This window comes from Cinclus cinclus, chromosome 3, assembly GCF_963662255.1.
Source record: "Cinclus cinclus chromosome 3, bCinCin1.1, whole genome shotgun sequence".
In the NCBI taxonomy this organism is placed as follows: Eukaryota; Metazoa; Chordata; class Aves; order Passeriformes; family Cinclidae; genus Cinclus; species Cinclus cinclus.
This window is the reverse complement of record NC_085048.1, coordinates 108,801,771-108,857,174: the sequence shown is the minus strand read 5'-3', so window position 1 is coordinate 108,857,174 and position 55,404 is coordinate 108,801,771. Positions and strand designations below refer to the sequence as shown.

Genomic DNA, 55,404 nt, shown 5'->3' with positions numbered 1-55,404 from the left:
CGATGTCCTCTCTGCTTTTGAAAGGAAGGTGCCTGCACACCAGCTGATAGAGCAGGATGCCCAGGGACCAGATGGTGGCTGGCTGGCCATGGTAGCGGCCAAAGAGGATCCACTCCGGTGGGTAGTACTCCCGCGTTCCTATGGCACACGGGCACAGCTCATCAGGCCAATGCTGATTGCTCCCTCCCTCCCAGCCAGCTCCTCAAAAGCCAGCCCCAGCTCCTGCCAAAATGCAACTTGGCTGCAGCCGGCTGAAGAAGCGTTCCCCCTCCCTCCCTCCCTCCCTGTGTGTTCCACCTGTGGAAGCACAGGGGAGAAGCTCCACTGCCCGGCTGGGCCCTGGCTTTGGGCTCACCAGCCATCTGGGTGTAGAAGGTGTCCTGCAGGATGGTGCCGCAGCCGAAGTCGATGAGCTTCGCCTCGCCGGTGGCCAGGTCAACGAGCACGTTCTCGGCCTTGATGTCGCGGTGCAGGACGCCGCGGCTGGTGCAGTGCCGCACGGTCCCCAGCACCTGCCGGAACAGCGCCCGCGCCACGGGCTCTGGCAGGAACCCCCCCGCGTGCAGCAGGTGCCAGAGGTCCTGACAGCGCTCCGGACGCTCCATGACCAGCGCGAAGCCGTCGGGCAGCTCGAACCAGTCCAGGAGCCGCACGATGCCGCGGAAGCCGGGCCACGACGCCATCCAGAGCAGCACCAGCTCCAGGGGCACAAGGGCGCCGTCGTGCTGCGGGGGAGCCGCCATGCCGTCAGCGGCACCGATGCTGCGCTCGCCTTCGCCACCCCCTGCCCGGCGCCACCGCAGCTCCATTGCCCATGGCCCGGGACGCTGCGCGGCCCCCGCTCGCTCCACGCTCGCTCCCATCGCAGCGTCCCGGCTCCCACCCGGCCGGGCCTGGCCTTACCCCGCCCGCCACGCCCCGCCGCCTGCTCCCGCTGGCCCCGCTCACTCACCAGCCGCGCCCACTCCAAGACGCGGTCCCGGGACACTCGCTTGATGGCCACCTGCAAGCCAAGGCGAGCGGAGGGCTCAGCTCGCCGCCCGCCGCCCGCCGCTCGCCGCCCCCCTCCCCGCTCCGAGCCGGCCCCGTCTCTTACCGGGACGCCGTCGGCGAGCCGGGTCCCGGCGTAAACGCTGCCGAAGCCGCCGCTCCCCAGCAGCGGGCCCTCCCGGTACAGCTGCTCCAGGGGAGGCTTCTCCGCCCGTGCGGACGGCACCGCGCTCTCGGCATTCTGCCCGGGGCACCCGCCCGCCCCGGCCGCCGCTGCTTCCCGAGCCGCCCCGGGCTCCGGCGCCTCGGGGCCGGCGGCCGAACTGCCGGGCGGCGAGGCTCGCTCGGGGGAATGCGCCGGCGGCGGGGCGGGAGCCGGGCGGCTGCGGGCCAGCTGTGGGCGGAACCGCGGGAGGGGCCTCGGTCGGGGCCGGGCCAGCGCCAGGGCCCGCGCCAGGCGGAGCCAAGAGACGCTGCTGCTCCACCACCGCCACCAGTGCAGCGAGGAGCTCGTCCACAGGCTCTTCAAAAGGTGCCACAGGCGGTACGGACTGAGCCCCGCGGAGGCGGCACCGCGGCGTGCCCGACAGGGGCGGGCAGGGGGCCGGCTCGCCCACGGCCGCCTTGCGGGGCACGGCATGAGCCGGGCTGGGAGAGGCGCAAAAAGGAGGGGACTGAACGGGATCACAGGGAGTCTGAGAGGGAGAAGGGCACGGAGGGCGAGCGGGAACTCGAGCGGAAAACCGATCGAGACAGGCGCTGCTGCTGCTGCTGCTGCTGCTGCTGCTGCTGCTGCTGCTGCTGCGGAGCCGCCGGAGCGCGCGGCCGTTCTGCCGTTGCCTCCGCGAACCCAACGGAGGAGCCGCCGCGCGCCTCGTGGAACACAGGAAACAAAGTAGGAATAAATGAAGCTATTTCCTATTAGAGAAATAGCCAAATAAAGCAGTGGAGGAGTAAAGAAGACTGTTGGCTTGTGGCTTTCTTGTTTGAGTGAGATGAAGCATTTTGTGGGGAAGAATTGCCTCTTCGGACAATTTTGCCAGTGTGGGCTCGAGCGAAGCTTTTAAATTTCAAGTAGCAAAGAGAAATCGTGTCAGTATTGTCATCCCTTTTCATACTCTGCTGAGACACTTGCAGGCTGCCCAAAGACATCGTCTGCAATATGGAACTTGGACCCAAATGGATTGTGTCTGGATGTCACCAAATCTATGTGAATGACAAAAACTCTCCAGCAATATTTTTAGTGTTAGAGAATCTAGGAACAATGATATTCTGACCATGATGTTGTTCTGGCCGGGATGTGAAACAGAAATAATTTAATCCATACGTAGCCCTGGTGTGCACAGAAATTTTGTTTGTTTATTTCCTGTCAGTTTTAGTGGCAGAAGCATCCATTGCTCAGTTTGGGAAGGCTGACCCCTGACATGGACTCTCCTCAAGTGTGTCTCTGCCTCTGACACTAGAGAACACTGAGTGCCTTGAGAGCTCGTGTTGCCTCTGGAATGCTCCAGCTGACAGCCACCAGAAACTGTGGACGTTCTTTTGGTATCTGATGCAGAAAAGGAGTTCTCCATAATACCATGCTACTTAAACCCACATTGGGATGTGGCTGTGTAGTGGCTCACCATGAAGCAGATTGCCTGCTTTGTCACTGCCAGCCCTGCTGATCCTGCAAGGGACCCTAGTGTATCCCATGCCTGTTTTGCCTGCAAGCAAAGCTTGCCTTGCCTTAGTAGTGTGGAGTAAATAGAGAAGTAATAAAATGGACAATTAAACAAGTTACTTTGGAGGAGATCCTCATGCTTTCACACATCAGCCCTGCACCTCATGCTCCGTATCCTAGTTTGAATGGACAGGTGTGTGCTAGGGAAAAAGCAGGACCTTCCCTTGAAATGGAGAAAGTAAAATCCTTCCCACTGAGTCAGTATAATTTTGAAATCAAGAGGTTCTCAGGGAAAGATAGGGGGACAGGAAGAACAGTTCTCTACTAAATATACAACAAGGCCAATCTAAACAACAATAACTATGAAATTAACAGGAACCCAGTCACAGTTCCTTTGGTTGTGTGCTCTTTTCCCCCCTGGTGCAGTTACCATCGCCATTGGCAGTGAGCTCTGGCAGGTTCCCAGTGGACAGGGCAGGTGTGTGGATCCCTGCACAGCTGCAGGAGAGCTGGGGGTGATGGCAGCTGTGTCCCAGATGGGAAGGGTGGAGGAGAGACTCTGCTCACGAATCCTTGGAGCAGTGTCGGTCCCGGTGCTCCAACAGGATGCTTGGAGATAGCAAACTGAAGCAGGACAGCATTCTGGCAGGGGTGTGAGGTCCAACACCAGAAGAGGCAGCTCCTGGCACTGGGATGGCGCGGTGAGGTTTCCCAGCTGCCTTCCTCCTTCCAGAGCCAAAAAGGGGTGAGTACCAGTAACTGCCCCCCCACGCTCCTTTACCTGCTTCGAATCTTGTGGCCTTGGCCCCCTTCCCCACACTGGCCCCGCCCTCCCAGAGAAACTCACAAAATCAGGGAGGCTCTCCCTTCCCCATCTCAAGGTCTCAAGGACCTGGCCATCCTTAGCATGTCAATGGGAAAAAATATAAAACTATAAAATATAAAAAAACAAAACATACCACCAAAAATATACACAATAAAAAATATAACAACAAAATTATTAAGATACAATCAAAATATATTTATTGAAACCTACAGATAACTATCAGAACATATGTACATCTGGAACTATACAGGCTAATGCATAAATCCTTGTCTTCAAACGCTCTTTGGATAGGCAGCAGCTTCTTCCTGGGCTTGGAGGAAAGAGCTCTTCTGGACAGCAGGAAAGGACTTTGTGGGTAAATGCACAAAAGAATGTCCAGAGAAAACTTGGTGGAAACACAGGAGCCAGGCAGGTCTGCAAAATGGAGACACAAAATGTAACAGAGGCTGCAATGCAAACCTAAAGCATCTGAAGCTCCATATTTCATAGAACACATTTCTTGGAAATTCATAAATAGCTGCACAGGGAAACATTCTCCTACCATCACCCTCTGGAGGCAGGCCAGGGGCAAACCCTGAGCCACTTCCACAGAGCTCCCAGGGGAACTCCCTGGCCTCTGGGCTGCCCTGGGACAGCAGGGAGCCCAGAGCCCTGTGCTTCCCAGCAATGGCTCAGCTGCACATGCAGCCTCCTGCTCCTCTCCCTGCCCCACAGCTCAGCAGCCCTACAGCTCCACGGGGCACTGGCAGCAGCACAGCTCATGGCAGGGGGCACCTGCAGGGCACAACTGCTCCCTGGCAATGTGCACAGGCTCTCCAGGCTGGCACAAGACCCTTCCTCCCACCAGAGAGCGGCCCAGCTCCCACCTTACCTCGGTGGGAGGCTGAGCCATGCTAGTCCTTCACTTTGTCCTCAATCCAGAGTGTCTTCAGGCCCCTGAGCATGCCATGACTAGGAAGGGCAGTGGAGAGAGCAGGGGCAGATGCACACCCTTCCTGAGTATTTTGTCAATTTTGGCCCAGCTAAAAGGTCAGAACCGCAGGTGTCCATCTCAGCACTTGGTCAACTTGCTGGAGAACATCAAGCCTTCACCAGCCCAGGATGTTGGAGAGGTTTTCCTGGACATGTGGGGGCTGGCTGGCAGCACGCTTCTTCAGCTTGGTGCCCATCACTTCGTAGAGGGCAGAGGCGAGCCTGGTGACCACCGTGCGCACATTGGTGCTGCGGACAGGCAGCGCCTTGTTCTCCAGGAAGGACCAGAGCACGGGCAGGGCGTAGCGCTGGACCACTTCAGGGCTCCTGGCATAAACCCCTTCCACAAGCACTGCCGGGACAGAAACACAAACTTCTGAAACAACAACATTAATGCAAACAAGGATCCACCTCGAGATTTGCTTCTTGGAAGCCTCTCTGGCTAAGAGCAGCGAAATAGCACACAGAGCCCAACGATCCAGAAATGGCCAAAGCAGCTGATCCTCCCCAAAATAGAACCACCAACACCTCAGGAGTACTGTCTCCAAACAAATACTTGCACCTGTGGCAGAACTTGTACCTTTACTGGATCATTTCACAACCTGTTTCAACATCAAGAATGACTAAAATGTCAACTTCCCTTTCATTTCCATTAGGAAGTTGTCTAAACCCACACTGAAGATTTGGAAATGCACCATGGAGATTCAATTGAAAGGTTTCTAAGAAAAAGGACAATTCCATCTTTGTGACCCTTGATGTCAAAGTGCCAGAATCCAATCTGGCTCTTCCCTTTGCTCAGTGGCACACAGCAAAGGGCACTATTAGACCACACTTCCAAACTCCAGCCCACCAGACATGGGTGCTGCTTGACAGCTGGATTAGAAACATCAGTGACTAGCTGCTGTCTTTGGCACAATGCTTTTGTGCCTTCCAACAAACAGCTGCTTCAAACCTCAGGGTGTCTTAGGTAATTACCCAGACCTCATTGCTGTGGCATTTGTGCATCTCTACATTTTAATGTCATTCCCCCTCCCAATGTTAATGGCATTTTTCTTGCAATGTGCACTGGAATAGTAGAATGTAGAGAGAAAAATGCAACACAGATGAATGAAATTTAACCACAACACGAGTGTCTACTCCCTTTCTCTCTGAAGCCTTCTCCCTGCTCAATTTCTGAACTGAACTTTGTCAAACACAGGCAAAAAATTGACAACCAACAGGCTCCTTGCATGGCAGATGTGGCTGAGACATCAAAACCTGAAATGCTCTGGACACCATTCATATTTTCTGATCAGGCAAAATGTTATGCAGTAACCACTTCTTATTCTGTGGTGGAAGAGACTTCATTTTCTTTATGCTCGTAATCCACCAGCAATCATCAACATTTAAACAGTTCCTGAAAGTGCCCAAAACCAATTCTGCCAAGCAGGAAAAGGGTTATGGCATCCATTTCAAAATGGGTGTTAATTTCAGTTAAAATCCAATTCAAGACATTGGTCACAATGGAACTTGAGAAAACATTGTTTGTTCCCACTAAATCTCAGAGAGAACATCTGCTCTTCCTAAAAGAGTCCTAATTTATGTTTATTTCCTTTATTTGAAGAAGAGATCAAAATATCTCCAAAACTAAATTCCCTCTTCCTAGACATCTACTTTATTCCAATGCCCTTTCAAGCGCTTTTGACATTCTCAATCACCGAACACTGCGCATTTGAGATTCCTGAAGAAGACACCAAGTCTATGAAACATTGCATTTAAAGATGCTGGCACACTTAGCAGTGCATTTAGACCCAGTTAAAGCAAGGCTGTAAATCATCTTGTCCACTATATATAGAGATTATCACTTTTCCAATCCTGGGCTGTTGCTGACATAGCAAGCTCCTCTGAGGAATCAATTATCAGCTGCATTTGTAGCATTTTGGACAGCACTGACACAGGAAGACACTGTTTGCACACCCTGAAATGCTCAGTCCAATGCCACTTTGACAGCACAGGCAGGGAGCCTCAGCACTCTGCTTCTGCCCCTCTGGCCCCAAAGGCTGCCTTGCACCAAATCCATGCCCCTAATCTGGGTGCTGAGTTTTGACCTAAGCTGTGACCCCCAGGCACTGCAGAGTTCAGTCTGAAAACTTTTCAAGAGCAAAATGAGAATTCTGTGAGGACAAAAGAAACGGATTGCCTGAAACAGCACTTGCTACATTTTCCCTAAAGGACCAGAGATGACCCTGAGCTCCCAAGAGAAGAGCCAGCTCGAGTATTTTTAACCCCTCCCTTTCCTGGAGGTGGGCTCTGAGATGCCCCAGTGAGAGCTCAGCCCCAAGGCCGAGCGCCACCCCCGTGCCAGGTACTGCACACCTCTGCAGCAGCCAGGGAAAACCTGCCAAACACAGCTGCCATGGGCATTGGGCAGGAGGGACAAGCTCAGCACCTCCTGATTTGGAGCAGCTACTCTACTGTCTATTGCCAGGAATGCCCTGGAAATGCTCCCTGGGGAGACCTCTTGGCTTAGCAGAGGCCATACCTGTGATACGCTCTGTCACATCCAGCAGAGCTTGGCCACTCAGCTGACTCCATTGGTGGCTGAACTCTTTCATCAGTGCTACTTTATCTACAAGAGAAACACACGTTTCTGCTCACTCTTCTGAGGTCCTAGGAGAAAGGAGAGTGGGGAGGGGAAGGGCAGGGGCAGCCCCAATTTATAAAATCAAGTAATTTTCTGCTAATGTACTTCTTTCCTTCCAGCCTACTTGAGGGGGGGTTAAATTCCCAAAGAAAACCTCTCCGTTCACATTTGTCAATGCAAAGTTGTCTGCTGGACCTGGAGCTACGTTAAACATTTCAGATCAAGGACCTCAAGAGTTCAATCACACGTAAGCAGTGAAAAGGTTTTGAACTCCAGAGCAAACAGGAAGAAGCCCAGACTTGGGATACACAAAGGCACAGAGTCAGGCAGTTCAGGAGTTCGCAGAGCAGCTGAGGTGGAGAAAGTGGAAACTCCCCTTGAAGATCTGCCTCTTCAACACTCCATTTGTCAGGCATATTTCTCCCGAGCAGCATTTTCAGTGCTGACATAAATCTCTGTGACAAAGGAATTTAGAGCAGTCCTTGCCTGTGTAGGTATTTGCCACAGCCATCCTGCCCCATGAAAACAACATGTGGAACAAGACATCACTGACAGCTGGATTTCTATCTGCTTGTTTTAAGGAAATGCACTTGGTGAATCATAAGTGTCCCATTTGAAAAAAGAAGACAAATGGGAAAGGTGGAACGGAGGCAGCTACTGCCTATAATGTGGAGCCTTCCAGGGGGCTGCTCTGCAGGAGCCATGATGGGCCAGTGCCCCTTCATGGCAACAGCAAAGCTATTCATTTGGGAACTCTAATGGGGTCCAAGCAAACTCCAAAATCCCCTTTGCCTCTGAATTGTAGCAAAGCTGTAGTCCAGGACCTCCTCTCCAGACAAGCAGCACAGAGCCAAGGGCTCCTGGCACTTGTGGGAAATGCTGATGCACATTCAAGCCTCTTGGGGGACTGGTGCCTAAGGACTGCACCCCCACAGCTTCTGGTGGATGTCAGCTGCAGTGTTCCACGGGCAACAAGAGCTCTCCTGGCACTCAGTGTTCTCTTGTGTCAGAGAGGCAGAGACACAGTTGAGGAGAGTCCATGTCAGCCTTACCAAAATGAGAAACGGATTTTTCCAGCGCTTTCACAGCTGCAGCATGAACCCCGGTATCCTTTGAGTTCAGGCTCTTTAGTATTCCTTCCACTAAACGGACAATCACGGGGTTCAAGGCATCTTCCAGGATGGCTATCATTTCTGCCAGCACGTCCAGCGCCATCTGCTTCACTCTCTTGTGCGTGTCAGATATTCTCAGGACAAAATGATCAAAAATCTGTGAAGAGAACAAGCAGCAAGAAAGCTGGATTAAAATGTCCTTGTTTGAAGAGGGGATGTAGCAATGATCATTTAGTGCCCAAGAGAGGTACACACCATCTTTACCAAGTGCAATAGAGACAAGGATGAAAATGAGTAGCCAGAGATGTGTTTGTGCAAGACAGGATGGAGTTTACCAAAGTGTTCTTTTAGAAACATTTGGGTTATACCAACCCAGCCTGATACTTCTCTTCCACATCCAAACCCATTTTTCATCAAGAGAAGAATTGCCATGCTTTCAGTGGCTGGATTCCTTTCATTGAACCCAGCTGGGAGTAGGAGACAGCAAAGGTTAGAGCAGTGGAAAATTCTGTCATCATGTGATGAACAGCATCAATAGGCACCTGCCAGACAAATACAGCTGGACTGAAAGAACTTGTCCTGCATGCTGGACCTGAGTTAAATTTGTCTGAGTAAGAGGGGCCATCCTATCCCAAATGGGCAGGATGTAGTGCCAAGATACAGTGAATTAAGTGTACTGCTACAGGCTTGGGAGAGGAGCTGAAGGGAAGGAACAGTGAAGATACCCTACATACTTGGACAATGTTCGTGGTGATGAGCTTGGGGCTGTTTTTGCACAGGTCTAGGAGGAGTGCCACTCCTTCCATCCGTGTCTCAAAGCCCTTGGCTTCCAGGAGATCATCAAGCTTCTGGAGCATCTCCATTTCATCCACAGCTGGAGGCAACGTGACCTGGACTTTTGGATGGTGTAGGAGGCGTCCATCCGAGGTCGACTTCACCCTGGAAAATAAAAGCAAATGATGGCTTGTTGGTGATAATACCTGCAGATAATTGTGAGCAAAACATCCAGAGGTGATTTACTCGTGATTTCAAGCTAGAGAATCATGAGGCTCTGAAAAGAGCACGGACTTCATGACAATCATTATGGGAGAAAATCTGCAAAGTAACATTTTCGCCAGTTCTCACTCAGGAAAACCAAGGATGAGATGCATCTGATCTATCTTCAGGTGGCTTCCCAGGCACACAGGTTGCATTGCTCTGTGGAGAACGAGAGACACTAATTCCATGTTTAAATGCCTGCTCATATGGGAGGTGTGTGTCTTGTAAGAAGGAAACTCATCACTCTGCAGAAATGTCTCTACACCAGGCATGACAGTCTGAAAGAGGAGCTCAGATGCATCTGAGCAGATGACCAGGGGCATATCTGAAGGATCCAGAAAATCAGTAACAGAGATAAAAACAGATGCCAGACATCCCAGCACTATGCTCACATTAAGTTTGCGTTCCTAGAGTCTAGATCTATAACTTAACAAACCCACTGGGAACAATTCTCTTGGATCAACTTGTCTCTCCCATGAGCATGGGAAGATCCTAGCTATGCTATTGAGGCATGTGGTCACTTTCCTGCCACTGCTGAGCATCACAGAGCTAAATAAATCTGTTCTGTTATCAGAGAACAGGTACAAGTAGCTCTGCCACTGGCATGAAGACACAGCAAGGACCAAATCCCTGTCTTAAGTGCAGATTGCAGCACAGGAGGAAATCAACCAAACATGCTGTCCATCCAGCAAACTATATGAAGGACAAGAATATCAAGACAAAAAGTCCCTATTGAGACACCTTTTGACCAAAGTTGCTCAGGAGTTGCCTTGCTACTTACTACTCAAACTTGGTTCTGTGTGAGGGTAAGAAAACCATGACTCAGCCAAGCCAATCCACTTGATTGGGAACTGCTTGTTTGGGGAATGGCATCTTGCCGCTAGACTGGGATTTCTCCTCAAAACACCCATCTGAAAAAGACTCCACTCAGATGTAAAAAGCCCTGGTTGAATTTACTTGTCCCAAGTCGGGCAGCAGAGACATGGCCCTCTCCAATCCTCCACAACACAGCCCTTGCCACTGCCCTGACTTGTCTGTGCTGCAACCAATGAGTGTCTTTCTGTTGCCTCATTTCTGTGGAAACCCCTGCAGAGATGTTTGTTCAGTGTAACACAGAAGTAGACATTTTTATTAAAGAGCATTTGTAGGGAAAGGAAACAATCTCTGGCACAGGCCATCTCTGCCAGAAAGATTTTCCTGAGGAAGAGAAATGTCAAACTTGTTGTGTGCTTTGTCACATCTAACAAAAGTGCTCAGTACCGTTGACTAGAAGGAAATGTGGCCTGGGGCTTCTTTGACACATGGCTCCTCATCTTCACAGGGCTCTTGACACATGGGCGTTCACCCTTCTGCTCTTCCATCCCCTACAAGGACACAGAGAAACCCCACCAACATTTCGAATATAGAATAGGAAACTGTCTGCTTAAAAACACAAGTTAGAACCAGGATCACTGCTACCAAGGCTTAGGGAAATATTTCCAAACCTACAGAAGGAAACAGACCAGAGATTCAGTGATGCCAACTCTTTGTTTGCAATAGCCCAAGGCAGGTTATGGGTGCTGCCATAGTGAGCAGCAGTTTAAACTCCCCAATTCATGAGTCTCGAGCATAAATGGGAATAATGGAAACTGGTAGGCACCAAGAGTTCTTATAGGAAAAAGCAGAAAAATTAGGACTCTTTGGGGTGGGCCAATTTTGTTGGAAGGTGATTTGGTTCAACACTCGCTCTCCCTGTTTGTGCACAAAGGACACGCTCCCTTCTATAATGTAGATAAAAACAATGAAAGTCCCCCCAAGACAAATGATTTTCCTCTGGATGCTGCTGGATTCACCAAGCTTCTTCCAGCTCCACAGGGCTTGACAGCAGAGCAGTATTCCCAAAAGACAGACGGTAATTGTAGCAATTAGGATTGATTGGGACATCTGCTGCAGTTTTGGAAATTCTCTTGGCACTACTGCTTCCAGTATCTTTTGCAAAGACTGTTCTCCTGAGAAGCACTTTTCTCACTTCATTGCTTTACTGGGAGCAGAGCAGGGACAGCAGGGTGGGGAGTTATGCTTAAATGTAAACCCACTTTCTCCTCTTCCCCTTTCCTCTTTGTGACCAATAGTCAAAATATTCAAAGCCCCACTTTTCCCCTAAGAATATCAGCTCCTTTGTGGTCTGCAGATGAACAGGCTGGGGATTAACAGCTCATTCCCAGGAGCAAAATGATTGAGCAGAAGGGGAATGAGATAAAGACAGATTAGGTATGTTTGATGTCCTATTAGCTGTGGCTATACTTGCACAAAGGAGACATTTCTCCTGCCAAGCACTTACTTTCTTCTTTATTCTTCTCAGAATATCTTCCAGGTCACAGGCAGGAACGGATCGCTCCAAAAGCATTTTACATTTTTGGTCATCCAGCAATATCTTCACCATCTCCTGTCCATAATGCCTATGGAAGGATTGAGGGAAGACGGGAAGAAAGGGAGGCAGGCAGGCAGGAAGGAAGGAAGGAGAGAAAAGACAGAAAGGTGAACAAACAAAGCAAGACTATTAAAAGAAAAGGCTGATACATTAACCTTAAACACATCAGCTGCAATCCTTGCATGAGAAGGCATTACCTACTCATCAAAGAGAGAGATTTACCCCTACTTGTCACTGCACAGTGCTGTCAGCTGAACACAAGAGGCAAGAGGAGAATGTGGGGCTACAGAAAAATACCATTTCACTCTGAAACTCGGGGTGTGATTCTGTGGGATCAAAGGATCCAAGGGAACAAGCAAAAGACATCTGCTTTGTTGTCGGAGCCATTAGCAGTACTTTCTGACATTTGCAATGGCAGTGCAATACAATACAATAATTTGCCTTTCTTTAGCTGGTAGGGAAAACAGGGAAAAACACCTCATGCTTTCTATGTGAGATTCTATAGGATATGTATGCACAGGGGCAACGAGTTGTGCTTGTATTCGAGGCGTCTACAGATGTGAATTTGAGTAAGGGGAGTTGGGTGTTTTGGGTGGATTTTGCCACTAGGAAACCACAGTTTTCTTCAAGAAGAAATTTGGAGGTCATTGAGTCACAGACAACAGCATTCTAGAAATCTGCAGAAGAGATTTAGACAGACGACAGAATACATTCTAAACAATATAGACAGAATACATTAGCTAAAGTGCCCTGGCATATTTCCAGGAAAGCCTTAAATTCATAAGAAAGAGATGTTTGGGATCCTTTGGTGATGAACACTTTGGATTTGTGTTGTGCACTTCAGACCAAACAAAACTATTTGACTGCCAAATCTGAGCTCTTTTGATCTCAGGAAAGAATCCTTCAAATCACAGGAAGTTGGCAATGCTCCTTCTTGCTGGACAACCTCAGCTTACCCACTACAGTCATTTCCCCAGGTAATCCAGAGCAGTGGTCACAGCACCAAGGCTGACAGAGCTCGAGAAGCGTTTGGATGATGCCCTTGGGCACATGGAGTGACTCTTGGCATGTCCTGCACATGGCTGGCAGCTGGACTCCATGGCCCCAATGGATCCCATACAACTCCGGGTATTCCATGCCTCTATGGCCCTTATCCACACTGTGATGTAACTTAATATTTCCTTTCATTACCACTCTTTTGTGGTTTTACCTTTCTAGACAGACACAAGACAGTTTTCCTGTGTGAGGAGGTGAAATGAAGATGGTTACCTTGTGTCCTTGTGGCAGTCCTGAGCAAGCGTCCCTGCCGCGTGCGCCAGCCTCTCAGCCCTGGGTGTGCCTGCGAGCTTCGTGACTCCAATTTTCTCCATCAAGGACAGCAGCAGTTGCGCCGCACACTTCCGCACCTGGGCGTGGCGGCTCCTGGCAAGAGGAGAGCAAACACTGGGGCACAGGGAGAAGGAGCAACAGCAGCACAGGCCTTGGCCAGAGCGTGCTCCCTGCCACTGCTGCGGGAAGGAGGCCTGGCTTCTCCCTGCAGCTTCAGACACCTGTAGAAGCTTCTGTCCTCAGAGAAACTCAAATTAGCATTGGACACAAGGACTGTCTGCAAGGAAGACGGAGGAATTCAGTCTCCCTGCACGACCTGATACTCAGTGTCTTTGCCACAATTTCCACTGAGAAAGATAAAAAAATAGATTACATATGAATTCTTTAGAAATGAAAGACCATTCATGCTAACCTATCAGAGGGCACCCATTACACAGAGCTGCAGCAGGACTGAGGCTCATTCCAGCCATTTATCCCCAAATCTGCAGAGCTTTGGAAAAATACAGATGCAGAGAAAACACACTGTGGGCCGTGAAGTTGCAGAATATGCAGCAATGCAGCCTGTTTCTTTTGTGAGAATTGGCAAGGGGTACATCTGAATGTTTTATCCTATTGCAAAGATGGGGAAAATGTGGCAATCAATTTACCCAGATTGTCCAGTTCTAGAGAGTGTCTTTTGATAATTATCAGGCTCAGCACAAACACTTAAGGCAGCATTTGCATCAGCTATTCCATAGTAGTGGGCCTGTGAAGGTGTATGTGCAGTGATTCATCATCTCAAGGCTAACATGAAACACCAGTTTGATTAGAAAGTAGAGTTCTATGGCCAGGATAGTCATTCAGGACTCCTTTTGGCAGGAGCTGCACCTGCTGTGCAGGCTGTGTCACAGCCAGCACATTCTCCCCTAGGTGCTCCATACCCCAGCAAGTACCCTCCTTATTTTCCCAGTGAATGGCATCATGAGGATCCATGGTTTCTCACAGGGTCTCTGTGCTTAGTGCAGTGAAATATCATAGAGCTCTCACAGATGAAAACTGCAATTGTCCCTCTTCCCACAGAAGCACAAGGCTCTATCCTTAGCCTTTGCAGGCACTTGCACTTCCCCACCATTCACCACATCTAGGCAACTCTGACAGACTGGGAGGCATCCAGGAAGCAGCAGGAAGCTGAGTCAGAAGAGGTTTAGGCTGCATATCAGGAAAAGTTTTTTCTCCCAGAGGGTGCCTGGAGCACTGGAACAGGCTCCCCAGGGCAGTGGTCAACAGCACCAAGCCTGACAGAGTTCAAGCAGCATTTGGACAACAATCTCAGGCACATGGTGTGACTCTTGGGGTGCTCTGTGCAAGGCCAGGAACTGGATTTGATCATCCTCATGGCCTCGTCCAACTTCCCATGTTCTACAGTTCTGTGATTCTGAGAACTCATAGGCTGAGGGAGGGCAGAAATAGGGGAGAAGAGGAAAGAAATGAGGTGGATTGGAGAATCCAGTCACTGAGTTGACAGAAGATGCAGGATACAGGACCCTTCCCTCCCACCATTCCCATTCTTTCTCTCATCCCTTCCCCCACCTAGAAGTACTCTAGAAGGTGAAGAATATCACTGAAAGAAGAAGAACGTACTTGACTCCACTGTCCAGGAGAGAAGTCATTGCTCGTGCAGGAGTCACATTCTCCACCATGATCCCCAGGGTGTGACTGGCTGCTTTCTCAACAAACTCTGGCGAGTTCCACACCATGTGCAGAAGGACCCGAGCCACCTCATCCACCTCAGAGTCCATGTCCTTCTTCAAGGTCACAAAGAGCTCTCCCAGAGTGACAATGGCCAAGTAGGACACCTTTGAGCGGAGGTTGGTCACCTGGGGAAGTCAGAGGGGAAACATAAGAATGACCTTGGAAAGAAAACCAGTTGCCTTAGACAGACGTCCCAGCAAATGACAACACATCCCACTGTGTCCAGAGGAACATAAAAGCACAATAAGAGCAGAAGAGCACATGCACAGCATGACACTTCCACTGGCACCAATATCTGGCCTCAGACTTGCATGTAACAGGCCTAAAAATAAGAAATTTCATAAAGTATCTACTTAAGCCTTCTTTAATGTCAGCTGCTTTCCCTTTAGGCTCTTTTCTTTGAAACACAAAGAACCAAATTAAAGTAAGGGCTGCTTTCAAACCATAAAGGCGTCAGTCATAAAGATAAAAGAGTCACGTGCTCCTGTTTAAAAAAGCAACACCAGCAGTTGAAGCACTCAGCCAGGAAACAGAAAACACACGCTCAGGTCTACAGACTAATTTGCAGTGTTGAATGACAGCTCGGGCAGAGACTAGGACTCTGAAAATAACATAATTAGAGTATCTTTTTCTGCATTTGTACATTTCATGATAATGGCAGCTCACTCAAAGATGAGTGTCAGATACCCGACCTACCAGTGAATACAACTACATCTACACACAGATCCCATAGAAACCTGACAGACATTAGAAATACAAGATCTAAAAAGAGAAATGAAGGCAGTCTCTGAGCACACATGGAGATGAACAAGCACATAGCTACTCTACACACCGTGTATGAAGTACAGGGCACAATTCACAAGAGTGTTCTCACCTCACTGGTAACTGCCAAGCAAATGTCACGAAGCCTTGAAAGCAGGACTTCTGAATGGGACCCAGCCAGGAGTTTGATGCTGACCAGTCCCTTCTCCTTCATCTCCCTGAAAGGCAAGTACCAAAAAGATGGATTTTTCTCTCCACCCAAGAACTAGGCAGCACCCTCTGAAATTACCAGGCTGGCAGCTCAGTCAAACAATGGGAGGTGCTTTTCAAGGAGTACTTAATGAAATTGTGGAGCTCCTTCCTGCAGGATGTTGTGGCTGTCAAAAGCATACACAAATCCAAGAGACAAATAGAGGGGTTTCAGTGTTTTTATTTCTGACTAATTTTACAAGACAGCCTTTCTGAAATGTCTGGCCTATGGAGTCCCTATGTCACGGTCTCCTAGAAGCTGTGAGACTGGGTCATGCTCCTGTTTCTTGTCACCTCCCTGTGCATGTCCCTAAGACACAATCCCATTGGGCTGTTATTGGGGCATGTTCCTTCTTTGGCAGTGCCAGCAGGCAGATCAGCAGTGAGACTCTGCACTGGCACTCTGGAGCTGAGTTTCCACTCTACAATTTAGGCCTGTGTCTCACCCACTCCACTCCACCTCCACATTCCCCAGAAAAGCAGCAGCAGGATGTCCCATAAGATTCCACGCCTGGGAAAGAACAGTTGAAACTCTGCCTTTTCCCAGAATCCCCTACCAAAAACAATGCCCACTACAGCAACATGTTATTTAAGAGGTGTAAACAACTCTGCCTCTCAGCACTTGCTCTAGGCAGCCCTGAGCTACAGGAAGGTGTGTGAGGCATCAGGGCTGCAGCACAGGGCTGGTGACCAATCCCATGGGCAACCCTGAGAGTCACCAGGACCCCCCACACCTGCAGAAGCTCTCTTGCACCTCAGAGGGCACCAAACAAAAAGGGGGAAGAGAAAGCAGAAGAGAATTGCAAAGCAAATGTGACTGCACAAAGAGATGCATGGTGGCAGATTTTTCATGCTTATCCCAGTGTGAATGGAGTCTGTACCCCTGTGTGAATGAAGCATCCAACAGTGAGTTTATGCTAACCCCGACATCACAACCAATATCACCAAAAATTTAACCAGCATCACCTAACATTCGTAGAGTTATCACCTCTGGGCCTCCTTCTCTCTGTGTCTAATTGTGGGACACATGTTGAGTATTGGCAAAACACCTCCGGCCCATAAGAAGCAGTGAAAAGGAAAAAGTTGAATTCAAAAATCCAAGATTCCCAGAGGGTTTCATTGCTTTCTCCTTCCCTTCTGCCATGAGCCTTTCAGGAGTAAAGACAGGCTGGGGATTTGAAAGCACAAATCAGTCCATTTCTCAGAAAGAGCGACTCCCTGGAGCTGCTTCTGGGACTCACATGCAGGAGGTCACAGGGAGACCCTGTCACCTGCCATTGCTGTCAGCACTGGGAGCAGAGAGAAATCTTACTCAGTCCCACTGGGCCAGTGCCCCAAGGCACCCAAATCTCTACACTCAAAACTGCTGCCATCCTGCTGCTGCCTTCAGCCAGCAAATCATCTCATCCCACAGCTTCCTCTCTTCCCTCAAGACTTCCTTTGCAGCTCCATGGAGCAGCAGGCAAAGCGAGGGAGCAGCACAGAGCGGCAGCAGCTGGAGCACAGCTGCAGACCGAGGCCAAGCAAAGGCTGCTCTCAAATCTTGATCCTCTCACTGCTCTGGAGTGGTTTCAGCAGAGTCCTTTGCCCTCTGGGCTGTCGGGGCTCAGAGGCACTGGCAAGATCCACTTGTAAGCTTCCTTAACGCTAAGAGGGAGACAGAGTGACCGGGGCCTTTCTTACCAGTCATCGCTGCCCAGCCAGGAGAGTGCCTGGAGCAAGGACTGCTGTGGGTCAGCAGAGGCTGTGTCCTTGTGCCCACGCTCACGGAGCAGCTCCTGTCGGCGCTCGGCACCAGTGGCCGTCTGCGAGGTCACTGTGAGGAGAGGGTCAGCCCTGAGCGCTGCAGCCCCGGGCAAGGCACCCCGCCATGGAGCGGCCTGCAGCCCCAGCTCCCAGCCAGGCTTCCATGTGCTGCAAACTGGCACTGCCTCACACACCTCCCTGCTGTCTGCCTCCTTGGGCTCCTTGCTTTCTCCCAGCCCCCCCAGATGGGCACAGCTCCAGGCTAAACCTGACCATTGCCCACACAGTGCCAGCTCCCAAGTGCCACAGGTAGCACAGCCAGCGGCAGGTTCCTGAGGCCGCAGAGCTCCCACTCCCTGCCAGACAGGGACGACCAGTGGGAATGGCTACACCTAGAGGGAACCCCCCAGGGGCCTCTCTTGTCCCAGCGCCCTCATTTCCCCCAGCCCTGAGGACTGAGGCACTCTGCAACTCCCTGAGGAAATTCCTGCAGCTGCCCTGCCACAGCACCAAGCCAAGCCGGAACAACCCAGGCTCAATTCTGGTCAGTTCTCAACGTGGAAGTAGCATCAGTAGAAAAGAGCATTCCAATTATTATTCCTTGCTCCCTTCTTTTTATCTCACCCTAGTTGGGATGATAGCACAGGCAACCTTGGAGCACCAGGCAGCCCCTCCTGACTGTCACCTCCTACCAGCAGCCACTGTGTTTGGCTGCAGTGACACAGCAGGCACTGCTTGTTCCATCTTGCAATTGCAGGCCATGGGATGGTGGCAGCCAGGAGCCATTGATCACTTCAGGGAGCAGCAGCACGACTGCACCAAGGCACTGACTGCCATGCAGAGACAACCCTTACTGGGATAGCAGAAAAGCTGGCTGCAGAGCCGGACAACAGCACAGGCAGAGGGCCCTGATGGGGAGTGGTCAACTGATGGTGGTGGTACTCGTAGGTGCACAGTGAGCACACCCTGGCACAGTGCCCCCAGCTCCTCTCTGCACTTACAGCTGTCTCCTGGCACCAGCGCTGTAGTTTGGATTATCAGGATGGACAAAAGCCCGAGCTTAGGCCTTTACCTCTACTTTATTCAGCTCAACTTTCCAATGCATCTCTAAAAACCGACTACGGCAAGACAACCAAGCTGTAGGAACTCAAAAGTGGATTTGGTGCTCATTCCCGGACAGGCTATGGACCAAAGAGCCCAGTTGTGCTGGCTGAGGCAGGAGGCACACTTTGTGCTTCTTTTGCAAGGAAATAACTATATGGGAAAAAGCTGCCACAGAGCAGACTTACCTGAGGAGTTGCATGGGACACTGCCTTCCTCTTGGATGATGGGCATAGTGGGCAGTAAGGGCATCTTGTCCTGCTTCCTCAAGACCTTCTTCTTCAAGGCATTACCAGGGTGTTTTCTCTGCACACTGGAAGCTGTGCCATTGACAGCTGCTTGGCTGAGGCCTGCAGGGACCAAAGAGGAGCTTGTAAGTGGAGGGTGCTGGACAGGGCAATGATGGAAAGGGCCAGAAAACTTGCTGGAGCTGGGTAACATCTCTGTGTTATCCCAAAGAACTTCAAGTAGAACACTGGCACGCTAGTATGGGACAAGGATCATACAATCACCCAGGAAAACCTACAACAATTTTGGTGGGAAGGCCCCTTTAACCACCATCTAGTCCAACCCCTGGGAAACGGAACATCTTCATCTGGATCAGGTTCCTCAGAGTCCCATGTAAACTGGCCTTGAACACCTTCATAGATAAATCAACAACAGCTTCTCTGGAAAAACCTTTGCAGCATTTCATTGCCTTCATTATAAAATAAATTCTACCTAATATCTAATCTAAATCTACCTTCTTCCAGTTTAAAAATCAAACTGCAGTGATGCTTCCCCTAAGAAACAAGGAGAAGCCAGTGTTGCTATGCTTTCGTTTTCCTGTTTCAGAGGCAGGCTGGGCAAGTTCCCAAAAGAAAGTGCAGATAAGCTTGGGTGGTGCCCTGGGGCTGAGTGCTGCCCCCGAAGGTCCCTGCTGCCGCCCTCGGGGCAGCGCACACAGCGCTGCAGCCAGAGCCCCTCAGCCGGGATTCACTGGGGAATGCTGCTTGCTCCTGGGGCTACAACAGAAGCACTGCCTCAGGGCTTCAGCACAGCTCTACAGTGCCAGCTCCTTGGAGGGGAGTGGCTCGAGAAGGATCTCTGGTCTTTTCATCAGAAGGTGCTGAATTTGGTTTCTTCCAGGTTGCACCTTGGTGGAAAAGCATTCTTCTGCATTCACATTGCCTGGAAGCTGCTCTTCAGAACAGAGTCTGAAGGGCAGGCGACTTTCCAAGACTGAATTTTCTACTCTGAAAGATTTTAGAGGTGAAGGTGGGAAGCTGATACTCTGTTACTAAGTGAGGCCATGGGCAAGACAATTAATGCCTCTGTGTTTTTCTCTGCAAAATGGAAATCATTCCTATGCAGGTTTCCACTCAGATGCAAGTGCAACAGCCCCCCAGTCTGATTGCAACACTGTGCAGAGGGTAAGGAAGAGCTCAAAAAGGACCAGCAGTGTAGGCACCACTTACTTGCTTCAGCTGCATCCTTGGGCTCAACTCTCTGTGGAGGCACCTGCAAGGATGTTTTCTTTGCTCTCCTTTTCTTCATCTCTTTCTCAAAAAGCTCCACATCCTTTGGTTCTAAGTTCTTCTCAGCCAACATGCACAATGCAGCACGGATCTAGTTGCAATGGAAATACATCACAGACTGTAAGCAGAGACACACACAAACCAGGCACAACCTCTCACTGGGAGCGGAGTCCACACAGTGCTACAGACATTAATCCAGCTCCATATCCATTCCAATAGTTTCAGGAGAATGTCTCCCATCCTCACCTTGGTAATTACACACAGTGAGGTGGAACACTTTAGTTCCACAGCTTTACTCTGCTCCAACTGCAACCTGTGACAGGAAGCCCTGCTTGAAGCATGAAAGTCATAGGAATGCTCCAAGACAAAGGAAGAGCTCACATGAGCAATGAGCATGCAGTTCAGTTCCTACAGGCCATGGCAGGAGAATAAAAGCCATGTGCATTATGCAGCAAGGAGGTGTAATTGGCTGATGCTTAACACTCATGGCCAGGAACTGCAGCTGTTTGTCACTTCCTGGCTTCTGAAGGACTCAGCTCTGAAAGACTCTCAACGACTTGGTCTCTGAGACCGGGAGACCAAAAGGAGGAGGGAGTCATGTGAAAACAATTTGGAGGAACATGGATATTAAGGAGCAGAAAATGTGAGAATGAGAGGGCTGTGAGATACAGCCAGAAAGGTAACCAGGAGACATCAATCTGTCCCGTTTTTATTTTGAAGCCTTGCTTATACTCAACGTTAGCATCTTTGCTTCTCTGCTTCTGAGGGTGCCCTTTGCCCACATTCACTGGTTTGCAGTTTGCTCTGCCAATCAGAACTTCTCTAAAGTGCTCTTTGCACATAAAGAATGCCTCAGGCATGTCCTTGGCACCATCCCCAAAGCACTGACTTTGGCACCTCTGGAAACAGCCAAGCAATTGCTCAGTAGCCGTCAAATATATTCCCAAGACAATCCCCAACCCCCAAGAGTGGAGGATCATGGTTTTCAGAGGCATTTTGGGCCAAGCACTAAACAGCCACTGGAATGGAAGTCTGCTCACCCCTGTTCTTATCCCTTACCTTTCCAAAGCCCTCTCTCAGGTCTCTGTCACTTGTTAGACCAGGACTGCTGGGATGATCCATCTCCTTGAGCTGGCTCAGTGGGAGGCCTGGTACTGGAAGCAAAGGTTCCTGTAAATCTCTGGCACACTTCAATTGCCCAAAAATGTCATGCTTGGCAACAGGCAAGACAGGTTCCAGATTACAGAGCTCTAACAGGGCACAGAGATGGTGCAGGAAAGCAGCAAGCTACATATGCCTAGACCCTCTCCCAGTGGATGGGCTCCTGGAAGGAGACATGACATTATTCTGTGGGCCAGCAGACTGAAACCTGCTGCCTCAGCCCCTGGTTGCTGGAGAGCCTCTGTGTTTGATAGAGAAGGGCAGAGATGGAGATTGCTCTTGACAGAGATTCTTATCTGCCCTTATGCTGATTTTAGTAAACATCTTCTTTCTGATTCCTAAAAGTAGTCCTGGGTTCTAATACCTGTATACATTCAGATCAACTTTTTCTTCACTTTGTTGGAATATTTCAGAGGACAATAAAGAAAAACTTAGGATTACAGGAGGGGTACCCTAATGAAAATTGTGCCCTTGACACTAGATTATTCATTTTCCCCAAAGAATTTTCTGTCTAAACTGTATGGGCTCTGGCACTTTCAGGCTAGCCTGACAGAACGCTGATTTTCTGAATGCAAGTAAGAACAATGTAACTCATTCTGCAACACTCTCCAACACAGCTGATAAAATTCAGACACTTTTTCAGTCTTTGACAGCAGGGAGCCCAGAGCCCTGTGCTTCCCAGCAATGGCTCAGCTGCACATGCAGCCTCCTGCTCCTCTCCCTGCCCCACAGCTCAGCAGCCCCACAGCTCCACGGGGCACTGGCAGCAGCACAGCTCATGGCAGGGGGCACCTGCAGGGCACAACTGCTCCCTGGCAATGTGCACAGGCTCTCCAGGCTGGCACAAGACCCTTCCTCCCACCAGAGAGCGGCCCAGCTCCCACCTTACCTCTGTGGGAAGCTGAGCCATGCTGGTCCGTCCCCTTGTCCTCCTCCCTGGCAGTGACCCTGGGGACAGCGCTGCTCAGCTGCCTCTGCCGGGGCTCCTGGGCCAAGGCCCCCTGAGCCGGCCGGGAGCCCACACCTCCATTCCCAACGCCGGGGTTCCGCACATAGGTCTGCATGCCAAACACCTCAGCGAGTTTCCTTGGGAACAGAGGCATCCCAGGTCCTATCACACACCAAGAGCTCTTTGCCTTCATTCTCTGGGTTTCTGTTGTAGACTCAGAAGAAGCTGTAGACAGGTACAAGAGAAGAAGCGAGTTAATTGAACTCACTCCTTTACAATCAACCCATCTAAAGAGTGGGGAATTCAAAGAGCACTTCAGCTACTGACATGATTAGTTGTTTTTTTTATTTTTCATGAAACTAATGTCTAACTAACTTGAATTTCTCTGAACAATGTGGATCTGGCAAGCCAGGAGAGATGGGTTCTATGACTTGATGTGCTGCTCGTTGTCTCCACACTACTACAGGATTCCTTTCCTTCCAAAGAGTTGGAAACTCACAGTAGTCTCTAGAATTTGACACTATCTAGGAAGCGATTGTTTTCAAAAGTAGATTTCAGGTTACTGTTTCTGTAACTCCCAATCAGTTCTAGGCTGGGTTTTTTATTCTGGGGATCTTTTTAATTCCTCTTTGTAACAAAGGAAGTGGTGGTACACAATCAAGATCACTACATGTTACATGCAAAAAGGGCTTTGCTTTCCCAATTACACGTCCCCAGTATTCTGCAAGCCCATAGTTATAGGGAATAAAGTGGTCATCCAGAAGTTTCTCTTTTGCTCTACTTCACTCTTTGATGGGTTTATTCCTTGCTTTCTTGCCTGCACAGACACCTAAGCCCAACATAAACATGACCTGCCTCAAAACATTTCTGATCATGGCTGACACTGACAACTGAAGGTTTTCAAAATGGAAATAGCAGAGGGCAGGACATTCTGAAATACTCTTCAACAGAGCTGTTAGATATAAGGCAACTAATCATTTTTACGTGGCTAAACATGGGGTAAAATCATGTAGCAGCCAAGCAATAAGAGTGGAATAACATTCTTTAAACTGGGTTGTTTTCTCCTGTAGAATGTTCTACTGAGTTATAAAAGAAAGGCAGGTAAGGTTTAATGACATAGCTCGTTTCTAGTCCAGAGTAAATCCAACAAAACTGTCACCTTACTTATTGAGCAATACTTCTCCCTAGCTGCATTAAGCATTCCAACTGCATATCACCAACAAAGGAGTCATTCCAAAGGGGCACTACCCAGGATTTGGCAGAACTAACCCTACGCAAAGGGACCTGGCCATCTGATCCCTTTTTCTGTATCAGCAAAAGTCTTTCTTCAAATTTCATCTCTCCTATCATTACCTGCCCAGTGATGGCAAAGGAACAACAACAACAGGCTTTGATGGAGGCTTTCAACTCAAAGGCATTGGCTGGCACAGATGCACCAGAGACCGCATTTTGTCTGGCACAATTCTACTTGTCAGGGATCAGGCAAGGCAGGGACAGGGGGACAAGGCAGAAGGCATCTCCTCCCCCAGCCTCAGCCTGCAACACTGACACAGGCAGAGAGAGTCAGGGAAGAGATTTGTCATGATGAACTTGCCATAGGTGGCTTTGGGCTTGTGCTGTCATAGGATGACAAACTCAGACCCTGCATAGGCTGCATCCATTTGGAAGTTTCCATGACCATGATTGCAATTTCAAAAGGAATTTCTATAGCAGGACGTTTCCATATTTCCCCCAAAGCAAAATCAGGTCATGACCATCAATCTCCTATGGATCTGAAAGGTTTCAGCTGAATATCTGCCCCAAGGACAGGTTTTTTCACTTTACTGGGCAAGAGAAATGAGTGGGAATATTTCTAATTTCCAGAAAAATGCATAATTTTTTTCTACAAATTGTGACATGAGAAACACTGCATGGAGATAAAAGGCATGTGAAGGATGGAGACGAATGCTTCCATTTCCTGCACTGCACTTCCAGGGTCCCAAGGTCCCACTGCAGCTCCTCCCACTCAAGAATTCACAATGCAGGAATTCTCACTGCACCACTACAGCACACTCCCAGTGACTGCACTCCAGGAGAGTCCACTGAGCCCATCAAGGAGTGAAACAAATTTAAAGAAATTCTGAAAAGAATGGTGTTTAATAAACCTTTCAAAAGGTCACCTCCGAGTCTAGATGCCAATAGTCATTTTAAGACAGACATGCCCTGTACCTACCTGCATGTTCAGACTTCTTCTCTTTGATGCTGCTGATTGATCGTGGCCTTGAGAAAATGGAAAACACAAGAACATATGAGGAGGGAGAAAGAGAAGGGAAGGAACAGGTGTAGCAATCCTTCCTTGCTTGGTGCCTCTGATGAAGAAGAAAATGCAACACATCAAGCCAACAAGATGCAAAGCTCATTAATTGTCCTTAAGCATTCAGTTGCTGCAGCCAGGCAGAGCTGGCCAAGCTCCAGCTGAAACTCAGCAGTCATTCCACAGCTTACATCATAACTCCCCAATTCTGCTGTCCTTTCTTTTGGAGCCAAGGGGCTCCTACAGCCTCCCTCAAGCAGCAAGAGCTGCCAAGCTGAGACACGAGTCTGCATGGAGGGCAGCTACTTTGGTTCTGCTGACAAAGCTTGACTTTGCCTGCTTGTGGCTTTCACTGGTACCAGTCTCGTGCTACATGTGGTCCGAACACAGCAGTATCCTGAGAAGGATATTCCACCTCATGGCTGTCTCAAGAAGGAAAAGCCTTTTTCCAACTCAACTGCTAGGCAAGGGTATTCACATTGCACTTTCAATGCACTACCAAAGCTTTCCAGTTGGAATGACATTTTTGTGACTCCTTCATTATTGCTGTCCTTCAGATAAGCTACATTGTCAGCTACATTTTCTCACATATATACAAGCCAATATCTTCCCATCAGGTACAGTACTATAACTCTTCTGTACCTCCTTGCCCTCTCTGTTTTAATCCCAGACCTAAATATTAAACATTGATAGGATTTTACATCTATACCCGGAAAATATAGCTGGGTTCTCATTTCACATTGTCGTCCCAGGCACAGAGAAATTATGCCTGACATTTACAGAAGCAGCACGTAAAGACAGAGACACCCCTCCAGCATCCAATATTTGGCCAAACAGAGTTTTCCGGTGCTGAAGTTGCCAGTCAAGGATCACAGTATTCAAAGATCTGCAGGATCCAGAGCCATGCAATACAGTTCCCAAATGACACCACAAACATTACAGAGGGAATCAATACCAAGCCCAGCAGAGGACCCATCTTCAGATGCTTTTAAGCCCTGCCTCCTCTTCCCCACCACCACCACCTCTGCTCTTGGGACACATGGTGTGGGGTTTGACATGGAGCTGGATCATCACAGATGGGCCAAATGGTGAATACACAGAGGTTCGCCTAAATACATGGGAGAGAGCTGACTGTGCAAAGGAACCTCACAAGATGGCAAGAGGGAGCTGAACAGCAGAGTGGAGCAGCAGACACCTTGGCTTACCTCATCTCCTGGGACTCTTGGACATCCAGCTGCACAGAGCTGCGCAGAGACCCTGCAGCACTGCCAACACTGGGACTGACTGCCTTGGGTATAGGGGGGACCAAAGGCAGCCCCAATGACCCCTTCTTCATATCCCCACCTCTGGGATACAGCAAGGATGCCTGGAAAGAGTGGTACAAAGTGCTCAGATGAAGCATTCAGCCCTTCCTCACTGATGGCTGAAGACATTTAGCCATGCTTTTAACTGGGACCTGGCAGGAAAAGACCAGTCAAACTGCTGGAGTAGCTTGGCCTAGCATGGGGAATGAAAAGGGAGGTGGTGAGGGGGTGCTCATGCCCTAGACTTGCCAACTCTCTCCTTGGGCTCAGTTCACTGCAAGTGTGGCTATGATCCCAGCTGGAATCCACATGTTTGGTATCAAGATGTTCTGCGGTGCCACGGCCTCCACTGGCCTTTGGGATGGTATAGGAACAGGTTCAGATCACTGTTCTCTCCCTGCCTCTTAGGCACCTCACAGCCAGTGCTGATCTCCAGCCAAGTCCCCACAAAGCCATTCTGCAGGATGTCAAAACCTGCTTTTCTCAAGCCCCTCAATTCTTCTGCTGCTGCCCTTCCCTCTTACAGTAGCCCAGCAGCCTTTCAGCCCAGAAGCTGCTGAGCTCTCGCGATGCTCCGTGCTCTCCAGCTCCCACACCTCCATCATCTCAGGCTCACTGGCATTTAGGAAGTTCAGCAGAGCTCCCTGCCCTGCTGCTCTCTGGAAGGTCTCTGCCTGCCCAAATTTCTCCAGGGCCCCCATGCCATGGCCAGGAAGGGTGGTGGAGGCAGTGGAGACAGATGAACGCCCTTCCTCAGTATCCCATCATTTCTGGCACAACTAAAGGGCCAAATCAGGACCTGTTTGCACTGCAGTGGAAGGATTAGATCCTGTCAGGAATACATTGGGCCCTTCCTCAGCAAGGCTGGAATCAAGTACATCAGCCTTTGATTGGACATTCTGTTTGCCAATGCTGTTGCTCATTTGCCTCCTCCTGCACCCCATGGCAAACCCAAAACAACTGCAGGTGCTGGCCCTGCTGCAAAGGCAATCGTGTGCCTGGGCTTGGGGCTGCTCTCCCCATGGCCACCTCCCATCCCTTCTCTCTGGACAAAGCCATGCCAGAGCACACAGCTGCCCAGAAGTTGACGAAATCTAGAAATAGCATCAGAGACAACTGTGTACAAGGCCATGGCTGTACAACTCAAAAGCTGAGACCACCTGGAACTGACTTTGTAGCACTGCCTGTTCCAGCAAACAACTTCTTCCTTCCCAGCCAGACAGAGTTGACAGAAAAAAAACACAAAGGCTTAGACATGGTTCAAAGTTACCCTTACGTTACTAAATGCAGAAGGATGGTTTCCCTTTTGGGCAACTTTTGCTGCCCTGACTTGCTTTTGGTGTTTTCTCAGCCTTATGACAGAGGAAAAGCCATGACAGAACCCAGAAACCATTCAAAGACCTCTCCTGCTATTGGTACATGCTGAGGATTGTGAAGTCTGCACTACACACTCATTGCAAAGACAGCCTGAAGTGCAGTGTCCAGCTGAGCTCTTCCTTGGCTGAGCTGCCTCCATGGGCTTAGCCCACAGGAAAAGCTCTCAGACTCCCTCCTGTTGATGCTTTAAGTTTTAGCTTTCACTTTCCTCAGATTCTGTGCTGACTTGGTGTGGGACTCTGAACTTTGTATTAAGTGTTGGTAGGTTCTCTTCTCAGGGCAGTTAGACACAGCAATCTTTTTCCAGCTTAAGAATCAAGGACAACCATTACCCAAAAATCATAAACAATGGGAAAGCGCCGGGAGTGGACCAGAAGGATGGGACTTGGTGACCTGAAGCTGTAACTGGACAATTAACCCCTACTATATAAGTTGACCAAAGGTTATAAAAGTGTAAAAACTCATGAGCGGGATCCATCTTTGATCCCTCCTGGGTGTAGCCCGGGCCAGGCTCTTGTACTGCCCAAGGTGTATCCTTTTAAGGCCTCTTAATTATCACCTACTGTATTCCTTTAACTATGCGTGGTCTCTCTTCCAGATCAGCCTCTCTAGGAATCACTACAGTGCAGAAACTGAAAATCTATCACACAGGACTTAGCTTGGTATCCTTACCTCACTCCCTTTTCCCTCTGAACTCAGCTCCGCGCTGTTTCTACTGATATCTTTGTAGCCAGTGCCATCTTTCCCTTTCTCTTCCTCTCCATTGCACATTATGATTGGCTTGCAGGAAGGAGAGCCCTTCCGGATGGGAGGCAACGGCTTGGAGGGAAGGAGCATAGAGGGAGGTGACCCAGAAAGATTCTCGGCAATAAAGTCACCACTCAGGCCTGCAAAGTGGGAAAACAAATGTAACAGAGGCTGCAATGTAAACCTAAAACATCAGAAGCTCCATGTTTCATGGGACACATTTCCTGGAAACTTTCCTGGAAACTAGCTGCACAGGGAAACATGCACCTGACAGCAGCCACCTGAGGCAGGCCACAGGATACCCTGAGCCACTTCCACAGAACTCCCAGGGGAACTCCCTGGCCTCTGGGCTGCCCTGGGACAGCAGGGAGCCCAGAGCCCTGTGCTTCCCAGCAATGGCTCAGCTGCACATGCAGCCTCCTGCTCCTCTCCCTGCCCCACAGCTCAGCAGCCCTACAGCTCCACGGGGCACTGGCAGCAGCACAGCTCATGGCAGGGGGCACCTGCAGGGCACAACTGCTCCCTGGCAATGTGCACAGGCTCTCCAGGCTGGCACAAGACCCTTCCTCCCACCAGAGAGCGGCCCAGCTCCCACCTTACCTCTGTGGGAGGCTGAGCCAGGCTCACAAGGGAAAAAGTACATTAGGTGAACTCCCACCTTTACAACCAATCATCTAATTGATGAGGAATACAAGGGAGTTTTGAATTAATCAGAAAATCACTTTGTGGTTTTTTGTTGTTGTTGATGTTTTTTCCATGAAACTAGCATCACTGTAATTCCTCTGAACGGTATGGAGCTGGCAAGCCAGGAGAGAGAGCTTCTACTCCTTTCCTTATGTATTACTCATTGCCCATCAAGTACTTTGGGATCCCTTTCCTTCCAAACAGTTGGCAAACCACAGTGATCACAAGTATTTGACAATTACACCTAGGAAGTAGTTGTTTTCAGATGCTAGTTTTCAGGGCCTTTGTTTCTCTAAGTCCCACTCGGTTCTGGGTTGGGTTTTCTTGGTTGCTTTTATTTCGCTTTACAACAAAGGAAGTGATGGTACAAGAACAATGGCACCCCATGTTACAAGTAAAGGAAGCTTTGCGCTCCCCATTACATATCCTCAGTAATCAAGGAGCCCAAATCTTTAGGGAACAAATTAGATTTCAAACGTTCCACTTCTGCTCAAATACTTGTCCCGTGGGTTTATTCCCTGCTTTCTTTCCTGCAGACACACCCAAATCCAGTATAAACAAGACCTGCATCAAAACATTTCTCATCATGGCAGTTAAAAGCAATTCAAACTTCCCTTAATGGAAATGGAAGACGGCAGATCATAAAAAGAAGAACATCCTTAAACCAATCTTTTATTTATCCATAGAGAATGTACAGGTCAATTTATGAAAGCACAACAGGTAATATTTAATGAAATTGCACATTTCTAGTCCAAAATGAATCCAGCAAAAACATCACCTTACTTACTGAGCAATACTTCTCCCTAGCTGCATTAAGCATTCCAGCTGCATATCACCAATTAAGGAGTCATTCCAAAGGGGCAAAACCCAGGATTTCTCAGAAATAACCCAGAGCAAAGGGACCTGGAAATCTCATCTGCTTTCTTCATCAGCTAATTATTTCTTCAAATTTCATCTCTCCTATCATTACCTGCCCAGTGATGGCAAAGGAACAACAACAACAGGCTTTGCTGGAGGCTTTCAACTCAAAGGCATTGGCTGGCACAGACGCACCAGAGACCGCAGTTTGTCTGGCACAATTCTACTTGTCAGGGATCAGGCAAGGCAGGGACAGGGGGACAAGGCAGAAGGCATCTCCTCCCCCAGCCTCAGCCTGCAACACTGACACAGGCAGAGAGAGTCAGGCAAGAGATTTGTCATTGTGAACATTCCACAGGTGGCTCTGGGCTTGTGCTGTCAGAGGATGACAGACTCAGACCCTGCATAGGCTGCATCCCTTTGGAAGTTTCCATCTCCATAACTGGAAAACTCAAAAGGACTTTCTCTCACAGAAGGTTTCCCCTCTTTCTCCCAGAGCAAAACCAGGCAATGGCTTTGATAGTCCATGACTCTCTTTCAGATGTCAAAGGTTTCAGTTCAGAATCTGCCTCAAGGAAATGTTATCTCCTTCAAGGGCAGGAGGAAGGAGTGAGAGGATTTCTAATTTCCTGATAAATGCCTTCTTCTTCTCTGCTAATTCTGACATGAGAAAGACTGCATGGAGATAAAAGGCGTGTGCAGGATGGACAGGAATGTTTCCTTTTCCTGCACTGCACTTCCAGGACCCCAAGGTCCCAATCCAGCTCTTGCCACTCAAGATTCACAATGCAGGAATTTTCACTACACCACTGCAGCACACTCCCAGTGACTGGGCTCTGGGATAGTCCACTGAGCCCATCAAGGAATTCAAATGAGTTTAAAGAAATTTTTAAAAGAATGATTTTTAACAAAGCTTTCAAAATATCACCTCTAATTCAAGGCTCTAGTAGTAATTTTAAGACAGACATGCCCTGTACCTACCTGCATGTTCAGACTTCTTCTCTCTGATGCTGCTGCTTGATCGTGGCCTTGAGAAAATGGAAAACACAAGAACATATGAGGAGGGAGAAAGAGAAGGGAAGGAACAGGTGTAGCAATCCTTCCTTGCTTGGTCCCTCTGATGAAGAAGAAAATGCAACACATCAAGCCAACAAGATGCAAAGCTCATTAATTGTCCTTAAGCATTCAGTTGCTGCAGCCAGGCAGAGCTGGCCAAGCTCCAGCTGAAACACAGCAGTCATTCCTCAACTTGCACCATAACTCCCCAATTCTGCTGACTTTCCTTTTGGAGCCAAGGGGCTCCTACAGCCTCCCTCAAGCAGCAGGAGCTGCCAAGCTGAGACACGAGTCTGCATGGAGGGCAGCTACTTTGGTTCTGCTGACAAAGCTTGACTTTGCCTGCTTGTGGCTCTCACTGGTACCAGTCTTGTGCTACATGTGGTCCGAACACAGCAGTATCCTGAGAAGGATATTCCACCTCATGGCTGTCTCAAGAAGGAAAAGCCTTTTTCCAACTCAACTGCTAGGCAAGTGTATTCACATTGCACTTTCAATGCACTACCAAAGCTTTCCAGTTGGAATGACATTTTTGTGACTCCTTCATTATTGCTGTCCTTCAGATAAGCTACATTGACAGCTACATTTTCTCACATATATACAAGCCAATATCTTCCCATCAGGTACAATACTATAACTCTTCTGTACATCCTTGCCCTCTCTGTTTTAATCCCAGACCTAAATATTAAACATTGATAGGATTTTACATCTATACCCGGAAAATATAGCTGGGTTCTCATTTCACAGCGCCGTCCCAGGCACAGAGAAATTATGCCTGACATTTACAGAAGCAGCACGTAAAGACAGAGACACCCCTCCAGCATCCAATATTTGGCCAAACAGAGTTTTCCGGTGCTGAAGTTGCCAGTCAAGGATCACAGTATTCAAAGATCTGCAGGATCCAGAGCCATGCAATACAGCTCCCAAATGACACCACAAACATTACAGAGGGAATCAATACCAAGCCCAGCAGAGGACCCATCTTCAGATGCTTTTAAGCCCTGCCTCCTCTTCCCCACCACCACCACCTCTGCTCTTGGGACACATGGTGTGGGGTTTGACATGGAGCTGGATCATCACAGATGGGCCAAATGGTGAATACACAGAGGTTTGCCTAAGTACATGGGAGAGAGCTGACTGTGCAAAGGAACCTCACAAGATGGCAAGAGGGAGCTGAACAGCAGACTGGAGCAGCAGACACCTTGGCTTACCTCATCTCCTGGGACTCTTGGACATCCAGCTGCAGAGAGCTGTGCAGAGACCCTGCAGCACTGCCAACACCGGGACTGACTGCCTTGGGTATAGGGGGGACCAAAGGCAGTCCCAATGACCCCTTCTTCATATCCCCACCTCTGGGATACAGCAAGGATGCCTGGAAAGAGTGGTACAAAGTGCTCAGATGAAGCATTCAGCCCTTCCTCACTGATGGCTGAAGACATTTAGCCATGCTTTTAACTGGGACCTGGCAGGAAAAGACCAGTCAAACTGCTGGAGTAGCTTGGCCTAGGATGGGGAATGAAAAGGCAAGTGGTGAGGGGGTGCTCATGCCCTAGACTTGCCAACTCTCTCCTTGGGCTCAGTTCACTGCAAGTGTGGCTATGATCCCAGCTGGAATCCACATGTTTGGTATCAAGTTGTTCTGCGGTGCCACGGCCTCCACTGGCCTTTTGGATGGTATGGGAACAGGTTCAGATCACTGTTCTCTCCCTGCCTCTTAGGCACCTCACAGCCAGTGCTGATCTCCAGCCAAGTCCCCACAAAGCCATTCTGCAGGATGTCAAAACCTGCTTTTCTCAAGCCCCTCAATTCTTCTGCTGCTGCCCTTCCCTCTTACAGTTGCCCAGAAGCCTTTCAGCCCAGAAGCTGCTGAGCTCTCGCGATGCTCCGTGCTCTCCAGCTCCCACACCTCCATCATCTCAGGCTCACTGGCATTTAGGAAGTTCAGCAGAGCTCTCTGCCCTGCTGCTCTCTGGAAGGTCTCTGCCTGCCCAAATTTCTCCAGGGCCCCCATGCCATGGCCAGGAAGGGAGGTGGAGGCAGTGGAGACAGATGCACGCCCTTCCTCAGTATCCCATCATTTCTGGCACAACTAAAGGGCCAAATCAGGACCTGTTTGAACTGCAGTGGAAGGATTAGATCCTGTCAGGAATACATTGGGCCCTTCCTCAGCAAGGCTGGAATCAAGTACATCAGCCTTTGATTGGACATTCTGTTTGCCAATGCTGTTGCTCATTTGCCTCCTCCTGCACCCCATGGCAAACCCAGAACAACTGGAGGTGCTGGCCCTGCTGCAAAGACAATCGTGTGCCTGGGCTTGGGGCTGCTCTCCCCATGGCCACCTCCCATCCCTTCCCTCTGGACAAAGCCATGCCACAGCACACAGCTGCCCAGAAGTTGACGAAATCTAGAAATAGCATCAGAGACAACTGTGTAGAAGGCTATGGCTGTACAACTCAAAGCTGAGGCCACCTGGAACTGACTTTGTAGCACTGCCTGTTCCAGCAAACTCCTTTTTTCCTTAGCAAGCAGACACAGCTGATGGAATACATATCCCTGACACAGCCATGCTTCAAAAATACCTCTAGGTTATAAAATCTAACATGCTTGCTTGGCCAGATTGGACAGCATAAGCAGCTTGGCCTGATTCTTGGGCTTTTCTCAGTCATAAGTCAGACAAGGAATTATGAGAGAGCCCAGAAACCATTCAAAGACCTCTCCTGCCATTGATGCATGCTGAGGATGTGAAGTTTGCACTACACACCCATTGCAAAGGCAGCGTGTTCTCAGACACTTCCCAGAAGTGCAGTATCCAGCTGAGCTCTTCCTTGGCCCAGCTGCTTCCATGGGCTCACACCACAGGAAAAGCTCTCTGAGCTCTGCTTACAGTGCAGAAAGTGAAAATCTATCACACAGGACTTAGCTCGGTCTCCTTACCATCTGTTCTTTTCCCTCTGAACTCAGCTCCCTGTCATTTCTAATTTTATCCTCACAGCCGGTGCCGTTTTTCCCAGTCTTGTGCTCTCCTCTGGACACCGTGCTTGGCTTGGTGGAAGGAGAGTCCTTCTGGATGGGAGGCAATGGCTTGGAGGGAAGGAGCATAGAAGGATTTGCCAGGGAAAACTTCTTGGCAAGAGGGTAGCCAGTCAGGCCTGCAAAGTAGAGATATAAAACTGTAACAGAGGCTGCAATGCAAACCTAAAACATCAGAAGCTTCATGTTTCATGGGACACATTTCCTGGAAACTTTCCTGGAAACTAGCTGCACAGGGAAACATGCACCTGACAGCAGCCACCTGAGGCAGGCCACAGGATCACACCCTGAGCCACTTCCACAGAGCTCCCAGGGGAACACCCTGGCCTCTAGGCTGCTCTGGGACAGCAGGGAGCCCAGAGCCCTGTGCTTCCCAGCAATGGCTCAGCTGCACATGCAGCCTCCTGCTCCTCTCCCTGCCCCACAGCTCAGCAGCCCTACAGCTCCATGGGGCACTGGCAGCAGCACAGCTCATGGCAGGGGGCACCTGCAGGGCACAACTGCTCCCTGGCAATGTGCACAGGCTCTCCAGGCTGGCACAAACCCTTCCTCCCACCAGAGAGCGGCCCAGCTCCCACCTTACCTCTGTGGGATGCTGAGCCAGCCTCACAAGGGATGAACTCATTTAGGTGAAGTCCCATCTTTATCATAAACACGTCTAATGGGTGGGGCATTTGCAGGATTCTTGAACTTTGGAGAAAATTTCTTGGGTTTCATTTCTCAAGGACCTAGCCTGTGAACTATTCCTCTGAACACTATTGAGTTACCATGGCTGACCAGAAAGTTGGATGGCTCCAATGGGAAGAGGGGAAAAAAACTCCTTCTCTAGTGTGGCTTCTGTGAACACCCAATAAAGACCCACACAGCTGTGACTGCTGTTTCTGCAAACTACAAAGAGCTCTCAGCAAGCAGGCAGGACTTGCTGGCGTTTTCATAGCACCTTAATATCATTCTCAGTGTTACACCCAATTAGCAAGCAGAGGAAGAACAGGAAATTTATCTGTTGTGAGACCTGACATTGGCGGCAAACAAAGGAACAGAACTTGCGTCTCATGACCGTGTCCAGTTTGTGGTCAGCTGTGGCCACAGTCCCTGTCCTGACTGAAAGTTTGAGTGATTTGGCTACTGTGAAAAGAAGAGGACGCTAATGACAAAACATAATGAGTAAGCTAATGAGAAAATGTTGTGATGCCAGGGCTGTCCTGGCAAGATCACCTGTAGCTCACAGCCACCAACTCTGACACAGAGCCAGAACTGACCACCATGGACCAATTTTCCCGGAAATCTGGTGGAATTTGTCTCCATTTGACTCGGGCCTTTCAGCTCCTTTCTATCCTCACCTTTTCCTTCCGTGGTCTTTCCTTTTCCAGTAAAATCCATCTTTGAACCCGTGCTTCTGTCTCGCAGAAGTACCTGGGGTTGAATTTGGGAACTGTCTCGGAGCAGACGGCGATAGGAGCTCGGTCCCCAGCCCTAGAACAAGGTGGGGTGACTCCAATCGCCAGCAGTCGGCACAGACAGGCAGAGCCAGACGTGTCTCCTGCCACTGTGTCCGTGTCAACCACAACCTTCACAGCCCCTTGCGGGGCTGCCCCTTTGTGACGCGCTGGCCCGTGGTTCTCTCGTTTCCATGGCCACAGAGCCCCCACCCCAGCTCCATCCCTTTCCCTTCCCTTCCCAAGGGCAGCCAGCCCTGGGCCCGGCCAGGCCAGGTCGGAGGGTTTGGCACTGTCTAGGAAGTAGCCGCTTTCCAAAGCTGCTTTTCAAGGCCTTTATTTCTGTAATTCCCACTCCGTTCTGCCTTGCAGCTTGTTGGTTGCGGATTTTGATTACTTCTCTTCACAACAAATAAAGTGGTGCCTTCCCCTCAGCAGCCCTGGGGATGTTCCTATGTGAAGCCATCTGTCTCACACGGTTTTAGACAATTTAAAACAGAACACTATGGATAAGCCGTCTCCTCTAAAGTGTTCCAACAATCCCGTTTCCAGCAAGAGGAAGTGAACAGTAAGAGATAAAGGTGGAAAAAAGGCCTGCCTCACCACCCACACGGCCTGGGGGAGAGACAGCTGGGCCCCGATCTGGCAAGGGCCCCAACCTCGGCTGCTGGGCAAAGGAAAAGGAAAACCACCAGCCCACCACTAACATTACGTACAGCAAACGCCAAAAAACAACCTTACAACCAAAAAACTCATCTCCGCTTTCTGGCCGGGCCCTACAATCCCAGCCCTGCCCCGGCGCGGCCTTAGAAGGCTCCTTATGGTAAAGAGCTCCGGCCGCCCCACCTAAAAACAATCACAGAACCCTCTCCTGCCCCGGCAAAATATTAACTTTTTCACTGCCCAAAATATGATTTTACAAATACTTTATTCTCTGTCCTGTGGAAAAAAAAACAGAGAACCAAAATGATAATATGTACAAAAACAGCACAAAAAACACCAAATTCAAAGTACGAGAAGAGTCAAGTCTCAGCTGAGGGAAGGAAGACATAGACTGAAATTCTTCCCTTTTTTTTATGCTACAGAAAAGCAACCCTTGTTTCCCTATAACACATAAAAAAATATGGGGTGGATTAAAGATTCTAACTCTAGATGTAAGAAGAAGCGTTGGTGTTAAATTAAATCAATGTTAAAATTGCTGTAAGTGCCCTAGGTTTAAATAGTGAAAAAACCCCTGCTTCTCCCTAGGGAAGAAGAAGAAAAACACCCTCTATTTTTAAAAGTGGAGTAAGCTTTTGTTTCAACTATTATAATCCTTTAAGTGTGCCTCATAAGTTGATATGGTCCTCAGTATTAGTTATGAATTAAAATGTTAGTTGAGAAAAAAAATATTACATAATAACCAGATCTCTATCCTCCCTGACGGCTAAACACTAGAACAGCAAGACCACTTACAAATGGTTTCTTATGAAAAAATCTCTATAGGCTGAAGAATCTCCTCTCTGAAAGAAACAAGTAAATGACTATTTTAGAAATGGTAAACTGAGTTGTTCTTTGTATGTTGCCAATGTAAAAAAACAAATGTGTGGAAAGAAGAAGAGTAGTCTGAAGTTTTATTCTAATTTTTCTTCTTCTTTTTTCCCCTATAGTTTCTGGTAATAAAGCTTGTCTTTGTACCATTTAATGCTAAGCCTGTTTTATCTTCCTCCTAATCCTATCTCACAAGTAAAAGCGTTCAAATTAACAATCCAAAACCACTACACTAAAGCAGTGTCTCCACCCAAACTCAAACTGAACCCAAAACACCCCATTGTGGAGACCCTAAAAGGCATTCCCTAGTTAGGAAGACACGAGAGGCTTCTCTCATAGCAAGCCCTGTTCTGTCATGCCAATGTAGCCCTGTTCTGTTCCCTGGGCCAGCCCCCTGCCCTCTCCCTGTCTCTCAGGCTTTCGGTCACTCCCACCCTGTTTCCCTGTTGGCTCCCATGCCCTAACCCCACCTTTGTGCCACCCCCATGTCTCCTGGTAAGTGCTCCCTGATGCTCCCCCTGCCCAGGACACCCATCTGCTTCAACCTGGACCCTCACCCCGACGTTCCCCTTTGTCTTTGCCTCTGACCCTGGACTATCCACGCAGTGGCTGAAATAAACATCTCCGTGGATCCCATACAAAGCCCTTGCTGCTCCTTTACCTGCAACCATCTTAACAGCTATCCAGGCTACAACACCTGGGGAGACAAAGGAGTCAAGAAGGATGTCCCAGCTCCCAACATTTCCTTTATCCCTACAGTAGCTGTACTCCAATTACTGCATACCAGAGTTTTACTTGATCCCTTTAATGCCAAGGGACCATGAAGGACTTGAACCTTGTTCAAGTCCAGCCTTGCCTGCCTATTTTGGAGTGGAGGGCAAAGACGCAGACAACTTTGGGCGGGGGTAGAGCTGAAATTGCATTTTGCTGCTTCTGATTTCCTCCCTGCTTTTGCAGCAGAGGGACATCTTTGTCCCTGCAAACCACTCCCCTTTCCAAGTGAAATGTGGGCCTGGCTACCAGCTCCAGGTTCTTGAAGAGACTGCTGCGGTTGGCAACAGGAATTGTTGCTGAACTTTTTGTGTTACTTAAACCCCCCCCACCAATTCCACCAAGTGGATGAGGAAAGAGGCAAAGAGATTTCGGTGGAAGAAGGGAGGCCAAAAGCTTGAAAAAAGGATGAAAGAAATGCTCCGATGATGATGATGATGTTAGTAACATGAATGATTTATTTTTGGCAGCAAATGAACACCCGCTGCCGTCCAGCCCTCCCAGACTGGCAGGTCGAGCGGTGCCGTTTCCATGGCATGAGCTGCTGGTAGCCTGGGGACAGAAACCAGAAAGCCACGGTCAGTGGCAGCAGGCTCCTGTCCCTCCTGTCCCCCCACGGCCTGTGCTCAGGCCAGGCTGCTGGCTGTGCTCAGAGCCCAAACCTCCCAGCCCATTCCCTCCTTGTTAGAGGAGAGCAGCGTGGCAGGACACGCTCCACCTCTTCTGCTCAAGCATGGCACAACAACCTCCTCAGCAGCTGCAAGAGCGACATTCTCGTGTGCCTGCTGCCGTTTGCCCTAAGCCCTTCTGCCACCCGAGCTGTGGAACCGGGTACCCACCTCTGGAGACCTGCTGCCAGGAGAGGAGCCGATCCCACACAAGGTACTCATCCTTTTGCAGGGGACATCCACACCGTGGACCCTCCCCGGGTAGCACCGGCACGGGATGCACTCCAGGGACGGTGCCGGTGCTTCTCCATCTGGTCTGGACACAAGCTGCAATCTTTCTGGAAAAAGCAAAGAACAATTGCATGAAAGTCATTTCAAAACAAGACCTGGAAACAAGAAAAAGCACCAAAGGTTGTCACCGTTTCACGGGCCTGGGGAAGGTCTGACCGCTCTTTATGATACTAAAATCTCTCCAGTGGTGGGGAAAAACCCTACCTTTCCCACCTGTATGCCCACCCCTTCCTCAAGGGCCTGCAAAGCAGAGCAGCTGGGCCATGGCTAAAGAACCCGTCCCCCTCTGCTGCTCCCCATCCACACGGATGGACGCTTATGTCAGGCCGGATGCCCCCACCCCAGCCTGTGCCATGCTGGCAGGAAGAAGCTGTCAGCGAGGCCAGGAGCCGGCTCCCCTTCCACAACATCCATCCCCTACCCCACCAAAAAGCAGCTGAGCAGTTGGCAGAAAGATTAATATTGTCCACTGCCACCCCACGGGGAACCACCGGCACGTGGCCAGGCTGAGCCCTGCCATGCCTGGAGGCACAAGCATCCCCCCACCTCTGCACCGCCTGGGGACTCATCTTGATTTCGTCGGGGTGCAGAGCGTGTCCTCTAGGAAGGGGCTGCAACCAAAGCCCATCAGCTTTGCCCTGCCAGTGGCCAGCTCGAGGACGGCGTTCTCCAGCTCTGCGCTGACCTCCAGAAGAACACGCCAGATGTGCTTTGGCTCGCGGGGACATCACGAGGCCATTGAGCTGCAGGGGGATGTTTCCCCTTTTCCACTCTGTGGCAACTTCACTGCACCGTGCCACAATTTCTCCAATAGGATGGGGAGCCCTGAGCCGCTCCCTCCACAAATCGCCGGGGACCTGAGGAAGCACCTCCTTGGCTGGACGCTCTCTGCTCCATGCCAGGGCCACTGGGAAATGCTCTGGGGAATTCTTTGAGAGCCACAAGACACGAGCAGCTGCTGCTTGCGGGCATCCTGGATTCTACTGTGCAGAGGGATGGATCTCTGCTGTCTCCTGGGCCAGGTGGGGCTTCTGCACCCAAGAATGTTCTAAAAGGTCATCCAAGGATGGCCTGTCTGCAGGGTCCATGGATAAGCACCACCTGATCAGGTGCTGGCACTCTGCAGAGAGAAACCAGAAACTGCTGGTCAGCTCCTGTCCATGCTCTGCCAGATTTCACAGTGCCCACAGCACACTAAGAGTGCTCAGAGCTGTTCGCACAGCTTCCCATCCATCCTCTCTTCTGGAAGAGAGCAGCAGAGGCACACGTGCCGCCTCCTCCAGCTCAGCCCAGGAGATGAACCTCCTCCCCAGCTGCAACAGCAGGACACTTATGTGCCACCTGCCCTCTCCCAAAGCCGTTCTTGCTCCCGTGCCTTGAAGGCCCATCCCCACCTTGAGACACCCGGGGCGGGAAGAAGAGCTGTCCCTGGACGACGTCCTCGCTGCTTTTGAAAGGAAGGTGCCTGCACACCAGCAGATAGAGCAGGATGCCCAGGGACCAGATGGTGGCTGGCTGGCCATGGTAGCGGCCAAAGAGGATCCACTCCGGTGGGTAGTACTCCCGCGTTCCTATGGCACACGGGCACAGCTCATCAGGCCAATGCTGATTGCTCCCTCCCTCCCAGCCAGCTCCTCAAAAGCCAGCCCCAGCTCCTGCCAAAATGCAACTTGGCTGCAGCCGGCTGAAGCAGCGTTCCCCCTCCCTCCCTCCCTCCCTGTGTGTTCCACCTGTGGAAGCACAGGGGAGAAGCTCCACTGCCCGGCTGGGCCCCGGCTTTGGGCTCACCGGCCATCTGGGTGTAGAACGTGTCCTGCAGGATGGTGCCGCAGCCGAAGTCGATGAGCTTCGCCTCGCCGGTGGCCAGGTCAACGAGCACGTTCTCGGCCTTGATGTCGCGGTGCAGGACGCCGCGGCTGGTGCAGTGCCGCACGGCCCCCAGCACCTGCCGGAACAGCGCCCGCGCCACGGGCTCTGGCAGGAACCCCCCCGCATGCAGCAGGTGCCAGAGGTCCTGACAGCGCTCCGGACGCTCCATGACCAGCGCGAAGCCGTCGGGCAGCTCGAACCAGTCCAGGAGCCGCACGATGCCGCGGAAGCCGGGCCACGACGCCATCCAGAGCAGCACCAGCTCCAGGGGCACAAGGGCGCCGTCGTGCTGCGGGGGAGCCGCCATGCCGTCAGCGGCGCCGATGCTGCGCTCGCCTTCGCCACCCCCTGCCCGGCGCCACCGCAGCTCCCATTGCCCATGGCCCGGGACGCTGCGCGGCCCCCGCTCGCTCCACGCTCGCTCCCATCGCAGCGTCCCGGCTCCCACCCGGCCGGGCCTGGCCTTACCCCGCCCGCCACGCCCCGCCGCCTGCTCCCGCTGGCCCCGCTCACTCACCAGCCGCGCCCACTCCAAGACGCGGTCCCGGGACACTCGCTTGATGGCCACCTGCAAGCCAAGGCGAGCGGAGGGCTCAGCTCGCCGCCCGCCGCCCGCCGCTCGCCGCCCCCCTCCCCGCTCCGAGCCGGCCCCGTCTCTTACCGGGACGCCGTCGGCGAGCCGGGTCCCGGCGTAAACGCTGCCGAAGCCGCCGCTCCCCAGCAGCGGGCCCTCCCGGTACAGCTGCTCCAGGGGAGGCTTCTCCGCCCGTGCGGACGGCACCGCGCTCTCGGCATTCTGCCCGGGGCACCCGCCCGCCCCGGCCGCCGCTGCTTCCCGAGCCGCCCCGGGCTCCGGCGCCTCGGGGCCGGCGGCCGAACTGCCGGGCGGCGAGGCTCGCTCGGGGGAATGCGCCGGCGGCGGGGCGGGAGCCGGGCGGCTGCGGGCCAGCTGTGGGCGGAACCGCGGGAGGGGCCTCGGTCGGGGCCGGGCCAGCGCCAGGGCCCGCGCCAGGCGGAGCCAAGAGACGCTGCTGCTCCACCACCGCCACCAGTGCAGCGAGGAGCTCGTCCACAGGCTCTTCAAAAGGTGCCACAGGCGGTACGGACTGAGCCCCGCGGAGGCGGCACCGCGGCGTGCCCGACAGGGGCGGGCAGGGGGCCGGCTCGCCCACGGCCGCCTTGCGGGGCACGGCATGAGCCGGGCTGGGAGAGGCGCAAAAAGGAGGGGACTGAACGGGATCACAGGGAGTCTGAGAGGGAGAAGGGCACGGAGGGCGAGCGGGAACTCGAGCGGAAAACCGATCGAGAGAGGCGCTGCTGCTGCTGCTGCTGCTGCTGCTGCTGCTGCTGCTGCTGCTGCTGCTGCGGAGCCGCCGGAGCGCGCGGCCGTTCTGCCGTTGCCTCCGCGAACCCAACGGAGGAGCCGCCGCGCGCCTCGTGGAACACAGGAAACAAAGTAGGAATAAATGAAGCTATTTCCTATTAGAGAAATAGCCAAATAAAGCAGTGGAGGAGTAAAGAAGACTGTTGGCTTGTGGCTTTCTTGTTTGAGTGAGATGAAGCATTTTGTGGGGAAGAATTGCCTCTTCGGACAATTTTGCCAGTGTGGGCTCGAGCGAAGCTTTTAAATTTCAAGTAGCAAAGAGAAATCGTGTCAGTATTGTCATCCCTTTTCATACTCTGCTGAGACACTTGCAGGCTGCCCAAAGACATCGTCTGCAATATGGAACTTGGACCCAAATGGATTGTGTCTGGATGTCACCAAATCTATGTGAATGACAAAAACTCTCCAGCAATATTTTTAGTGTTAGAGAATCTAGGAACAATGATATTCTGACCATGATGTTGTTCTGGCCGGGATGTGAAACAGAAATAATTTAATCCATACGTAGCCCTGGTGTGCACAGAAATTTTGTTTGTTTATTTCCTGTCAGTGTTAGTGGCAGAAGCATCCATTGCTCAGTTTGGGAAGGCTGACCCCTGACATGGACTCTCCTCAAGTGTGTCTCTGCCTCTGACACTAGAGAACACTGAGTGCCTGGAGAGCTCGTGTTGCCTGTGGAATGCTCCAGCTGACTGCCACCAGAAGCTGTGGACGTTCTTTTGGTATCTGATGCAGAAAAGGAGTTCTCCATAATACCATGCTACTTAAACCCACATTGGGATGCGGCTGTGTAGTGGCTCACCATGGAGCAGATTGCCTGCTTTGTCACTGCCAGCCCTGCTGATCCTGCAAGGGACCCTAGTGTATCCCATGCTTGTTTTGCCTGCAAGCAAAGCTTGCCTTGCCTTAGTAGTGTGGAGTAAATAGAGAAGTAATAAAATGGACAATTAAACAAGTTACTTTGGAGGAGATCCTCATGCTTTCACACATCAGCCCTGCACCTCATGCTCCGTATCCTAGTTTGAATGGACAGGTGCGTGCTAGGGAAAAAGCAGGACCTTCCCTTGAAATGGAGAAAGTAAAATCCTTCCCACTGAGTCAGTATAATTTTGAAATCAAGAGGTTCTCAGGGAAAGATAGGGGGACAGGAAGAACAGTTCTCTACTAAATATATAACAAGGCCAATCTAAACAACAATAACTATGAAATTAACAGGAACCCAGTCACAGTTCCTTTGGTTGTGTGCTCTTTTCCCCCCTGGTGCAGTAACCATCACCATTGGCAGTGAGCTCTGGCAGGTTCCCAGTGGACAGGGCAGGTGTGAGGATCCCTGCACAGCTGCAGGAGAGCTGGGGGTGATGGCAGCTGTGTCCCAGATGGGAAGGGTGGAGGAGAGACTCTGCTCACGAATCCTTGGAGCAGTGTCGGTCCCGGTGCTCCAACAGGATGCTTGGAGATAGCAAACTGAAGCAGGACAGCATCCTGGCAGGGGTGTGAGGTCCAACACCAGAAGAGGCAGCTCCTGGCACTGGGATGGCGCGGTGAGGTTTTCCAGCTGCCTTCCTCCTTCCAGAGCCAAAAAGGGGTGAGTACCAGTAACTGCTCCCCCACGCTCCTTTACCTGCTTCGAATCTCGTGGCCTTGGACTCCTTCACCACACTGGCCCCGCCCTCCCAGAGAAACACCCAAAAAAAAAGGGAGGCTCTACCTTCCCCATCTCAAGGTCTCAAGGACCTGGCCATCCTTAGCATGTCAATGGGAAAAAATATAAAAATATAAAGTATAAAAAAACAAAACATACCACCAAATTTATACACAATAAAAAATATAACCACAAAATTATTAAGATAGAATCAAAATATATTTATTGAAACCTACAGATAACTATCAGAACATATGTACATCTGGAACTATACAGGCTAATGCATAAATCCTTGTCTTCAAACGCTCTTTGGATAGGCAGCAGCTTCTTCCTGGGCTTGGAGGAAAGAGCTCTTCTGGACAGCAGGAAAGGACTTTGTGGGTAAATGCACAAAAGAATGTCCAGAGAAAACTCGGTGGAAACACAGTAGCCAGGCAGGTCTGCAAAATGGAGACACAAAATGTAACAGAGGCTGCAATGCAAACCTAAAGCATCTGAAGCTCCATATTTCATAGAACACATTTCTTGGAAATTCATAAATAGCTGCACAGGGAAACATTCTCCTACCATCACCCTCTGGAGGCAGGCCAGGGGCACACCCTGAGCCACTTCCACAGAGCTCCCAGGGGAACTCCCTGGCCTCTGGGCTGCCCTGGGACAGCAGGGAGCCCAGAGCCCTGTGCTTCCCAGCAATGGCTCAGCTGCACATGCAGCCTCCTGCTCCTCTCCCTGCCCCACAGCTCAGCAGCCCTACAGCTCCACGGGGCACTGGCAGCAGCACAGCTCATGGCAGGGGGCACCTGCAGGGCACAACTGCTCCCTGGCAATGTGCACAGGCTCTCCAGGCTGGCACAAGACCCTTCCTCCCACCAGAGAGCGGCCCAGCTCCCACCTTACCTCGGTGGGAGGCTTGAGCCATGCTAGTCCTTCACTTTGTCCTCAATCCAGAGTGTCTTCAGGCCCCTGAGCATGCCATGACTAGGAAGGGCAGTGGAGAGAGCAGGGGCAGATGCACACCCTTCCTGAGTATTTTGTCAATTTTGGCCCAGCTAAAAGGTCAGAACCGCAGGTGTCCATCTCAGCATTTGGTCAACTTGCTGGAGAACATCAAGCCTTCACCAGCCCAGGATGTTGGAGAGGTATTCTTGGACATGTGGGGGCTAGCTGGCATCACGCTTCTTCAGCTTGGTGCCCATCACCTCGTAGAGGGCAGAGGCGAGCCTGGTGACCACCGTGCGCACATTGGCGCTGCGGACAGGCAGCGCCTTGTTCTCCAGGAAGGACCAGAGCACGGGCAGGGCGTAGCGCTGGACCACTTCAGGGCTCCTGGCATAAACCCCTTCCACAAGCACTGCCGGGACAGAGACACAAGCTTCTGAAACAACAACCTTAATGCAAACAAGGATCCACCTCGAGATTTGCTTCTTGGAAGCCTCTCTGGCTAAGAGCAGTGAAATAGCACACAGAGCCCAACGATCCAGAAATGGCCAAAGCAGCTGATCCTCCCCAAAATAGAACCACCAACACCTCAGGAGTACTGTCTCCAAACAAATACTTGCACCTGTGGGCAGAACTTATACCTTTACTGGATCATTTCACAATCTGTTTCAACATCAAGAATGACTAAAATGTCAACTTCCCTTTCATTTCCATTAGGAAGTTGTCTAAACCCACACTGAAGATTTGGAAATGCACCATGGAGATTCAATTGAAAGGTTTCTAAGAAAAAGGACAATTCCATCTTTGTGACCCTTGATGTCAAAGTGCCAGAATCCAATCTGGCTCTTCCCTTTGCTCAGTGGCACACAGCAAAGGGCACTATTAGACCACACTTCCAAACTCCAGCCCACCAGACATGGGTGCTGCTTGACAGCTGGATTAGAAACATCAGTGACTAGCTGCTGTCTTTGGCACAATGCTTTTGTGCCTTCCAACAAACAGCTGCTTCAAACCTCAGGGTGTCTTAGGTAATTACCCAGACCTCATTGCTGTGGCATTTGTGCATCTCCACATTTTAATGTCATTCCCCCTCCCAATGTTAATGGCATTTTTCTTGCAATGTGCACTGCAATAGTAGAATGTAGAGAGAAAAATGCAACACAGATGAATGAAATTTAACCACAACACGAGTGTCTTCTCCCTTTCTCTCTGAAGCCTACTCCCTGCTCAATTTCTGAACTGAACTTTGTCAAACACAGGCAAAAAATTGACAACCAACAGGCTCCTTGCATGGCAGATGTGGCTGAGACATCAAAACCTGAAATGCTCTGGACACCATTCTTATTTTCTGATCAGGCAAAATGTTATGCAGTAGCCACTACTTATTCTGTGGTGGAAGAGACTTCATTTTCTCTATGCTCGTAATCCACCAGCAATCATCAGTATTTAAACAGTTCATAAAAGTGCCCAAAACCATTTCTGTCAAGCAGGAAAAGGGTTATGGCATCCATTTCAAAATGGGTGTTAATTTCAGTTAAAATCCAATTCAAGACATTGGTCACAATGGAACTTGAGAAAACATTGTTTGTTCCCACTAAATCTCAGAGAGAACATCTGCTCTTCCTAAAAGAGTCCTAATTTATGTTTATTTCCTTTATTTGAAGAAGAGATCAAAATATCTCCAAAACTAAATTCCCTCTTCCTAGACATCTACTTTATCCCAATGCCCTTTCAAGGGCTTTTGACATTCTCAATCACCGAACACTGCGCATTTGAGATTCCTGAAGAAGACACAAAGTCTATGAAACCTTGCATTTAAAGATGCTGGCACACTTAGCAGTGCATTTAGACCCCGTTAAAGCAAGGCTGTAAATCATCTTGTCCACTATATATAGAGATTATCACTTTTCCAATCCTGGGCTGTTGCTGACATAGCAAGCTCCTCTGAGGAATCAATTATCAGCTGCATTTGTAGCATTTTGGACAGCACTGACACAGGAAGACACTGTTTGCACACCCTGAAATGCTCAGTCCAATGCCACTTTGACAGCACAGGCAGGGAGCCTCAGCACTCTGCTTCTGCCCCTCTGGCCCCAAAGGCTGCCTTGCACCAAATCCGTGCCCCTAATCTGGGTGCTGAGTTTTGACCTAAGCTGTGACCCCCAGGCACTGCAGGGTTCAGTCTCAAAACTTTTCAAGAGCAAAATGAGAATTCTGTGAGGACAAAACAAACGGATTGCCTGAAACAGCACTTGCTACATTTTCCCTAAAGGACCAGAGATGACCCTGAGCTCCCAAGAGAAGAGCCAGCTCGGGTATTTTTAACCCCTCCCTTTCCTGGAGGTGGGCTCTGAGATGCCCCAGTGAGAGCTCGGCCCCAAGGCCGAGCGCCACCCCCGTGCCAGGTACTGCACACCTCTGCAGCAGCCAGGGAAAACCTGCCAAACACAGCTGCCTTGGGCATTGGGCAGGAGGGACAAGCTCAGCACCTCCTGATTTGGAGCAGCTACTCTACTGTCTATTGCCAGGAATGCCCTGGAAATGCTCCCTGGGGAGACCTCTTGGCTTAGCAGAGGCCATACCTGTGATACGCTCTGTCACATCCAGCAGAGCTTGGCCACTCAGCTGACTCCATTGGTGGCTGAACTCTTTCATCAGTGCTACTTTATCTACAAGAGAAACACACGTTTCTGCTCACTCTTCTGAGGTCCTAGGAGAAAGGAGAGTGGGGAGGGGAAGGGCAGGGGCAGCCCCAATTTATAAAATCAAGTAATTTTCTGCTGATGTACTTCTTTCCTTCCAGCCTACTTGAGGGGGGGTTAAATTCCCAAAGAAAACCTCTCCGTTCACATTTGTCAATGCAAAGTTGTCTGCTGGACCTGGAGCTACGTTAAACATTTCAGATCAAGGACCTCAAGTGTTCAATCACACGTAAGCAGTGAAAAGGTTTTGAACTCCAGAGCAAACAGGAAGAAGCCCAGACTTGGGATACACAAAGGCACAGAGTCAGGCAGTTCAGGAGTTCACAGAGCAGCTGAGGTGGAGAAAGTGGAAACTCCCCTTGAAGATCTGCCTCTTCAACACTCCATTTGTCAGGCATATTTCTCCCGAGCAGCATTTTCAGAGCTGACATAAATCTCTGTGACAAAGGAATTTAGAGCAGTCCTTGCCTGTGTAGGTATTTGCCACAGCCATCCTGCCCCATGAAAACAACATGTGGAACAAGACATCACTGACAGCTGGATTTCTATCTGCTTGTTTTAAGGAAATGCACTTGGTGAATCATAAGCGTCCCATTTGAAAAAAGAAGACAAATGGGAAAGGTGGAACAGAGGCAGCTACTGCCTATAATGTGGAGCTTTCCAGGGGGCTGCTCTGCAGAAGCTCTGATGGGCCAGTGTCCCTTCATGGCAACAGCAAAGCTATTAATTTGGGAACTCTAATGGGGTCCAAGCAAACTCCAAAATCCCCTTTGCCTCTGAATTGTAGCAAAGCTGTAGTCCAGGACCTCCTCTCCAGACAAGCAGCACAGAGCCAAGGGCTCCTGGCACTTGTGGGAAATGCTGATGCACATTCAAGCCTCTTGGGGGACTGGTGCCTAAGGACTGCACCCCCACAGCTTCTGGTGGATGTCAGCTGGAGTGTTCCACGGGCAACAAGAGCTCTCCTGGCACTCAGTGTTCTCTTGTGTCAGAGAGGCAGAGACACAGTTGAGGAGAGTCCATGTCAGCCTTACCAAAATGAGAAACGGATTTTTCCAGCGCTTTCACAGCTGCAGCATGAACCCCGGTATCCTTTGAGTTCAGGCTCTTTAGTATTCCTTCCACTAAACGGACAATCACGGGGTTCAAGGCATCTTCCAGGATGGCTATCATTTCTGCCAGCACGTCCAGCGCCATCTGCTTCACTCTCTTGTGCGTGTCAGATATTCTCAGGACAAAATGATCAAAAATCTGTGAAGAGAACAAGCAGCAAGAAAGCTGGATTAAAATGTCCTTGTTTGGAGAGGGGATGTAGCAATGATCATTTAGTGCCCAAGAGAGGTACACACCATCTTTACCAAGTGCAATAGAGACAAGGATGGAAACGAGTAGCCACAGTTGTGTTTGTGCAAGACAGGATGGAGTTTGGAGAAGTATCTCTGTAAAAACATTTGGGTTATACCAACCCAGCCTGATACTTCTCTTCCCCATCCAAACCCATTTTTCATCAAGAGAAGAATTGCCATGCTTTCAGTGGCTGGATTCCTTTCATTGAACCCAGCTGGGAGTAGGAGACAGCAAAGGTTAGAGCAGTGGAAAATTCTGTCATCATGTGATGAACAGCATCAATAGGCACCTGCCAGACAAATACAGCTGGACTGAAAGAACTTGTCCTGCATGCTGGACCTGAGTTAAATTTGTCTGAGTAAGAGGGGCCATCCTATCCCAAATGGGCAGGATGTAGTGCCAAGATACAGTGAATTAAGTGTACTGCTACAGGCTTGGGAGAGGAGCTGAAGGGAAGGAACAGTGAAGATACCCTACATACTTGGACAATGTTCGTGGTGATGAGCTTGGGGCTGTTTTTGCACAGGTCTAGGAGGAGTGCCACTCCTTCCATCCGTGTCTCAAAGCCCTTGGCTTCCAGGAGATCATCAAGCTTCTGGAGCATCTCCATTTCATCCACAGCTGGAGGCAACGTGACCTGGACTTTTGGATGGTGTAGGAGGCGTCCATCCGAGGTCGACTTCACCCTGGAAAATAAAAGCAAATGATGGCTTGTTGGTGATAATACCTGCAGATAATTGTGAGCAAAACATCCAGAGGTGATTTACTCATGATGTGATTTCAAGCTAGAGAATCATGAGGCTCTGAAAAGAGCATGGACTTCATGACAATCATTACAGGAGACAATCTGCAAAGTAACATTTTCGCCAGTTCTCACTCAGGAAAACCAAGGATGAGATGCATCTGATCTATCTTCAGGAGGCTTCCCAGGCACACAGGTTGCATTGCTTTGTGGAGAACGAGAGACACTAATTCCATGTTTAAATGCCTGCTCATATGGGAGGTGTGTGTCTTGTAAGAAGGAAACTCATCACTCTGCAGAAATGTCTCTACACCAGGCATGACAGTCTGAAAGAGGAGCTCAGATGCATCTGAGCAGATGACCAGGGGCATATCTGAAGGATCCAGAAAATCAGTAACAGAGATAAATCAGATGCCAGACATCCCAGCATTATGCTCACATTAAGTTTGCGTTCCTAGAGTCTAGATCTATAACTTAACAAACCCACTGGGAACAATTCTCTTGGATCAACTTGTCTCTCCCATGAGCATGGGAAGATCCTAGCTATGCTACTGAGGCATGTGGTCACTTTCCTGCCACTGCTGAGCATCACAGAGCTAAATAAATCTGTTCTGTTATCAGAGAACAGGTACAAGTAGCTCTGCCACTGGCATGAAGACACAGCAAGGACCAAATCCCTGTCTTAAGTGCAGATTGCAGCACAGGAGGAAATCAACCAAACATGCTGTCCATCCAGCAAACTATATGAAGGACAAGAATATCAAGACAAAAAGTCCCTATTGAGACACCTTTTGACCAAAGTTGCTCAGGAGTTGCCTTGCTACTTACTACTCAAACTTGGTTCTGTGTGAGGGTAAGAAAACCATGACTCAGCCAAGCCAATCCACTTAAATGGGAACTGCTTGTTTGGGGAATGGCATCTTGCCGCTAGATTGGGATTTCTCCTCAAAACACCCATCTGAAAAAGACTCCACTCAGATGTAAAAAGCCCTGGTTGAATTTACTTGTCCCAAGTCGGGCAGCAGAGACATGGCCCTCTCCAATCCTCCACAACACAGCCCTTGCCACTGCCCTGACTTGTCTGTGCTGTAACCAATGAGTGTCTTTCTGTCGCCTCATTTCTGTGGAAACCCCTGCAGAGATGTTTGTTCAGTGTAACACAGAAGTAGACATTTTTATTAAAGAGCATTTGTAGGGAAAGGAAACAATCGCTGGCACAGGCCATCTCTGCCAGAAAGATTTTCCTGAAGAAGAGAAATGTCAAACTTGTTGTGTGCTTTGTCACATCTAACAAAAGTGCTCAGTACCGTTGACTAGAAGGCAATGTGGCCTGGGGCTTCTTTGAGATATTGCTCCTCATCTTCACGGGGCTCTTGACACATGGGCGTTCACCCTTCTGCTCTTCCATCCCCTACAAGGACACAGAGAAACCCCACCAACATTTCGAATATAGAATAGGAAACTGTCTGCTTAAAAACACAAGTTAGAACCAGGATCACTGCAACCAAGGCTTAGGGAAATATTTGCAAACCTACAGAAGGAAACAGACCAGAGATTCAGTGATGCCAACTCTTTGTTTGCAATAGCCCAAGGCAGGTTATGGGTGCTGCCATAGTGAGCAGCAGTTTAAACTCCCCAATTCATGAGTCTCGAGCATAAATGGCAATAATGGAAACTGGTAGGCACCAAGAGATCTTATAGGAAAAAGCAGAAAATTAGGACTCTTTGGGGTGGGCCAATTTTGTTGGAAGGTGATTTGGTTCAACACTCGCTCTCCCTGTTTGTGCACAAAGGACACGCTCCCTTCTATAACGTAGATAAAAACAATGAAAGTCCCCCCAAGACAAATGATTTTCCTCTGGATGCTGCTGGATTCACCAAGCTTCTTCCAGCTCCACAGGGCTTGACAGCAGGGCAGTATTCCCAAAAGACAGACGGTAATTGTAGCAATTAGGATTGACTTGGACATCTGCTGCAGTTTTGGAAATTCTCTTGGCACTACTGCTTCCAGTGTCTTTTGCAAAGACTCTGTTCTCCTCAGAAGCACTTTTCTCACTTCATTGCTTTACTGGGAGCAGAGCAGGGACAGCAGGGTGGGGAGTTATGCTTAAATGTAAACCCACTTTCTCCTCTTCCCCTTTCCTCTTTGTGACCAATAGTCAAAATATTCAAAGCCCCACTTTTCCCCTAAGAATATCAGTTCCTTTGTGGTCTGCAGATGAACAGGCTGGGGATTAACAGCTCATTCCCAGGAGCAAAATGATTGAGCAGAAGGGGAATGAGATAAAAACAGATTAGGTATGTTTGATGTCCTATTAGCTGTGGCTATACTTGCACAAAGGAGACATTTCTCCTGCCAAGCACTTACTTTCTTCTTAATTCTTCTCAGAATATCTTCCAGGTCACAGGCAGGAACGGATCGCTCCAAAAGCATTTTACATTTTTGGTCATCCAGCAATATCTTCACCATCTCCTGTCCATAATGCCTATGGAAGGATTGAGGGAAGACAGGAAGAAAGGGAGGCAGGCAGGCAGGAAGGAAGGAAGGAGAGAAAAGACAGAAAGATGAACAAACAAAGCAAGACTATTAAAAGAAAAGGCTGATACATTAACATTAAACACATCAGCTGCAATCCTTGCATGAGAAGGCATTACCTACTCATCAAAGAGAGAGATTTACCCCTACTTGTCACTGCACAGTTCTGTCAGCTGAACACAAGAGGCAAGAGGAGAATGTGGGGCTACAGAAAAATACCATTTCACTCTGAAACTCGGGGTGTGATTCTGTGGGATCAAAGGATCCAAGGGAACAAGCAAAAGACATCTGCTTTGTTGTCGGAGCCATTAGCAGTACTTTCTGACATTTGCAATGGCAGTGCAATACAATACAATAATTTGCCTTTCTTTAGCTGGTAGGGAAAACAGGGAAAAACACCTCATGCTTTCTATGTGAGATTCTATAGGATATGTATGCACAGGGGCAACGAGTTGTGCTGGTATTCGAGGCGTCTATAAATGTGAATTTGAGTAAGGGGAGTTTGGTGTTTTGGGTGGATTTTGCCACTAGGAAACCACAGTTTTCTTCAAGAAGAAATTTGGAGGTCATTGAGTCACAGACAACAGCATTCTAGAAATCTGCAGAAGAGATTTAGACAGACTACAGAATACATTCTAAACAATATAGACAGAATACATTAGCTAAAGAGCCCTGACATATTTCCAGGAAAGCCTTAAATTCATAAGAAAGAGATGTTTGGGATCCTTTGGTGATGAACACTTTGGATTTGTGTTGTGCACTTCAGACCAAACAAAACTATTTGACTGCCAAATCTGAGCTCTTTTGATCTCAGGAAAGAATCCTTCAAATCACAGGAAGTTGGCAATGCTCCTTCTTGCTGGACAACCTCAGCTTACCCACTACAGTCATTTCCCCAGGTAATCCAGAGCAGTGGTCACAGCACCAAGGCTGACAGAGCTCGAGAAACGTTTGGACAATGCTCTTGGGCACATGGAGTGAGTCTTGGCATGTCCTGCACATGGCTGGCAGCTGGACTCCATGGCCCCAATGGACCCATACAACTCCGGGTATTCCATGCCTCTATGGCCCTTATCCACACCGTGAGGTAACTTAATATTGCCTTTCGTTACCACTCTTTTGTGGTTTTACCTTTCTAGACAGACACAAGACAGTTTTGCTGTGTGAGGAGGTGAAATGAAGATGGTTACCTTGTGTCCTTGTGGCAGTCCTGAGCAAGCGTCCCTGCCGCGTGCGCCAGCCTCTCAGCCCTGGGTGTGCCTGCGAGCTTGGTGACTCCAATTTTCTCCATCAAGGACAGCAGCAGTTGCACCACACACTTCCGCACCTGGGCGTGGCGGCTCCTGGCAAGAGGAGAGCAAACACTGGGGCACAGGGAGAAGGAGCAACAGCAGCACAGGCCTTGGCCAGAGCGTGCTCCCTGCCATTGCTGCGGGAAGGAGGCCTGGCTTCTCCCTGCAGCTTCAGACACCTGTAGAAGCTTCTGTCCTCAGAGAAACTCAAATTAGCATTGGACACAAGGACTGTCTGCAAGGAAGACGGAGGAATTCAGTCTCCCTGCACGACCTGATACTCAGTGTCTTTGCCACAATTTCCACTGAGAAAGATAAAAAAATAGATTACATATGAATTCTTTAGAAATGAAAGACCATTCATGCTAACCTATCAGAGGGCACCCATTACACAGAGCTGCAGCAGGACTGAGGCTCATTCCAGCCATTTATCCCCAAATCTGCAGAGCTTTGGAAAAATACAGATGCAGAGAAAACACACTGTGGGCCGTGAAGTTGCAGAATATGCAGCAATGCAGCCTGTTTCTTTTGTGAGGATTGGCAAGGGGTACATCTGAATGTTTTATCCTATTGCAAAGATGGGGAAAGTGTGGCAATCAATTTATCCAGATTGTCCAGTTCTAGAGAGTGTCTTTTGATAATTATCAGGCTCAGCACAAACACTTAAGGCAGCATTTGCATCAGCTATTCCATAGTAGTGAGCCTGTGAAGGTGTATGTGCAGTGATTCATCATCTCAAGGCTAACATGAAACACCAGTTTGATTAGAAAGTAGAGTTCTATGGCCAGGACAGTCATACAGGACTCCTTTGGCAGGAGCTGCACCTGCTGTGCAGGCTGTGTCACAGCCAGCACATTCTCCCCTAGGTGCTCCATACCCCAGCAAGTACCCTCCTTATTTCTCCAGTTAATGGCATCATGAGGATGCATGTTTTTTCCCAGGGCCTCTGTGCTTAGTGCAGTGAAATATCAAAGAGCACTCATAGCTGCAATTGCAATTGTCCCTCTTCCCACAGAAGCACAAGGCTCTATCCTTAGCCTTTGCAGGCACTTGCACTTCCCCACCATTCACCACATCTAGGCAACTCTGACAGACTGGGAGGACTCCAGGAAGCAGAGGGAAGATGAGTCAGAAGAGGTTTAGGCTGTATATCAGGAAAAGTTTTTTCTCCCAGAGGGTGCCTGGAGCACTGGAACAGGCTCCCCAGGGCAGTGGTCAACAGCACCAAGCCTGACAGAGTTCAAGCAGCATTTGGACAACAATCTCAGGCACATGGTGTGACTCTTGGGGTGCTCTGTGCAAGGCCAGGAACTGGATTTGATCATCCTCCTGGCCTCGTCCAACTTCCCAAGTTCTACAGTTCTGTGATTCTGAGAACTCATAGGCTGAGGGAGGGCAGAAATAGGGGAGAAGAGGAAAGAAATGAGGTGGATTGGAGAATCCAGTCACTGAGTTGACAGAAGATGCAGGATACAGGACCCTTCCCTCCCACCATTCCCATTCTTTCTCTCATCCCTTCCCCCACCCACAAGCACTCTAGAGGGTGAGGAATATCACTGAAAGAAGAAGAACGTACTTGACTCCACTGTCCAGGAGAGCAGTCATTGCTCGTGCAGGAGTCACATTCTCCACCATGATCCCCAGGGTGTGACTGGCTGCTTTCTCAACAAACTCTGGCGAGTTCCACACCATGTGCAGAATGACCTGAGCCACCTCATCCACCTCAGAGTCCATGTCCTTCTTCAAGGTCACAAAGAGCTCTCCCAGAGTGACAATGGCCGAGTAGGACACCTTTGAGCGGAGGTTGGTCACCTGGGGAAGTCAGAGGGGAAACATAAGAATGACCTTGGAAAGAAAACCAGTTGCCTTAGACAGACGTCCCAGCAAATGACAACACATCCCACTGTGTCCAGAGGAACATAAAAGCACAATAAGAGCAGAAGAGCACATGCACAGCATGACACTTCCACTGGCACCAATATCTGGCCTCAGACTTGCATGTAACAGGCCTAAAAATAAGAAATTTCATAAAGTATCTACTTAAGCCTTCTTTAATGTCAACTGCTTTCCCTTTAGGCTCTTTTCTTTGAAACACAAAGAACCAAATTAAAGTAAGGGCTGCTTTCAAACCATAAAGGCGTCAGTCATAAAGATAAAAGAGTCACGTGCTCCTGTTTAAAAAAGCAACACCAGCAGTTGAAGCACTCAGCCAGGAAACAGAAAACACACGCTCAGGTCTACAGACTAATTTGCAGTGTTGAATGACAGCTCGGGCAGAGACTAGGACTCTGAAAATAACATAATTAGAGTATCTTTTTCTGCATTTGCACATTTCATGATAATGGCAGCTCACTCAAAGATGAGTGTCAGATACCCGACCTACCAGTGAATACAACTACATCTACATACAGATCCCATAGAAACCTGACAGACATTAGAAATATAAGATCTAAAAAGAGAAATGAAGGCAGTCTCTGAGCACACATGGAGATGAACAAGCACATAGCTACTCTACACACTGTGTATGAAGTACAGGGCACAATTCACAAGAGTGTTCTCACCTCACTGGTAACTGCCAAGCAAATGTCACGAAGCCTTGAAAGCAGGACTTCTGAATGGGACCCAGCCAGGAGTTTGATGCTGACCAGTCCCTTCTCCTTCATCTCCCTGAAAGGCAAGTACCAAAAAGATGGATTTTTCTCTCCACCCAAGAACTAGGCAGCACCC

General features: G+C 49.8%; 2 protein-coding genes across 2 annotated transcripts in view; both read right to left on the bottom strand.

The window, feature by feature from the left end:
- LOC134042273 (serine/threonine-protein kinase pim-1-like) overlaps positions 1 to 1,201 on the bottom strand; it is a gene marked incomplete at both ends in the record, with an annotated part of 1,633 nt that extends 432 nt beyond the window's left edge. The window contains 4 exons of the mRNA XM_062489448.1: positions 1 to 138; positions 356 to 725; positions 953 to 1,003; positions 1,097 to 1,201. The exon at positions 1 to 138 is cut by the window's left edge and continues 39 nt beyond it. Of these exons, the coding sequence (XP_062345432.1) occupies positions 1 to 138; positions 356 to 725; positions 953 to 1,003; positions 1,097 to 1,201 (664 nt within the window). The remainder of the gene's footprint in view (positions 139 to 355; positions 726 to 952; positions 1,004 to 1,096) is intronic.
- Positions 1,202 to 27,339: 26,138 nt separating this feature from the next.
- On the bottom strand, positions 27,340 to 54,411 carry LOC134041985 (serine/threonine-protein kinase pim-1-like). Its single transcript, XM_062489056.1, has 10 exons — positions 54,350 to 54,411; positions 52,713 to 52,728; positions 40,755 to 40,850; positions 40,611 to 40,661; positions 40,013 to 40,382; positions 39,619 to 39,795; positions 39,274 to 39,344; positions 34,546 to 34,672; positions 27,826 to 28,040; positions 27,340 to 27,423 (listed from the first exon to the last, which is right to left on the bottom strand). The coding sequence occupies exons 1-10, from the start codon at positions 54,409 to 54,411 to the stop codon at positions 27,340 to 27,342; spliced, it is 1,269 nt and encodes a 422-aa protein (XP_062345040.1).
- Positions 54,412 to 55,404: the final 993 nt, after the last annotated feature.

Excerpts from the sequence above, each read along its gene's own strand:
- LOC134041985 (XM_062489056.1), bottom strand. The coding sequence starts at position 54,411 with ATGGACTCTGAGGTGGATGAGGTGGCTCAGGTCATTCTGCACATGGTG. Across the intron at positions 39,796-40,012 it reads GTTCTACACCCAGATGGCCG|GAACGCGGGAGTACTACCCA; the intron begins GTGAGCCCAAAG and ends CGTGTGCCATAG. Across the intron at positions 34,673-39,273 it reads CATCCTTGGATGACCTTTTA|CGTCCTCTTCTTTTCACAGT; the intron begins GAACATTCTTGG and ends TTTTGTCATTAG.